Genomic DNA, 69,155 nt, shown 5'->3' on the forward strand with positions numbered 1-69,155 from the left:
TTCACAGGACTCCGCTGGGTTTGGCGCAATGGAAGAGGGCCTCATCTCCAGGGAAGGCAGGAACCTCAGGCTTCCTCTCCGTTTCGGACTCCGACCGCAGGGTCCCTGCAGAGTTGGGACAGGAGAGTCAGGAATCGTCTTGTCTGAGGAAGGGAACTCCGCTTGCCTCTCGAGGTGCTCAGGGGGTCTCAGGCCCCTTGTTGAGCTGTGTGTGGAACCTGCGGGTGTTTCCGGAAATGCACGACGGTGACAGTGCCCCTTCGTGTTGTGCCTTCACCCACTGGGTTGCCTTCGAAGAGGTGTCCGGGCCTCGGGTTCTTTTCAAGAGTGGACAGGGAAATCGGGGTCTTTCGGCATGTGGGACCACCCACGGGGCTAGTCTCAAATTTCCTAGTGAGGCTGGCTTCATCCTGAGGTGTGCTGGGAAGGCCGGGGACCCTTCCAGACAACGCAGAGGGATCGACTCTCCTGTAGCCATCAGGAGGGGAGAAGGGGCTCAGATGAAGTGGGGACGGAACCCTCGGTGTTACCCTCGAGGGAAACCGGCGTGTGGGGGACTTTTGGGGGTTGCATGAAAGGAGTCAGGTACCGTTTCGCACTTCAGGACAGAACCTGGGACTTCCCTTGAGACGCCGTAGCGGGCAAGGGCCTCATCTTGCGAAGACGTTGGGACCATGTGGATTTTCTCTAGTTGCGGCGGGATTCTAGAGTTACGACGGGGATTTCAGGCTTCCTCTTGTGTTGGCCCCGGGAAGCCTAATCTTCCATTCGAGTTGCGAGGGAAAGCTGAGGGTTGCACTCGAGTCACTGCAGGGCCAAAGAGACCTCATCTAGGCCTGTGTCCTGGACTTAACGTTCATCTCAAGGGAAGACAGGGATCTCAGGATGGCGTTCCAGACTCCCCCGGGGAGTCAGGCCTCGCCTCGAGGGCAAGCCAAGGATGCCGCTCTCCTCTCAAGTCGCGACGCAGATCTCTTGGAACCCACTGAGTGGCCTCAAGGGAGTCAGGCCTTCTCTTCAGTTTGGAGAGAGGACTCGGGATTGTGCTCTGGGTCAGGCAGGAAAAGAAGGCCCTCACCTCGCGAGGATGGGGGCTTCTCAGGGGTTTCCTCGACCTGCGGCGCCCGTGGGGGTTTTCTCACGAGGCAAGACGAGGATCTCAGGGAGGCTCTCGTGCGGTGCCAGGGAAGTCAGGTCACTGTGCGCGTGGCGAGGGGGAGCGCGTCATGGCTCTCCAGTCATGGGAGAGGACTAGGGCCTCCAGACGCGTTGAAGAAGGACACTCGAGGTCTTTCTGGGGTTGCGGCGGGAAAGCCTCGTTTCCCTCGCCTTCTGCCGGGGACCTGAGGGAACTTCCCATGGTGCCTCTGATACGTGAGGGATGCTGTGGAGTTGGCGGGGCCTCTCGGGACTCCGCTGGGCTTGGCGCAATGGAAGAGGGCCTCATCTCGAGGGGAGACAGGAAACTTAGGCTTCCTCTCCTTTTCGGACTCCAACCACAGGGTCCCTGCAGAGTTGGGACAGGAGAGTCAGGCCTCGTCTTGTCTGAGGAAGGGAACTCCGCTTGCCTCTCGAATTGCTCAGGGTGTCTCACGCACCTCGTCGAGCTGTGTGTGGAAACCGCGGGTTTTTCCGGACGACGCACGGCGGTGTCAGTGCCCCTTCGAATGGTAACTTCACCCACAGGGTTGCCTTCGAAGAGGTGTCCGGGCATCGGGTTCTTATCCAGAGCGGACTGGGAAATCGGGGTCGTTCGGCATGTGGCACAACCCACGGGGCTCGTCTCGAATTTCCTCGGGAGCCCGGCCTCATCCTGAGGTGTGCCGGGAAAGCCGGGAAACCCTTCCAGAATACGCAGGGGAATCGACTCTCCTGTCGTGATGAGGAGGGGAGAAGGGGCTCAGATGAAGGGGTGCCAGGACCCTCGGTGTTCCCCTCGAGGGAACCCGGCGTGTCTGAGAAATTTTGCAGGTCGCATGAAGGGTGTCAGGTACCGTTTCGTAACTCAGGACGGAACGTGAGACTTCCCTTGAGACGCCGTAGCGGGCAAGGGCCCCATCTTGCGAAGACGTTGGGACCACGTGGTTTTTCTCGAGTTGCGGCGGAATTCTCGAGTTACGATGTGGATTTCAGGCTTCCTCTTGGGTTGGCCCTGGGAAGCCCCATCTTCCATTCGAGTTGCGAGGGAAAGCTGAGGGTTGCGCTCGAGTCACTGCAGGGCCCAAGAGACCTCATCTAGGCGTGTGTCCAGGACCTAGTAGTACTCTCAAGGGAAGACAGGGATCCCGGGGTTGCACTCCAGAATCCCCCGTGGAGTCAGGCCTCGCCTCGAAGGGAAGCAAAGGACTCCGCTCTTCGCTTGAGCCACGACGCGGATCTCTTGGAGCCCTCTGAGTGGCTTCAAGGGAGTCAAGCCTAATCTTCAGTTTGGAGAGAGGACTCGGGATTGCTCTCCAGGAAAGGCAGGAAAAGAAGGCCCTCACCTCGCGAGGACGGGGGCTTCCCAGGGGTTTCCTCAAGCTGCGGCGTCCGTGGGGCTTTTCTCACGAGGCACGACGAAGTTCTCAGGGAGCCTCTCGTGCGGCGCCAGGGAAGTCAGGTCTCCATGAGCGTGGCGAGGGGGAGCGTGTCATTGTTCTCGAGTCCTGGGAGGGGACTAGGGCATCAAGGCGTGTAGAAGAAGCACTCTTGAGGTCTTTCTCGGCTTGCGGCGGGAAACCCTCGTTTCCCTCGCCTTCTGCCGGGGATCTTAGGGAACTTCCCAGGGTGCCTCTTAGAGGCGAGGGATCCTGTGGAGTTGGCGGGGCCTCTCGGGACTCCGCTGGGTCTGGCGCAACGGAAGAGGGCCTCACCTCGAGGGGAGGCAGGATCCTCAGTCTTCCTCTCCGTTTCGGCTCCGACCACAGGGTCCCTGCAGAGTTGGGACAGGAGAGTCAGGCCTCGTCTTGTCTGAGGAAGGGAACCCCGCTTGCCTCTCGAGTTCTCAGGGGTTTTCAGGCCCCTGGTTGAGCTGTGTGTGGAACCCGCGGGTCTTTCCGGATGATGCACGGGGGTGTCAGTGCCCCTTCGTGTTGTGCCTTCACCCACAGTGTTGCCTTCGAAGAGGGGTCCGGGCCTCGGGTCCTTCTCAAAAGCGGACCGGGGAATCGGGGGCATTTGGAATGTCGCACCACCCACGTGGCTCGTCTCGAATTTCCCTGTGAGACCGGCCTCATCCTGAGGTGCACCGGGAAGGCCGGGAACCCCTTCTGAACCACGCAGGGGAATCGACTCTCCTGTCGTGATCAGGAGGGGAGAACGGGCTCAGATGAAGCTGTGCCGGGACTCTCGGTGTTCCCTCGAGGGTACCCGGCATGTCGGGGAGCTTTTGGGTGTCGCACGAAGGGTGTCAGGTACTGTTTCGCACTTCAGGGCGGAACATGGGACTTCCCTTGAGACGCTGTAGTGGGCAAGGGCCTCATCTTGTGAAGACGTTGGAACCACGTGTTTTTTCACGAGTTGCGGCGGGATTCTCGAGTGACGATGGGGATTACAGGCTTCCTCCTCTGTTGGCCCTGGGAAGCCCAGTCTTCCATTCGATTGGCGAGGGAAACCTGGGGGTTGCGCTCGAGTCACTGCAGAGCAAAAGAGACCTCATCTAGGCTTGTGTCCAGGACCTAATGTTCCTCTCCAGGGAAGGCAGGGATCTCGGGGTTGCATTCAAGGATCCCCCTGGGTGTCAGGCCTCGTCTCGAGGGGAAGCAAAGGACTCCGCTGTCCTCCTGAGTCCCGACGCGGATCTCTTGGAGCCCCCTAGTGGCGTCAATGGAGTCAAGTCTCCTCTTCATTTTGGAGAGAGGGCTCGGGATTATTCTCCAGGCCATGCAGGAAAAGAAGTCCCTTCACCTCGCGAGGACGGGGGCGTCTCAGGGGTTTCCTTGAGCTGCGGCGCCCGTGGGGGTTTTCTCGCGAGGCACGGCGAGGATCTCAGGGAGCCTCTCGTGCGGCCCAGGGAAGTCAGGTCTCCCTGCGCGTAGCGAGGAGGAGCGCGTTGTGGCTCTCGAGTAATGGGAGGGGACTAGGGCCTCAAGACGCGTTGAAGAGGGACTCTCGAGGTCTTTCTCGGGTTGTGGTGGGAAAAAGTCGTTTCCCTCGACTTCTGCCGGGGACCTTAGGGAACTTCCCAGGGTGTCTCTGAGAGTTGAGGGATACTGTGGAGTTGGCGGTGCCTCTCGGGACTCCGCTGGGTTTGTCGCAATGGAAGAGGGGCTCATCTCGAGGGGAGGCAGGAACCTCAGACTTCCTCTCTGTTTCTGACTCCGACATCAGGGTCCGTGCAGAGTTGGGACAGGAGACTCAGGCTACGTCTTTTCTGAGGAATGGAACTCCGCTTGCCTCTCGAGTTGTTCATGGGGTTTCAGGCCCCTTGTCAAACTGTGTGTGGAATTTGCAGGTTTTTCCAGACGATGCACGGGGGTGTCAGTGACCCTTCGTTTTTTGTCTTCATCCACAGGGTTGCCTTCGAAGAGGTGTGTGGGCATCGGGTTCTTATGAAGAGCGGACCGGGATATCGGGGTCGTTCAGCATTTGGCACCACCCACGTGGGTTGTCTCGAATTTCCTCATGAAACCGGCCTCATCCTGAAGTGTGCCGCGAAGGTCATGAAACTCTTCCAGACAAAGCAGAGGAATCGACCCTCCTGTGGCGATCAGGAGGAGAGAAGTGGCTCAGATGAAGTGCTGCTGGGAACCTCGGTGTTTCCCTCAAGTGAGACAGGTATGTCGGGTAACTTTTGGGGTCGCATAAAGTGTTCCAAGTACCGATTCCCTCTTCAAAATGGAACGTTGGACTTCACTTGGGGTGCTCCAGCGGGCATGGGCCTCATCTTGGAATGACTGCGGAACCACTTGGTTTTTCTCGAGTTGCGGTTGGATATTTGAGTTACCACAGGGAATTCATGCTTCCTCTTGTGTTGGCCCACAAAAGTCTTATCTTCCATTCGAGATTCGAGGAAGAGCTGGAGGTGCGCTCTAGTCACTGAAGGCAAAAGAGACCCCACCAAGGCTTGTGTGCAGGACCTAATGTTCATGTCAAGGCTCGACAGAAATCTCGGGGTTGCATTCCAGACTCACCTTGGAGTCAGGCCTCGTCTCGAGGGGAAGCAAAGGACTCTGCTCTCCTCTCGAGTCGGACGGGTATGTCTTGGAGCCCACTGAGTGGCATAAAGGGAGTCAAACCTCCTCTGGTGTTTGGAGGGAGGACACGGGATTGCTCTCCAGGGAATGCATGAAATGAAGGCCCTCATCTCCCAATGACTGGGGCGTCTCATAGGTTTTCTCGAGCTGTGGCGCTAGTGTGGGGTTTCTCACGAAGTAAGACTGGGAGCTCAGTGAGCCTCTCACGTGGTGCCAGGGCAGTCAGGTATCTATGCACGTGGTGAGAGGGAGCCCGTCATTGTCCTTGAGTCATGGTAGGGGAATTGGGCCTGAAGACGTGTTAAAGAAGGACTCTCGAGGTCTTTCCTGGGTTGCAGCAGGAAACCCTGGGTTCCATCGACTTGTGCCAGTGACCTCAGGAAGCTTCTCAGCGTGCCTCTGAGAAGTCAGGGTCACTGTGGAGTTGGGAGGGGCCTCTCGGAACTCCACTGGGTTTGGTGCAATGGAAGAGGGCCTCATGACAAGTTGAGGCAGGAACCTCAGGGTTCCTCTCCTGGCTTCGAATGCGCCGGATCTGACTCGGATCACAGAGTCCCTGCAGAGTTGGGACAGGAGAGTCAGGCCTCGTCTTGTGTGGAGGAATGGAACTCCGCTTGACTCTCGCGTTGTTCATGGGGTGACAGGCCACTTGTCAATTTGTATGTGGAACTTGCGGGTTTTTCTGGACGATGCACCGGGGTGTCACTGCCCCTTCGTGTTGTGCCTTGATCCACAGTATTGCCTTCGAGTTGGGTTCTGCCATCGGGTTCTTATCAAGAGCGGACCAGGGAATCGGGGTCTTTTGGCATGCCGCACCACCCACGAGGCTATGTCTCGAATTTCCTCGTGAGACTGGCCTCATCTTGATGTGCGCCAGGAAGGTCGGGAATGCCTTCCAGACAAAGCAGGGGAATCGAACCTCCTGTCGCGATCAAGAGGGGAGAAGAGTCTCAGATGAAGTGGTGCCGGGAACCTCGGTGTTCTCCTCAAGTGAGAATGGTATGTCGGGGAACTTTTGGGGTCGCATCAAGGGTTCCAAGTAACTTTTCGCTCTTCAATAAGGAACGTGGGACTTCTCTTGAGACGCTGTAGCGGGCAAGGGCCTCATCTTTCGATGACGGGGGAACCACGTGGTTTTTCTTGAGTTGCGGCGGGATTCTCGAGTTACGACGGGGAATTCAGGCTTCCTGTTCAACTGGCCCAGGGAAGTCCAGTTTTCATTCGAATTGTGAGTTAGAACTGGGGATTGCTCTCGAGACACTGCAGGGCCAAATAGACCTCATCTAGGCTTGTGTCCAAGACCTAATGTTCCTCTGCTGGGGCGACAGCGATCTCGGCATTGCATTCTCGACTCACCCGGGGAATCAGGCCTCATCTCGAGGGGAAGCCAAGGACACAGCTCTCCTGTCAAGTCGCGACGGGTATATCTTGGAGCTCACTGTGTGGCCTAAAATGAGTCAAGCCTCCTGTAGAGTTTGGAGAGAGGACTCAGGATTGCTCTCCAGGCCATACAGCAAAAGAAGGCCCTCATCTCGTGAGGACTGGGGCGTCTCGTGGGTATTCTCGAGCTGCGGCTCCAGTGTGGTGTTGCTCACGAGGTATAATGGGGAGCTCAGGGAGCCTCTCCTGTGGCGCCAGGGAAGTCAGGTTTCTATGCGCGTGGCTAGGGGGAGCACGTCATTGCTCTCGAGTCATGGTAGGGGAATCGCACCTCAAGACGCGTTGAAGAAGGACTCTCGAGGTCTTTTACGGGTTGGGGCAGGAAACCCTTGGTTCCCTCGACTTGTGCCGGTGATCTCAGGAAGGTCTAAGGGTGCCTCTGAGAAGTCAGGGATACTGTGCAGGTGGGAGGGGCCTCTCGGGACTCCACTGGGTTCGGTGCAATGGAAGAGGGCCTCATCTCGTGTGGAGGCAGGAAACTCATGTTTCCTCTCCTGACTTCCCCTGGGCCAGATCTGACTCGGATCGCAGTTTCGCTGCAGAGTTCGAACAGGAGAGTCAGGCCTCGTCTTGTGTGGAGGAATGGAACTCTGCTTGCCTCTCCAGTTGTTCACGGGGTGACAGGTCACTTCTCGAGCTGTGTGTGGTACCTCTGGGTGTCTCCGGACGATACCCGGGGGTGTCAGTGCCCCTTCGTGTTGTGCCTTCATCAAAAGGGTTATCTTCAAAGAGGTGTCCGGGCATTGGGATCTTATCAAGAGCGAACAGGGAAATCGGGGTCTTTCGGCATGTGTCACCATCCACGAGGCTATGTCTCGAATATCCTCGTGAGACCGGCCTCATCCTGAGATGCACTGGGAAAGGCGGGAACCCCTTCAAGACAAAACAGGGGAATCGACCCTCCTGTCGCGATTAGGAGGGGAGTAGGGGCCCAGATGTAGTGGTGCCGGAAACCTCGGTGTTCTCCTCGAGTCAGACCAGTGTGTCGAGGAACTTTTGAGGGCGCATCAAGGGTGCCAATATCGTTTCGCACTTCAAGACGGAACGTGGGACTTCTCTTGAGACGCTGTAGGGGGCAAGGGCCTCATCTTGCGATGACGGGGGAACCACGTAGCGTTTCTCGAGTTGTGGCGGGATTCTCGAGTTTCGACGGGGAATACAGTCTTCCTCATGTGTTGGCCCAGGGAAGTCCTATCTTCCATTCGAGTTTCAAGGGAGAGCTGGGGATTGCCCTCGAGTCACTGCAGGGCAAAATAGACCTCATCTAGGCTTGTGTCCAGGACTTAATGTTCGTCCCTAGGGGCGACAGGGAAATCGGGCTTGCATACCAGACTCACTCGGGGAATCAGGCCTCGTTCGAGGGGAAGCAAAGAACTCCGCTGTCCTTTTGAGTCGCGATGGGTATCTCTTGGAGCCCACTGTGTGCCCTAAAGGGAGTCAAGCCTCCTGTGCTGTTTGGATAGAGGACTCGGGATTCCTCTCCAGGCCATGCAGTAAAAGAAGGCCCTCATCTCGCGATGACGGCGGCGTCTTGTGGGTTTTCTAGACTGCCGCGCTAGTGCCGGGTTTCTGATGAGGTACGAGAGGGAGCTCAGGGAGCCTCTCTTGTGGCGCCAGGGAAGTCAGGTCCCCATGAGATGGCTAGGGGGAGTTCGTCATTGCTCTCGAGTCATGGTAGGGTAATCAGGCCTCAAGACGGGTTGAAGAAGGACTCTCGAGGTCTTTCTCGGGTCACTGCATAAAACCCAGGGTTCCCTTGACTTGTGCCTGCGACCTCAGGGAGCTTCTCAGAGTGCCTCTGAGAAGTCAGGGATACTGTGAAGTTTGGAGGGGCCTCTCGAGACTCCTCTGCATTTGGTGGAATGTAAGAGGGACTCATCTCGAGTTGAAGCAGGAACCTCAGTGTTCCTCTCCATTTCTGACTCAGATCGCAAGGTCCCTGCATGTTGGTACAGGAGAGTCAGGCCTCGTCTTTTCTGGAGGATGGGACTCCTCTTGCCTCTCGAGTTGTTCTCGAGGTGACAGGCCACTTGTCGAGCTGTGTGTGTAACCTGCCCGTTTTTCCGGATGATGCACAGGTGTGTTAGTGCCCCTTCGTGTTGTACCTTCATACTCAAGGCTGCCTTCCAAGAGGTGTCCGAGCATCGGATTCTTATCAAGAGCGGACCGGGAAATTGGAGTCTTTCAGCAAGTGGCACCACCCACAAAGCTACGTATCGAATTTCCCCATGAGACCGGCCTCATCCTGAGTTGTGCAGGGAAGGTCGGGCCCCCTTGCAGACAAAGCAGGGGAATCGACCCACCGGTCACAATCAGGAGGGGAGAAGGGGCTTAAATGAAGTGATGCCGGGAACCTCGGTGTTCCCCTTGAGTGAGACCGGCGTGTTGGGGGACTTTTGGTGTCGCATCAAGGGTGCCAAGTACCGTTTCGCATTTCAAGACGGAACCTGGGACATCTTTTGAAACGCTGTAGCGGGCAAGGGCCTCATCTTGTGATGACGGGAGAACCACGTGGTTTTGCTCGAGTTGCGGCGGGATTCTCGAGTTATGACCGGGAATTTAGGCTTCTTCTTGTTGGCCTTGAAATCCAATCTTCCATTCGGGTTGCGAGGGGGAGCTGGGGATTGCGCTAGAGTCACTGCAGGGCAAAAGAGACCTAATATAGGCTTGTATCCAGGATCTAATGTTGCTCTCCAGGGGCGACAGGGATCTCGGGTTTGCATTCCAGCCTCATCCGGGGAGTCAGTTCTCACCTCGAGGGTAAGCAAAGAATTCCGCTCTCGTCTCGAGTCGCGATGGGTATCTCTTGGAGCCCAATGTGTGTACTAAAGGGAGTCAAACCTCCTGTGGAGTTTGGAGAGAGGACTCGGGATTGGACTCCAGGCCATGCAGGAAAAGAAGGCCCTCATCTCGAGATGACGGTGGCGTCTCGTGGGTTTTCTCGAGCTGCGGCGCCAGTGTGGGGTGTCTCATGAAGTACCACGGGGATTTCAGGGAGCCTCTTGTGTGGCGTCAGGAAAATCCAGTATTCCATTCGAGTTGCAAGTTAGAATTGGGGATTGCTCTCCAGTCACTGCAGGGCAAAATAGACCTCATCTACACTTGTGTCCAGGACCTAGTGTTCCACTACTGGGCCGACAGGGATCTCAGGGTTGCATTCTCGACTCACCCGGAGAGTCAGGCCTCGTCTTGAGGGGAAAAAAAGGACTCCGCTCTCCTGTCGAGTCGCGACGGGTATCTCTTGGAGCCCACTGCGTGGTGTAAAGGGAGTGAAGCCTCCTATGGAGTTTGGAGAGATGACTCGGGATTGTTTTCCTGGCCATGCAGGAAAAAAGGCCCTCATCTCGCGATGACGGGGGCGTCTCGTGGGTTTTCTCCAGCTGCGGCGCCAGTATCAGATTTCTCACGAGGTATGACGGGGAGCTCAGAGAGCCTCTCGTGTGGTGCTAGGGACGTCAGGTCTCTGTGCGTGTGGTGAAGGGGAGTGCGTGATTGCTCTCGAGTCATAGTAGGCGAATTGGGCCTCAAGACGCATTGAAGAAGGACTCTCGAGGTCTTTCTCGGGTTGCGGCAGGGAACCCTGGGTTCCCTCGACTTGTGTCGGTGACCTCAGGCAACTTCTCAGGGTGCCTCTGAGAAGTCAGGGACACTGTGGATTTGGGAGGGGCCTTTCGTTACTCAACTGGGTTTGGTGCAATCGAAGAGGGCCTCATCTCGAATGGAGGCAGGAACCTCAGGGGTCCTCTCCATTTCTGACTCGGGTCGCAGAGTACCTGCCGAGTACGGACAAGAGAGTCACGCCTCGTCTTCCGTGGAGGAATGGATCTCCGCTTGCCTTTCGAGTTGTTCACGGAGTGACAGGCCACTTGTTGAGCTGTGTGTGGAACCTGCGGGTTTTTCCGGACGATGCACAGGGGTGTCAGTGCCCCTTCGTGTTGTGCCTTCATCCACAGGGTTGCCTTCAAAGAGGTGTCCGGGCATCGGGTTCTTTTCAAGAGCGTACCAGAAAATTGGGGTCTTTCAGCATGTGGTACCACCCACGAGGCTACGTCTCGAATTTCCTCGGGAGACCGGCCTCATCCTGAGGTTCGCCGGGAAGGTAGGGAACCCTTGCAGACAAAGCAGGGGAATCGACACACTGGTCGCGATCAGAAGGGGAGAAGGGGCTCAGATGAAGTGGTGCCGGGAACCTCGGTGGTCCCCTCGAGTGAGACCGGTATGTCACGGCACTTTTGAGGTCGCATCAAGGGTGCCAAGTACAGTTTCGCACTTCAAGACGGAACGTGGGAATTCTCTGGAGATGCTCTAGCGGGCAAGGGCCTCATATTGCGATGACGAGGGAAACACGTGGTTTTTCTCGAGTTGCGGCGGGATTCTCGAGTTACGACGGGGAATTCAGGCTTCCTCTTGTATTGGCCCAGGAAGTCCAATCTTCCACTCAACTTGTCAGAGAGAGCTGTGGGTTGCTCTCGAGTCACTTCAGGGCAAAGAGTCCTCATCTAGGCTTGGGTCCAGGACGTAGTGTTCCTCTCCAGGGGCAACAGGGATATCGGGGTCGCATTCCAGTCTCACCCGGTGGGTCACGCCTCGTCTCGAGTGGAAGCAAAGGACTCCACTATCCTCTCGAGTCGCGACACGGAACTCTTGGAGCCCAATGAGTGGCCTAAAGGGAGTCAAGCGTCCTGTGTAGCTTGGACAGAAGGTTCACTCTTGATCTGCATACAATTCAGTTAAAGATGGGCCTCCTCTCGTGATGACGGGAGCGTCTCATGGGTTTTCTCGAGCTGCGGCGCCAGTGTGGGGTTTCTCAGGGGATATGATGGGGAGCTCAGGGAGCCTCTCGTGCGGCGCCAGAGAAGTCAGGCCTCCATGCGTGTGGCCAGGCAGATCGCGTCATTGCTCTGGAGTCATGGGAGGGACTAGGGCCTCAAGACACATTTAAGGACTATCGAGGGCTTTCTTGGGTTGGGGCGGGAAACACTCGTTTCCCTCGACCTCTACCGGGGACCTTAGGGAACTTCCCAGGGTGTCTCTGAGAGGCGAGGGATCCTGTGGAGGTGGCGGGGCCCCTCGGGACTCTGCTAGGTCTGGCGCAACCGAATAGGGCCTCACCTCGAGGGGAGGCAGGAACCTCAGGCTTCCTCTCCGTTTCGGACTCCGACCGCAGGGTCCCTGCAGAGTTGGGACAGGAGAGTCAGGCCTCGTCTTGTCTGAGGAAGGGAACCCCGCTGGCCTCTCGAGTTGCTCAGGGGGTCTCAGGCCCCTCGTCGAGCTGTGTGTGGAACCCGCGGGACTTTGCAGACGATGCACGGGGGTGGCAGTGCCCCTTCGTGTTGTGCCTTCACCCACAGGGTTGCCTTCGAAGAGGGGTCCGGGCCTCGGGTCCTTCTCAAGAGCGGACCGGGGAATCGGGGGCGTTCGGCAAGTGGCCCCACCCTCGTGGCTCGTCTCGAATTTCCTCGTGAGACCGGCCTCATCCTGAGGTGCGCCGGGAAGGCCGGGAACCCCTTCCAGACCACGCAGGGGAATCGCCTCTCCTGTCGCGATCAGGAGGGGAGAAGGGGCTCAGAGGAAGTGGTGCCGAGACCCTCGGTGTTCCCCTCGGGGGACCCCGGCGTGTCGGGGGACTTTTGGGGGTCGCAGGAAGGCTGTCAGGGACCGTTTTGCCCCTCAGCGCGGAACAGGGGACTTCCCTTGAGACGCCGTGGCGGTCAAGGGCCTCATCTTGCCAAGAGGTGGGAACCACGTGGTTTTTCTCGAGTTGCGGCGGCATTCTCGAGTTACGACGGGGATCTCAGCCTTCCCCTTGGGTTGGCCCTGGGAAGCCCAATCTTCCCCTCGGGTTGCGAGGGAAAGCTGGGGGTTGCGCTCGAGTCACTGCAGGGCCGCAGAGACCTCACCTAGTCGTGTGTCCGGGACCTAATATTCCTCTCCAGGGAAGGCAGGGATCTCGGGGTTGCATTCCAGGCTCCCCCGGGGAGTCAGGCCTCGTCTCGAGGGGAAGCCAAGGACTCCGCTCTCCTCTCGAGTCGCGACGCGGGTCTCTTGGAGCCCCAAGAGCGGCCTCAAGGGAGTCCAGCCTCCTCTTCCGTTTGGAGAGAGGACTCGGGATTGCTCTCCAGGCCATGCACGAAAAGAAGGCCCTCAGCTCGCGAGGACGGGGGCGTCTCAGGGGTTTCCTCGAGCTGTGGCGCCCGTGGGGGTTTTCTCCCGAGGCACAACGAGGATCTCAGGGAGCCTCTCGTGCGGCGCCAGGGAAGTCAGGTCTCCATGCGCGTGGCGAGGGGGAGCGAGTCCTGGCTCTCGAGTCACGAGAGAGGACTAGGGCCTCGAGACGCGTTGAAGAAGGACTCTCGAGGTCTTTCTCGGGGGGCGGCGGGAAAGCCTCGTTTCCCTCGCCTTCTGCCGGGGACCTTAGGGAACTTCCCAGGGTGCCTCTGAGAGGCGAGGGATCCTGTGTAGGTGGCGGGGCCCCTCGGGACTCCGCTGGGTCTGGCGCAACGGAAGAGGGCCTCACCTCGAGGGGAGGCAGGAACCTCAGGCTTCCTCTCCGTTTCGGACTCCGACCGCAGGGTCCCTGCAGATTTGGGACAGGAGAGTCAGGCCTCGTCTTGTCTGAAGAAGGGAACCCCGCTGGCCTCTCGAGTTGCTCAGGGGGTCTCAGGCCCCTCGTCGAGCTCTGTGTGGAACCCGCGGGTCTTTGCGGACGATGCCCGGGGGTGGCAGTGCCTCTTCGTGTTGTGCCTTCACCCACAGGGTTGCCTTCGAAGAGGGGTCCGGGCCTCGGGTCCTTCTCAAGAGCGGACCGGGGAATCGGGGGCGTTCGGCATGTGGCTCCACTCACGTGGCTCGTCTCGAATTACCTCGTGAGACCGGCCTCATCCTGAGGTGCGCCGGGAAGGCCGGGAACCCCTTCCAGACCACGCAGGGGAATCGCCTCTCCTGTCGCGATCAGGAGGGGAGAAGGGGCTCAGAGGAAGCGGTGCCGGGACCCTCGGTGTTCCCCTTGGGGGACCCCGGCGTGTCGGGGGACTTTTGGGGGCCGCAGGAAGGCTGTCAGGGACCGTTTCGCCCCTCAGCGCGAAACAGGGGACTTCCCTTGAGACGCCGTGGCGGTCAAGGTCCTCATCTTGCCAAGAGGTGGGAACCACGTGGTTTTTCTCGAGGTGCGGCGGCATTCTCGAGTTACGACGGGGATCTCAGCCTTCCCCTTGGGTTGGCCCTGGGAAGCCCAATCTTCCCCTCGGGTTGCGAGGGAAAGCTGGGGGTTGCGCTCGAGTCACTGCAGGGCCGAAGAGACCTCACCTAGGCGTGTGTCCGGGACCTAGTATTCCTCTCCAGGGAAGGCATGGATCTCGGGGTTGCCCTCCAGGCTCCCCCGGGGAGTCAGGCCTCGTCTCGAGGGGAAGCCAAGGACTCCGCTCTCCTCTCGAGTCGCGACGAAGGTCTCTTGGAGCCCCCTCAGCGGCCTCAAGGGAGTCCAGCCTCCTCTTCCGTTTGGAGAGAGGACCCGGGATTGCTCTCCAGGCCATGCAGGAAAAGAAGGCCCTCAGCTCGCGAGGACGGGGGCGTCTCAGGGGTTTCCTCGAGCTGCGGCGCCCGAGGGGGTTTTCTCCCGAGGCACGACGCGGATCTCGGGGAGCCTCTCGTGCGGCGCCAGGGAAGTCAGGTCTCCATGCGCGTGGCGAGGGGGAGCGCGTCCTGGCTCTCGAGTCAAGGGAGGGGACTAGAGCCTCGAGACGCGTTGAAGAAGGACTCTCGAGGTCTTTCTCGGGGGGCGGCGGGAAAGCCTCGTTTCCCTCGCCTTCTGCCGGGGACCTTAGGGAACTTCCCAGGGTGCCTCTGAGAGGCGAGGGATCCTGTGGAGGTGGCGGGGCCCCTCGGGACTCCGCTGGGTCTGGCGCACCGGAAGAGGGCCTCACCTCGAGTGGAGGCAGGAACCTCAGGCTTCCTCTCCGTTTCGGACTCCGACCGCAGGGTCCCTGCAGAGTTGGGACAGGAGAGTCAGGCCTCGTCTTGTCTGAGGAAGGGAACCCCGCTGGCCTCTCGAGTTGCTCAGGGGGTCTCAGGCCCCTCGTCGAGCTGTGTGTGGAACCCGCGGGTCTTTGCGGACGATGCACGGGCTGGCAGTGCCCCTTCGTGTTGTGCCTTCACCCACAGGGTTGCCTTCGAAGAGGGGTCCGGGCCTCGGGTCCTTCTCAAGAGAGGACCGGGGAATCGGGGGCGTTCGGCAAGTGGCCCCACCCTCGTGGCTCGTCTCGAATTTCCTCGTGAGACCGGCCTCATCCTGAGGTGCGCCGGGAAGGCCGGGAACCCCTTCCAGACCACGCAGGGGAATCGCCTCTCCTGTCCCGATCAGGAGGGGAGAAGGGGCTCAGAGTAAGCGGTGCCGGGACCCTCGGTGTTCCCCTCGGGGGACCCCGGCGTGTCGGGGGACTTTTGCGGGTCGCTGGAAGGCTGTCAGGGACCGTTTCGCCCTTCAGGGAGGAACAGGGAACTTCCCTTGAGACGCCGTCGCGGGCAAGGGCCTCATCTTGCCAAGAGGTGGGAACCACGTGGTTTTTCTCGAGTTGCGGCGGCATTCTCGAGTTACGACGGGGATCTCAGCCTTCCCCTTGGGTTGGCCCTGGGAAGCCCAATCTTCCCTTCGGGTTGCGAGGGAAAGCTGGGGGTTGCGCTCGAGTCACTGCAGGGCCGAAGAGACCTCACCTAGGCGTGTGTCCGGGACCTAGTATTCCTCTCCAGGGAAGGCATGGATCTCGGGGTTGCATTCCAGGCTCCCCCGGGGAGTCAGGCCTCGTCTCGAGGGGAAGCCAAGGACTCCGCTCTCCTCTCGAGTCGCGACGCGGGTCTCTTGGAGCCCCCTGAGCGGCCTCAAGGGAGTCCAGCCTCCTCTTCCGTTTGGAGAGAGGACCCGGGCTTGCACTCCAGGCCATGCAGGAGAAGAAGGCCCTCAGCTCGGGAGGACGGGGGCGTCTCAGGTGTTTCCTCGAGCTGCGGCTCCCGTGGGGGTTTTCTCCCGAGGCACGACGAGGATCTCAGGGAGCCTCTCGTGCGGTGCCAGGGAAGTCAAGTCTCCATGCGCGTGGCGAGGGGGAGCGCGTCCTGGCTCTCGAGTCACGGGAGGGGACTAGGGCCTCGAGACGCGTTGAAGAAGGACTCTCGAGGTCTTTCTCGGGGGGCGGCGGGAAACCCTCGTTTCCCTCGCCTTCTGCCGGGGACCTTAGGGAACTTCCCAGGGTGCCTCTGAGAGGCGAGGGATCCTGTGGAGGTGGCGGGGCCCCTCGGGACTCCGCTGGGTCTGGCGCAACGGAAGAGGGCCTCACCTCGAGGGGAGGCAGGAACCTCAGGCTTCCTCTCCGTTTCGGACTCCGACCGCAGGGTCCCTGCAGAGTTGGGACAGGAGAGTCAGGCCTCGTCTTGTCTGAGGAAGGGAACCCCGCTGGCCTCTCGAGTTGCTCAGGGGGTTTCAGGCCCCTCGTCGAGCTGTGTGTGGAACCCGCGGGTCTTTGCGGACGATGCACGGGGGTGGCAGTGCCCCTTCGTGTTGTGCCTTCACCCACAGGGTTGCCTTGGAAGAGGGGACCGGGCCTCGGGTCCTTCTCAAGAGCGGACCGGGGCATCGGGGGCGTTCGGCATATGGCACCACCCACGTGGCTCGTCTCAAATTTCCTCGTGAGACCGGCCTCATCCTGAGGTGCGCCGGGAAGGCCGGGAACCCCTTCCAGACGACGCAGGGGAATCGCCTCTCCTGTCGCGATCAGGAGGGGAGAAGGGGCTCAGAGGAAGCGGTGCCGGGACACTCGGTGTTCCCCTCGGGGGAACCCGGCGTGTCGGGGGACTTTTGGGGGCCGCAGGAAGGCTGTCAGGGACCGTTTCGCCCTTCAGGGCGGAACAGGGGACTTCCCTTGAGACGCCGTCGCGGGCAAGGGCCTCACCTTGCCAAGAGGTGGGAACCACGTGGTTTTTCTCGAGTTGCGGCGGGACTCTCGAGTTACGACGGGGATCTCAGCCTTCCCCTTGGGTTGGCCCTGGGAAGCCCAATCTTCCCCTCGGGTTGCGAGGGAAAGCTGGGGGTTGCGCTCGAGTCACTGCAGGGCCGAAGAGACCTCACCTAGTCGTGTGTCCGGGACCTAATATTCCTCTCCAGGGAAGGCAGGGATCTCGGGGTTGCATTCCAGGCTCCCCCGGGGAGTCAGGCCTCGTCTCGAGGGGAAGCCAAGGACTCCGATCTCCTCTCGAGTCGCGACGCGGGTCCCTTGGAGCCCCCTGAGCGGCCTCAAGGGAGTCCAGCCTCCTCTTCCGTTTGGAGAGAGGACCAGGGATTGCTCTCCAGGCCATGCAGGAAAACAAGGCCCTCAGCTCGCGAGGACGGGGGCATCTCAGGGGTTTCCTCGAGCTGTGGCACCCGTGGGGGTTTTCTCCCGAGGCACGAGGATCTCAGGGAGCCTCTCGTGCGGCGCCAGCGAATTCAGGTCTCCATGCGCGTGGCGAGGGGGAGCGCGTCCTGGCTCTCGAGTCACGGGAGGGGACTTGGGCCTCGAGACGCGTTGAAGAAGGACTCTCGAGGTCTTTGTCGGGGGGCGGCGGGAAACCCTCGTTTCCCTCGCCTTCTGCCGGGGACCTTAGGGAACTTCCCAGGGTGCCTCTGAGAGGCGAGGGATCCTGTGGAGGTGGCGGGGCCCCTCGGGACTCCGCTGGGTCTGGCGCAAAGGAAGAGGGCCTCAGTTCGAAGGGAGGCAGGAACCTCAGGCTTCCTCTCCGTTTCAGACTCCGACCGCAGTGTCCCTTCAGAGTTGCGACAGGAGAGTCAGGCCTCGTCTTGTCAGAGCAAGGGAACCCGGCTGGCCTCTCGAGTTGCTCAGGGGGTCTCAGGCCCCTCGTCGAGCTGTGTGTGGAACCCGCGGGTCTTTGCGGACGATGCACGGGGGTGGCAGGCCCCTTCGTGTTGTGCCTTCCCCCACAGGGTTGCCTTCGGAGAGGGGTCCGGGTCTCGGGTCCTTCTCAAGAGCGGACCGGGGAATCGGGGGCGTTCGGCATGTGGCACCACCCACGTGGCTTGTCTCGAATTTCCTCGTGAGACCGGCCTCATCCTGAGGTGCCCGGGGAAGTTCGCGAACCCCTTCCAGACCACGCAGGGGAATCGCCTCTCCTGTCGGGATCAGGAGGGGAGAAGGGGCTCAGAGGAAGCGGTGCTGGGACCCTCGGTGTTCCCCTCGAGGGAACCCGGCGTGTCCGGGGACTTTTGGGGGTCGCAGGAAGGCTGTCAGGGACCGTTTCGCCCTTCAGGGCGGAAGAGGGGACTTCCCTTGAGAGGCCGTCGCGGGCAAGGGCCTCATCTTGCCAAGAGGTGGGAACCACGTGGTTTTTCTCGAGTTGCGGCGGGATTCTCGAGTTACGATGGGGAACACAGCCTTCCCCTTGGGTTGGCCCTGGGAAGCACAATCTTCCCCTCGGGTTGCGAGGGAAAGCTGGGGGTGGCGCTCGAGTCACTGCAGGGCCGAAGAGACCTCACCTAGGCGTGTGTCCGGGACCTAATATTCCTCTCCAGGGAAGGCAGGCATCTCGGGGTTGCATTCCAGGCTCCCCCGGGGAGTCAAGCCTCGTCTCGAGGGGAAGCCAAGGACTCCGCTCTCCTCTCGAGTCGCGACGCGGGTCTCTTGGAGACCCCTGAGCGGCCTCAAGGGAGTCCAGCCTCCTCTTCCGTTTGGAGAGAGGACCCGGGATTGCTCTCCAGGCCATGCAGGAAAAGATGGCCCTCAGCTCGCGAGGACGGGGGCGTCTCCGGGGTTTCCTCGAGCTGCGGCGCCCGTGGGGGTTTTCTCCCGAGGCACGACGTGGATCCTAGGAGCCTCTCGTGCGGCGCCACGGAAGTCAGGTCTCCATGCGCGTGGCGAGGGGGAGCGCGTCCTGGCTCTCGAGTCATGGGAGAGGCCTAGGGCCTCGAGACGCGTTGAAGAAGGACTCTCGAGGTCTTTCTCGGGGGGCGGCGGGAAAGCCTCGTTTCCCTCGCCTTCTGCCGGGGACCTTAGGGAACTTCCCAGGGTGCCTCTGAGAGGCGAGGGATCCTGTGGAGGTGGCGGGGCCCCTCGGGACTCCGCTGGGTCTGGCGCAACGGAAGAGGGCCTCACCTCGAGGGGAGGCAGGAACCTCAGGCTTCCTCTCGGTTTCGGACTCCGACTGCATGGTCCCTGCAGTGTTGGGACAGGAGAGTCATGCCTCGTCTTGTCTGATGAATGGAATTCTGGTTGCCTCTCGAGTTGTTCCGGGAGTCTCAGGCCCCTTGTCGAGCTGTGTGTAGACCCTGCGGGTTTTTCCGGATGATGCACGGGGGTGTCAGTGCCCCTTCGTGTTGTGCCTTCACAAACAGGGTTGCCTTCAAAGAGGTGTCCGGGCATCGGGTTCTTATCAAGAGCGGACCGGAAAATTGGAGTCGTTCGGCACGTGGCACCTCACACGTGGCTAGTCTCGAATTTCCTCCTGAGACCGGCCTCATCCTGAGGTGCGCCAGGAAGCCCGGGAACCCCTTCCAGACAAAGCAGTGGAATCGACTCTCCTGTCGCGATCAGGAGGGGAGAAGGGGCTCAGATGAAGTGGTGCCGGGACCTTCGGTGTTCCCCTCGAGGGAACCTAGCGTGTCAGGGAACTTTTGCGGTCTCATCAAGGGTGTCAAGTACCGTTTCGCCCTTCAGGGCAGAATATGGGACTTCCCTGGAGACACCGGGAACTTCGGTGTTCCCCTGGAGTGAGACCGGTATGTTGGGGAACTTTGGGGTCGCATCAAGGGTGCCAAGTAGCATTTTGAACTTTAAGATGGAACGTGGGACTTCTCTTGAGACTCTAGCTGGCAAGGGACTCATATTGCGATGAAGGGGGAACCACATGGTTTTTAGGACTTGAGGCTGAATTCTCGAATTACGATGGGAAATTCAGACTTCCTCTTGTGTTGACCGTATGAAGACCAATCTTCCATTCAAATTGTGAGGGAGAGATGGAGGTTGCTCTCTAGTCACTGTAGGGCAAAATAGACCTCATCTAGGCTTGTGTCTAGGACATAATGTTCCAGTCCAGGGGTGACATGGATCTCGGGGTTGCATTCCAAACTCCCCGGGGAGTCAGGCCTTGTCTCCAGGGAAGCAAAGGACTCCGCTCTCCTCTCGAGTCGCACCGGGTATTTCTTGGACCCAACTGAGTGGCCTAAAGGGAGTCAATCCTCCTGTGAAGTTTGGAGAGAGGACCAGGAATTGCTCTCCAGGTCAGGCAGGAAAAGAATGCCCCCATCTCTCCTTGACGGGGGCATCTTGTGGTTTTTCTCGAACTGCGGCGCCAGTGTGGGTTTTCTCACTAGGTACGATGGGGTACTCAGGGAGCCTCTTGTGTGGTACTAGGGAAGTCAGTTTTCCTGCTTGTGGCGAGGGGAGCGCGTCCTTGCTCTGGAGTCATGGTAGGGGAATCGGGCATCAAGAGACGTTGAAAAAGGACTCTCCAAGTCTTGGGTTACTTCAGGAAACTCTGGGTTCCCTCGACTTGTGCCAGTGACCTCAGGTAGCTTCTCAGGGAGCCTCTGAGAATTCAGGGATACTGTGGTGTTGGGAGGGGCCTCTCGGGACACCACTGAGTTTGGTTCAATGGAAGAGGGCCTCTTCTCTAGTTGAGGCAGGAACCTCAGGGTTCCTCTCCATTTCTGACTCCAATTGCAGGGTCCCTGAAGAGTTGGGACAGGAGAGTAAGGCCTCATCATGTGTGAAGGAATGCAACTTCACTTGCCTCTCGAGTTGTTCACGAGGTGACAGTCCACATTTGGAGCTGTGAGTGGAATCTGCGGGTTTTTCCAGACGATGCATGGGGATGTCAGTGTCCCTTCGTGTTGTGCCTTCATCCACAGGGTTGCCTTCGAAGAGATGTCCGGGCGTCAGGTTCTTATCTAGAGTGGACCGGGAATTCGGGATCTTTCAGCATATGGCACCAACCATGAGGCTACTTTTCGAATTTCCTCATGAGACCGGCCTCATCTGGAGGTTCGCGGGGAACGTCGGGAACCCCTTGCAGACAAAACATGGGAATGGACCCTTCTGTCGCGATCAGGAGGGGTGAAGGGGCTCACAGGAAGTGGTGCCGTGAACTTTGGTGTTTCCCTCGAGTGAGACCGGTATGTCAGGGAACTTTGGGGGTCGCATCAAGTGTGCCAAGTACCGTTTTGTACTTCAGGATGGAACGTGGGACTTCCCTTGATACGCTGTAGCGGCCAAGGGCCTCATCTTGCGATGACGGGGCAGCCACGTGGTTTTTCTCGAGTTGCGGCGGGATTCTCGAGTTACGACGGGGATCTCAGCCTTCCCCTTGGGTTGGCCCTGGGAAGCCCAATCTTCCCCTCGGGTTGCGAGGGAAAGCTGGGGGTTGTGCTCGAGTCACTGCAGGGCAAAGGAGACCTCATCTAGGCTTGTGTCCAGGACCTAATGTTCCTCTCCAAGGGCCACAGGGATCTCAGGTTTGCATTACAGACTCACCCAGGGAGTCAGGCCTCATGTCGAAGGGAAGCAAAGGACTCCGCTCTCCTTTCGAGTCGCGACGGGCACCTCTTGGAGCCCACTTTGTGGCCTAAAGGGAGTCAAGCCTCCTGTGAAGTTTGGAGAGAGGACTTGGGACTGCTCTCCAGGCCATGCAGGAAAAGATGGCCCTCATCTCGCGATGACGGAGGGATCTTGTGGGTTTTCTCGAGCTGCGGCGCCAGTGTGGGGTTTCACACGAGGTACGACGGGGAGCTCAGGGAGCCTCTCATGTGGCGCCAGGGAAGTCAGGTCTCCATGTGCGTGGCGAGGGGGAGCGCATTATTGCTCTCGAGCTATGGTAGGGGAATCTGACCTCAAGACACATTGAAGAAGGACTCTCGAGGTCTTTCTTCGGTTGTGGCAGGAAACCCTTATTTCCCTCGACTTTTGCCGGTGGCCTCAAGGAGCTTCTCAGAATGCCTATGAGAAGTCAGGGATACTGTGGAGATGGGAGGGGCCTCTCGGGACTCCACTGGGTTTGTTTTAATGGAAGAGGGCCTCATCTCGGGTTCAGGCAGGAACCTCAGGTTTCCTCTCCATTTCTGACTCAGATCGAAGCGTGCCTGCAGAGTTGGGATTGGATACTCAGGCCTCGTCTTGTCTAAGGAAGGGAACTCCGCTTTCCTCTCTCATTGTTTAAGGGGTGACAGGCCAGTTGTGGAGCTGTATGTGGATCCTGCGGGGTTTTCCGGACGATGAACAGGGTTGCCAGTGCCCCCTTGTGTAGTGCCTTCATCCACAGGGTTGCCTTAGAAGAGGTGTCCGGGCATCGATTTCTTATCAAGAGCAAGACCGAGAAATCGGGGTCTTTTGGCACGTGGCACCAACACGAGGCTACGTCTCGAATTTCTTCGTGAGACTGGCCTCATCCTGAGGTGCGCCATGAAGGTCGGGAACCCCTTCTAGACAAAGCAGGGGGATCGACCTTCCTGCCGTGATCAGGAGCGGAGAAGGGGCTCAAATGAAGTGGTGCCAGGAACTTCGGTGTTCCCTTGGAGTGAGACCGGTATATTGGGGAACTTTTGGGGTCGCATCAAGGGTGCCAAGTAGCATTTCGAACTTTATGACGAAACATGGGACTTCTCTTGAGACTCTGTAGCGGGCAAAGGCCTCATATTGCGATGAATGGGGAACCACGTGGTTTTTAAGAGTTGCGGTGGGATTCTCGAGTTACAACGGGAAATTCAGACTTCCCTTGTGTTGGCCCAATGAAGACCAATCTTCCATTCGAATTGCGAGGGAGAGATCGGTGTTGCTCTCGAGTCACTGTAGGGCAAAATAGACCTCATCTAGGCTTTTGTCCAGGACATAATGTTCCTCTCCAGGGGCAACAGGGATCTCGGGGTTGCATTCCAGACTCACCTGAGGTAAGGCCTCGTCTCGAGGGGAAACAAAGTACTCTGCTCTCCTCTCAAGTCGCGACAGGTATCTCTTGGAGCCCATTGAGTGGCCTAAAGGGAGGAAAGCCTCCTGTGAAGTTTGGAGAAAAGACCAGCGATTGCTCTCCAGGTCAGGCAGGAAAAGAAGTCCCCAGTCTCGCGATGACGGTGGGTTTTCCCGAGCTGCGGCGCCAGTGTGGGGTTTCTCACGAGGTATGACGGGGAGCTCAGGGAGCCTCTCATGTGGCGCCAGGGAAGTCAGGTGTCCATGCGCATGGCGAGGGGGAGCGTGTCATTGCTCTCGAGTCATGGTAGGGGAATCCGTCCTCAAGACGCGTTGAAGACGGACTCTTGAGGTCTTTCTCGGGTTGCGGCAGGATACCCTGTGTTCCCTCGACTTGTGCCGGTGACCTCAGGGAGTTGCTCAGGGTGCCTCTGAGAAGACACTGATACTGTGGAGTTGGGAGGGGCCTCTAGGGACTCCACTGGGTGTGGTATAATACAAGAGGGCCTCATCTCGTGTTGAGGAAGGAACCTCAGGGTTCCTCTCCATTTTAGACTCCGATCTCAGGATTCCTGCAGAGTTGGGACAGGAGAGTCAGGCCTCGTATTCTGTGGAGAAATGAAACTTAGCGTGCCTCTCGAGTTGTTCACGAGGTAACAGGTCACTTGTCGAGCTGTATGTGGAACCTGCAGAATTTTCCAAAAGATGCACGGGTGTTCAGGGTCCCTCCTTGTTGTGCCTTCATCCTAGGGGATGTATTCCAAGAAGTGTACGGGCATCGGGTTCTTATTAATAGCTGACCGGGAAATGGGGTCTTTCCGCATGTCGCACCACCCACGAGGCTACATCTCCAATTTCCTCGTGAGACAGGCCTCATCCTGATGTGCGCTGGGAAGATCGGTAACCCCTTCCACACAAAGCAGGAGAAAAGACACTCCTGTTGCAATCAGGAGGGGAGAACGGGCTCAAATGAGGTGGTGCGGGGAACATGGGTGTTACCCTCGAGTGAGGCCTGTAAGTTGGGGAACTTTGGGGGTGCCATCATGGGTGCCAAGTACCGTTTTGCACTTCAGTAGGAACGTGGGACTTCTTTTGAGACGCTGTGGCGGGCAAGGGCCTCATCTTGCCAAGAGGTGGGAACCACGTGGTTTTTCTCGAGTTGCGGCGGCATTCTCGAGTTACGACGGGGATCTCAGCCTTCCCCTTGGGTTGGCCCTGGGAAGCCCAATCTTCCCCTCGGGTTGCGAGGGAAAGCTGGGGGTTGCGCTCAAGTCACTGCAGGGCCGAAGAGACCTCACCTAGGCGTGTGTCCGGGACCTAATATTCCTCTCCAGGGAAGGCAGGGATCTCGGGGTTGCATTCCAGGCTCCCCCGGGGAGTCAGGCCTCGTCTCGAGGGGAAGCCAAGGACTCCGCTGTCCTCTCGAGTGGCCACGCGGGTCTCTTGGAGCCCCCTGAGCGGCCTCAAGAGAGTCCAGCCTCCTCTTCCGTTTGGAGAGAGGACCCGGGATTGCTCTCCAGGCCATGCAGGAAAAGAAGGCCCTCAGCTCGCGAGGACGGGGGCGTCTCAGGGGTTTCCTCGAGCTGCGGCGCCCGTGGGGGTTTTCTCCCGAGGCACGACGAGGATCTCAGGGAGCCTCTCGTGCGGCGCCAGGGAAGTCAGGTCTCCATGTGCGTGGCGAGGGGGTGCGCGTCCTGGCTCTCGAGTCACGGGAGGGGACTAGGCCCTCGAGACGCGTTGAAGAAGGACTCTCGAGGTCTTTCTCGGGGGGCGGCGGGAAACCCTCGTTTCCCTCGCCTTCTGCCGGGGACCTTACGGAACTTCCCAGGGTGCCCCTGAGAGGCGAGGGATCCTGTGGAGGTGGCGGAGCCCCTCGGGACTCCGCTGGGTCTGGCGCAACGGAAGAGGGCCTCACCTCGAGGGGAGGCAGGAACCTCAGGCTTCCTCTGCGTTTCGGACTCCGACCGCAGGGTCCCTGCAGAGTTGGGACAGGAGAGTGAGGCCTCGTCTTGTCTGAGGAAGGGAACCCCGCTGGCCTCTCGAGTGGCTCAGGGGGTCTCAGGCCCCTCGTCGAGCTGTGTGTGGAACCCGCGGGTCTTTGCGGACGATGCACGGGGGTGGCAGTGCCCCTTCGTGTTGTGTCTTCACCCACAGGGTTGCCTTCGAAGAGGGTCCGGGCCTCGGGTCATTCTCAATAGCGGATCGGGGAATCGGGGGCGTTCGGCATGTGGCACCACCCACTTGGCTCGTCTCGAATTTCCTCGGGAGACCGGCCTCATCCTGAGGTGCGCCGGGAAGGCCGGGAACCCCTTCCAGACCACGCAGGGGAATCGCCTCTCCTGTCGCGATCAGGAGGGGAGAAGGGGCTCAGTGGAAGAGGTGCCGGGATCCTCGGTGTTCCCCTCGGGGGACCCCGGCGTGTCGGGGGACTCTTGGGTGTCGCAGGAAGGCTGTCAGGGGCCGTTTCGCCCTTCAGGGCGGAACAGGGGACTTCCCTTGAGGCGCCATGGCGGGCAAAAGCCTCATCTTGCCAAGAGGTGGGAACCACGTGTTTTTTCTCGAGTTGCGGCGGGATTCTCGAGTTACGATGGGGATCTCAGCCTTCCCCTTGGGTTGGCCCTGGGAAGCCCAATCTTCCCCTCGGGTTGCGAGGGAAACCTTGGGGTTGCGCTCGAATCACTGCAGGGCCGAAGAGACCTCACCTAGGCATGTGTCCGGGACCTAATATTCCTCTCCAGGGAAGGCAGGGATCTCGGGGTTGCATTCCAGGCTCCCCCGGGGAGTCAGGCCTCGTCTCGAGGGGAAGCCAAGGACTCCGCTCTCCTCTCGAGTCGCGACGCGGGTCTCTTGGAGCCCCCTGAGCGGCCTCAAGGGAGCCCAGCCTCCTCTTCCGTTTGGAGAGAGGACCCGGGATTGCTCTCCAGGCCATGCAGGAAAAGAAGGCCCTCAGCTCGCGAGGACGGGGGCGTCTCAGGGGTTTCCTCGAGCTGCGGCGCCCGTGGGGGTTTTCTCCCGAGGCACGACGAGGATCTCATGGAGCCTCTCGTGCGGTGCCAGGGAAGTCAGGTCTGAATGCGCGTGGCGAGGGGGAGCGCGTCCTGGCTCTCGAGTCACGGGAGGGGACTAGGGCCTCGAGACGCGTTGAAGAAGGACTCTCGAGGTCTTTCTCGGGGGGCGGCGGGAAACCCTCTTTTCCCTCGCCTTCTGCTGGGGACCTTAGGGAACTTCCCAGGGTGCCTTTGAGAGGCGAGGGATCCTGTGGAGGTGGCGGGGCCCCTCGGGACTCCGCTGGGTCTGGCGCAACGGAAGAGGGCCTCACCTCGAGGGGAGGCAGGCACCTCAGGCTTTCTCTCCGTTTCGGAGAAACACACAGCCCGACGAGGGGTCTGAGACCCCCTGAGCAACTCGAGAGGCCAGCGGGGTTCCCTTCCTCAGACAAGACGAGGCCTGACTCTCCTGTCCCAACTCTGCAGGGACCCTGCGGTCGGAGGCGCATGTAGAAGGACTCTCGAGGTTTTTCTCAGGTTAGGGCAGGAAACCCTGGGTTCCGTCGACTTATGCCCGTGACCTCAGGGAGCTTTTCAGGGTGCCTCTGAGAAGTCAGGGATACTGTGCAGTTGGGAGGGGCCGCTCCGAACTCCACTGGGTTTGGTGCAGTAGAAGAGGGCCTTATCTCGAGTTGAGGCAGGAACCTCATGGTTCCTCTCCATTTCTGAATCGGATCTCAGTGTCCATGCAGAGTTGGGACAGGAGAGTCAGGCCTCGTCTTGTGTGGAGGAATTTAACTCCTCTTGCCTCTCGAGTTGTTCACGGGGTGACAGGCCACTTGTCGATCTGTATGTGGAACTTGCGGGCTTTTCCAACGATGCAGGAGGGTGTCAGACCCCTTCGTTTTGTGCCTCGTCCACAGGATTGCCTTCGAAGAGGTGTCCTAGCATTGGGTTCTTATCAAGAGCAGACAGGGAAATCAGGGTCTTTCGGCGTGTGGCACCAACCACAAGGCTACGTCTCGAATTTCCTCGTGAGACCGGCCTCATCCTGAGGTGCGCCGGGAAGGTCTGGAGCCCCTTCCAGACAAAGCAGGGTAATCGACCCTCCCGTCGCGATCAGGAGGGGATAAGGGGCTCAGAACAAGCGGTGCACCGAACCTTGGTGTTCCCCTCGAGTGAGACCAGGGTGTCGGGGAACTTTTGTGCTAACATCAAGGTTGCCAATTATCGTTTTAAACTTCAAGATGGAACGTAGGGCTTCTACTGAGACGCTGTAGCTGGCAAGGGCCTCATCTTGCGATGACGGGGGAACCACGTGGTTTTCCTCGAGTTGCAGCGGGATTTTCGAATTACGACGGGGAATTCAGGTTTCCTCTTGTGTTGTCCCAGGGAAGTCCATTCTTCCATTCGAGGTGCGAGGGAGAGCAGGGGATTGCTCTCGAGTCACTTCAGGGCAAATGAGACCTCATCTATGCTTGTGTCTAGGACCTAATGTTCCTCTCCAGGGGCGACAGGGATCTCGGGGTTGCATTCCAGACTCACCTGAGGAGTCAGGCCTGGTATATAGGGGAAGCAAAGAATTCCGCTCTCCTCTCGAGTCCCAACGGGTATCTCTTGGAGCCCACAGAGTGGCCTAAAGGGAGTCAGGCCTCCTGTGGAGTTTGAAGAGAGGCCTCGAGATTGCTCTCCAGGCCATGCAGGAAAAGAAGGCCTTCATCTCGCGATGACGGAGGCGTCTCGTGGGTTTTCTGGAGCTGGGGAGCCAGTGTGGGATTTCTCACGATGTATGACGGGGAGCTCGGGGAGCCTCTCGTGTGGCGCCAGGGAAGTCAAGTCTCCATGCGAGTGGCGAGGGGGAACGCGTCATTGCTCTCGAGTCATGGTAGGGGAATCGGGATTCAAGATGCGTTCAAGGAGGATTTTCAAGGTCTTTCTCGGGTTGCGTCAGGAAACCCTGTGTTCCCTCGACTTGTGCCAGTGACCTCAGGGAGCTTCTAAGGGTGCCTCTGAGAAGTCGCGATACTGTGGATTTGGGAGGGGCCTCTCGGGCCTCCACTGTTTTTGGTGTAATGGAAGAGGGCCTCATCTCGAGTGGAGTCAGGAACCTCAGGGTTCCTCTCCATTTCGGACTCCAATCGCAGGGTCCCTTCAGAGTTGGGACCGGAGAGTCAGGCCTCGTCTTGAGTGGAGGAATGGAACTCTGCTTGCCTCTCGAGTCGTTCATGGGATGACAGGCCTCTTGTCGAGCTGTGTGTGGAACCTGCGGCTTTTACCGAATGATGCACGGGAGTGTCAGTGACCCTTCGTTTTGTGCCTTCGTCCACAGGGTTGCCTTCGAAGAGGTGTCCGGGCATCGGGTTCTTCTCATGAGTGGGCCGGGAAATCGGGGTATTTCGGCATGTGACACCACCCACGACGCTACGTCTCGAATTTCCTCGTGAGACCGGCCTCATCCTGAGGTGCGCCGGGAATGTGGGGAACCCCTTCCAAACAAAGCAGGGGAATAGACCCTCCTGTCTCGAACAGGAGGGGAGAAGGTGCTCAGATGAAGTGGTGCGGGAACCTCGGTGTTCCTGTCGAGTGAGACCGGTGTGTCCGGGAACATTTGGTGTCGCATCAAGGGTGCAAAGTACCGTTTCGCACTTCAAGACGGAACGTGGTTCTTTTCTTGAGACGCCATAGCAGCAAGGGCCTCATCTTGGGATGACGTTGGAAACATGTGGTTTTTCTCGAGTTGCGGCGGGATTCTCGAGTTATGACGGGGATTTCTGGCTTCCTCTTGTGTTGGCCCAGGGAAGCCCAATCTTCCATTCGAGTTGCGAGGGAGAGCTGGGGGTTGCGCTCGAGTCACTGCAGGGCAAAAGAAACCTCATCCAGGCTTGTGTCTAGGACCTAATGTTCCTCGCAAGGGATGACTGGGATCTTGGGGTAGCATTCTAGACTCACCCAGGAGTCAGGCGTCCTCTCGAGGGGAAACAAAGGACTTCTCTCTCTTCTCGAGTCGCGACGGGTATTTCTTGGAGCCCACTGAGTGGACTAAAGGGAGTCAAGCCTCCTCTGGAGTTTGGAGAGAGGACTCGGGATTGCACTCCAGGACATGCAGGAAAAGAAGGCCCTCATCTCACGATGACGGGGGGGGGTCTAGGTGGTTTTACCGAGCTGCAGCGCCTGTGTTGGTTTCTGAGGAGGTACGACGGGGAGCTCAGGGAGCCTCTTGTGTGGCGCCAGGGAAGTTAGGTCTCGATGCGTGTGGCGAGGGGGAGCGCGTCATTGCTCTCGAGTCATGGTAGGGGAATCAGGCCTCTAGACGCGTTGAAGGACTCTCAAGATCTCTGTCGGGTCTTGGCAAGAATACCTGGGTTCCCTCGACTTGTGCCGGTGACCTCAGGGAGATTCTCCGGGTGCCTCTGAGAAGTCAGGGATACTGTGGAGTTGGGAAAGACCTCTCGGGACTCCACTGGGTTTGGTGAAATGGAAGGGGGCCTCATCTCGAGGGGAGGCAGGAACCTCAGGGTTCCTCTCCATTTCTGATTCCGATCGCAGTCCCCTGCATAGTTGGGAGAGGTGAGTCAGGCCTTGTCTTGTGTGCAGGAATGGACCTCCGCTTGCCTCTCGAGTTGTTCACTGGGTGACAGGCACTTGTTGAGCTGTATGAGTAACCTGCGGTCTTTTCCGGACGATGCACGGGGGTGTCAGTGCCCCTTCGTGTTGTGCCTTCATCCACACTATCTTCGAATAGGTGTCTGGGCATCGCGTTCTTATCAAGAGCGGATCGGGAAATCGCGGTCTTTCGGCATGTGGCACCACCATCGAGGCTACGTCTCGAATTTCCTCGTGAGACAGCCTCATCTGAGGTGCGTGGAGAAGGTCGGGAACCCCTTGCAGACAAAGCAGGGGAATTGACCCTCCTTTCGCGAGCAGGAGGGGAGAAGGGGCTCAGATGATGTGGTGCCAGGAACCTCGGTGTTCCCCTCTAGTGCGACCCGTATGTCGGGGAACTTTTGGGGTAGCATTAAGGGTGCCAAATATCATTTCGCACTTGAAGACAGAACGTGGGACTACTCTTGAGACGCTGGAGCGGGCAAGGGCCTCATCTTGCAATGACGGGGGAACCACGTGGTTTTTCTCAAGTTGAGGCGGAATTCTCGAATTACTCCTGGGAATTCAGGCTTCCTCTTGTGTTGGCCCAGGGAGGTCCAATCTTCCATTCGGGTTGCGAGGGAAAGCTGGGGAGTGCTCTCGAGTTACTGCAGGGCAAAAGCGACCTCATCTAGCCTTGTGTTCAGGACCCAATGATCCTCTCCAAGGGCGACAGGGATCTCAGGTTTGCATTACAGACTCACCCGGGGAGTTAGGCCTCGTCTCGAGGGGAAGCAAAGGACTCGGCTATCCTCTCGAGTTGCGACGCGTATCTCTTGGAGCCCACTGAGTGGTCTAAAGGGAGTCAACCCTCCTCTTCAGTTTGGAGAGAGGACTCGGGATTGCTCTCCAGGCCATGCAGGAAAAGAAGGCCCACATCTCGAGATGACGGGGGCGTCTCGTGGGTTTTCTCGAGCTGCGGCGCCAGTGTGGGGTTTCTCACGAGGTACGACGGGGAGTTCAGGTAGCCTCTCGTGTGGCAACAGGGAAGTCAGGTCTCCATGGGCGGGGCAAGGGGGAGCGCGTCATTGCTCTCAAGTCAGGGTAGGGGAATCGGGCCTCATGACGGGTTGAAAAAGAACTCTCGATGTCTTTCTAGGGTTGCGGCAGGAAACCCTGGGTTCCCTTGACTTGTGCCGGTGACCTCAGGGAGCGTCTCAGGGTGCCTCTGAGAAGTCAGGGATACTGTGGATTTGGGAGAGGCCTCTCGGGACTCCTCTGGGTTTGGTGCAATGGAAGTGGGCCTCATCTCGAGTTGAGGCAGGAACCTCAGGGTTCTGCTCCTGACTTCCTGGAGGCCGGATCTGACTCAGATCGCAGGGTCCCTGTTGAGTTTGCTCAGGAGTGTCAGGTCTTGTGTTCTGCGGAGGAATGGAACTCTGCTTACATCTCAAGTTGTTCAAGGATAACACCACTTTTCGTGATGTGTGTGGAACCTGCGGGTTTTTCGGAGATGCACGGGGGCGTCAGTGCTCCTTCCTGTTGTGCCTTCATCCACAAGGTTGCCTTCGAAGAGGTGTCCGGGCATCGGGTTCTCCTCAAGTGCGGACCGGGAAATTGGGGTCTTTCAGCATGTTGCACCCCCCACGAGGCTACGTCTCGAATTTTCTCGTGAGACCGGCCTCATCCTGAGGCGCGCAGGAAAGTCCGGGAACCCTTTCCAAACAAAGCAGGGGAATCGACCCTACTTTCGGGATCAGGAGGAGAGAAAGGGCTCAGATGAAGTAGTGCCGGGAACCTCGGTGCTCTCCTTGAGTGAAAGTCGGGTAACTTTTCTGGTTGCATCAAGGGTGCCAAGTACCGTTTCGCACTTCAAGACGGAACCTGGGACTTCTCTTGAGATGCTGTAGTGGGCAAGGGCCTCATCTAGCGCTGACGGGGGACCCACGTGTTTTTTCTCGAGTTGTGGCAGGATTCTTGAGTTACGATGGGGAATACAGGTTTCCTCTTGTGTTGGCCCAGGGAAGTCCAATCTTCCATTCGAGTTGCAAGTGAGAGCTGGAGATTGCTCTCGAGTCACTGCAGGGCAAAATAGAGCTCATCTAGGTTTGTGTCCAGGACCGAGTTTTTCTCTCCAGGGGCAACAGGGATCTCGGGGTTGCATTCCAGACTCACCCGGGGAGTCAGGCCTCATCTCGAAGGGAATGAATGGACTCCGCTCTCCTCTCGAGTCGCGACGGGTATCCCTTGGAGCCCAAGAGTGGCCTAAATGGAGTTAAGCCTCCTGTGGAGTTTGGAGAGAGGACTCGGGATTGCTCTCTAGGCCATGCAGGAAAAGAAGGCCCTCATCTCGCGATGACGGGGGCGTCTCGTGGGTTTTCTCAAGGTGCAGTGCCTGGTTGGGGTTTCTCACGAGATAGGACGGGGAGCTCAGGGAGACTCCTGTGGTGCCACGGAAGTCAGGTCTCCATGGATGTGGCGTGGGGGAGCGCCTCATTGCTCTCGAGTCATGGTAGGGGAATCAAGCCTCAAGACGCTTCAAAGAAGAACTCTCGAGGTCTTTCTCGGGGTGTGGCAGGAAACCCTGGGTTCCCTCGACTTGTGCCCATGACCTCAGGGAGCTTAGCGGGGTTCCTCTGAGAAGTCAGGGATACTGTGGAGTTGAGAGGGGCTTCTCGGGACATCACAGGGACTGGTGCAATTGAAGAGGACCTAATCTCGGATTGAGGCAGTAACGTCAGGGTTCCTCTCCATTTCTGACTCGGATAGCAGGGTCCCTGCAGAGTTGGGACAGGAGAGTCAGACCTCGTCTTGTGTGGAGTAATGGAACTCCGCTTGCCTCTCGAGTTGTTCACGGGATGACAGGCCACCTGTCGAGTTGTATGTGGAACCTGCGGTTTTGGGGGACGATGCACAGGGGTGTCAGTGCCCCTTCGTGTTGTGCCTTCATCCACAAGGTTACCTTCGAAGAGGTGACCGGGCATCGGGATCTTATCAATAGCGGACCAGGAAATCGGGGTCTTTCGGCATGTGGCACAACCCACGAGGCTACGTCTCGACTTCCCTCGTGAGACTGGCCTCATCCTGAGGTTCACCGGGAAGTCTGGGAACCCCTTCCAGACAAAGCAGGGGAATCAACCCTCCTGTCGCCATCAGGAGGGGAGAAGAGGCTCAGCTGAAGCGGTGCTGGGAACCTCCAAGTTCTCCTCGAGTGAGACCGGGGTGTCAGGGAAATTTGGGGGTCGCATCAAGGGTGCCAAGTACCGTTTCACACTTCAAGACGGAACATGGGACTTCCCTGGAGACGCTATAGCTGACAGGGGCCTCATATTTCGATGACGGAGGAGCTACGTTGTTTTTCTCCAGTTGCCGCGGGATTCTCGAATTACAATGGGGAATACAGGCTTCCTCTTGTGTTGGCCCAGGGAAGTCCAATCATCCATTCGAGTTGCGAGGGAGAGCTGGGGATTGCACTTGAGTCAATGCAGGACAAAAAAGACCTCATTTAGGCTTGTGTCCAGGATCGAGTTTTCCTCTACAGGGGCAACACGGATCTCGGGATCCCATTCCAGACTCACCCAAGTAGTCAGGCCTCGGCTCGAGGGGAAGCAACGGACTCTGCTCTCCTCTAGAGTAGCGACGTGTATCTCTTGGAGGCTACTGAGTGGCCTAAAGGGAGTCAGGCCTCCAGTGGAATTTGGAGAGTGGACTCGGGATTGCTCTCTAGGTCATGTAGGAAAAGAAGGCCCTCATCTTACGATGATGGGGGCGTCTCGTGAGTTTTCTCGAGCGGCGGTGCCAGTGTGGGGTTTTCATGAGGTAGGACGGGGAGCGCAGGGAGCCTCTGGTGGGGCGCCAGGGAAGTTAGGTTTCAATGGGCGTGGCGAGGGGAATGCGTCATTGCTCTCCAGTCATGGTAGGGTATCGGGCCTCAAGACGCGGTAAAGAAGGACTCTCAAGGTCTTTCTCAGAATGCAGCAGGAAACCCTGGGTTCACTCGACTTGTGCCAGTGACCGCAGAGAGCTTCTGAGGGTGCCTCTGAGAATCAGGGATACTGTGGAGTTTTAGGGGCCTCTCAGGACTCCACTGGGTATGGCGCAATGGAAGAGGGCCTCATTTTGAGTTGATGCAGGAACGTCAGGTTTCATCTACATTTCTGACTCCGATCGCACGGTCCCTGCAGAGTTGGGAAAGGAGAGTCAGGCCTTCTCTTGTGTGGAGGAACGGAACTCCGCATGCCTCTCTAGTTCTTCAAGGGATGACAGGACACTTGTCGATCTGTGTTTGGAATCTGCGTGTTTTTCCGTACTATGCACGGGGGTGGCAGTGCCCCTTCGTGTTGTGCCTTCACCCACAGGGTTGCCTTCGAAGAGGGGTCCGGGCCTCGGGTCCTTCACAAGGGCGGACCGGGGAATCGGGGGCGTTCGGCATGTGGCCCCACCCTCGTGGCTCGTCTCGAATTTCCTCGTGAGACCGGCCTCATCCTGAGGTGCGCCGGGAAGGCCGGGAACCCCTTCCAGACCACGCAGCGGAATCGCCTCTCCTGTCGCGATCAGGAGGGGAGAAGGGGCTCAGAGGAAGCGGTGCCGAGACCCTGGGTGATCCCCTCGGGGGACCCTGGCGTGTCGGGGGGCTTTTGGGGGTCGCAGGAAGGCTGTCAGGGACCGTTTCGCCCTTCAGGGAGGATCAGGGGACTTCCCTTGAGACGCCGTGGCGGGCAAGGGCCTCATCTTGCCAAGAGGTGCGAACCACGTGGTTTTTCTCGAGTTGCGGCGGGATTCTCGAGTTACGACGGGGATCTCAGCCTTCCCCTTGGGTTGGCCCTGGGAAGCCCAATCTTCCCCTCGGGTTGCGAGGGAAAGCTGGGGGTGGCGCTCGAGTCACTGCAGGGCCGAAGAGACCTCACTTAGGCGTGTGTCCGGGACCTAGTATTCCTCTCCAGGGAAGGCAGGGATCTCGGGGTTGCCCTCCAGGCTCCCCCGGGGAGTCAGGCGTCGTCTCGAGGGGAAGCCAAGGACTCCGCTCTCCTCTCGAGTCGCGACGCGGGTCTCTTGGAGCCCCCTGAGCGGCCTCAAGGGAGTCCAGCCTCCTCTTCCGTTTGGAGAGAGGACCCGGGATTGCTCTCCAGGCCATGCAGGAAAAGAAGGCCCTCAGCTCGCGAGGACGGGGGCGTCTCCGGGGTTTCCTCGAGCTGCGGCGCCCGTGGGGGTTTTCTCCCGAGGCACGACGAGGATCTCAGGGAGCCTCTCGTGCGGCGCCAGGGAAGTCAGGTCTCCATGCGCATGGCGAGGGGGAGCGCGTCCTGGCTCTCGAGTCACGGGAGGGGACTAGGGCCTCGAGACGCGTTGAAGAAGGACTCTCGAGGTCTTTGTCGGGGGGCGGCGGGAAACCCTCGTTTCCCTCGCCTTCTGCCGGGGACCTTAGGGAACTTCCCAGGGTGCCTCTGAGAGGCGAGGGATCCTGTGGAGGTGGCGGGGCACCTCGGGAGTCCGCTGGGTCTGGCGCAACCGAAGAGGGCCTCACCTCGAGGGGAGGCAGGCACCTCAGGCTTCCTCTCCGTTTCGGACTCCGACCGCAGGGTCCCTGCAGAGTTGGGACAGGAGAGTCAGGCCTCGTCTTGTCTGAGGAAGGGAACCCCGCTGGCCTGTCGAGTTGCTCAGGGGGGTCTCAGGCCCCTCGTCGAGCTGTGTGTGGAACCCGCGGGTCTTTGCGGACGATGCACAGGGGTGGCAGCGCCCCTTCGTGTTGTGCCTTCACCCACAGGGTTGCCTTCGAAGAGGGGTCCGGGCCTCGGGTCCTTCTCAAGAGCGGACCGGGTAATCGGGGGCGTTTGGCATGTGGCCCCACACTCGTGGCTCGTCTCGAATTTCCTCGTGAGACCGGCCTCCTCCTGAGGTGCGCCGGGAAGGCCGGGAACCCCTTCCAGACCACGCAGGGGAATCGCCTCTCCTGTCGCGATCAGGAGGGGAGAAGGGGCTCAGAGGAAGCGGTGCCGAGACCATCGGTGATCCCCTCGGGGGACCCCGGCGTGTCGGGGGAATTTTGGGGGTCGCAGGAAGGCTGTCAGGGACCGTTTCGCCCTTCAGGATGGATCAGGGGACTTCTCTTGAGACGCCGTCGCGGGCAAGGGCCTCATCTTGCCAAGAGGTGGGAACCACGTGGTTTTTCTCGAGTTGCGGCGGCATTCTCGAGTAACGACGGGGATCTCAGCCTTCCTCTTGGGTTGGCCCTGGGAAGCCCAATCTTCCCCTCGGGTTGCGAGGGAAAGTTGGGGGTTGCGCTCGAGTCACTGCAGGGCCGAAGAGACCTCACCTAGGCGTGTGTCCGGGACCTAATATTCCTCTCCAAGGAAGGCAGGGATCTCGGGGTTGCATTCCAGGCTCCCCCAGGGAGTCAGGCCTCGTCTCGAGGGGAAGCCAAGGACTCCGCTCTCCTCTCGAGTCGCGACGCGGGTCTCTTGGAGCCCCCTGAGCGGCCTCAAGGCAGTCCAGCCTCCTCTTCCGTTTGGAGAGAGGACCCGGGATTGCTCTCCAGGCCATGCAGGAAAAGAAGGCCCTCAGCTCGCATGGACGGGGGCGTATCAGGGGTTTCCTCGAGCTGCGGCGCCCGTGGGGGTTTTCTCCCGAGGCACGACGAGGATCTCAGGGAGCCTCTCGTGCGGCGCCAGGGAAGTCAGGTCTCCATGCGCGTGGCGAGGGGGAGCGCGTCCTGGCTCTCGAGTCACGGGAGGGGACTAGGGCCTCGAGACGCGTTGAAGAAGGACTCTCGAGGTCTTTGTCGGGGGCGGCGGGAAACCCTCGTTTCCCTCGCCTTCTGCCGGGGACCTTAGGGAACTTCCCAGGGTGCCTCTGAGAGGCGAGGGATCCTGTGGAGGTGGCGGGGCACCTCGGGAGTCCGCTGGGTCTGGCGCAACGGAAGAGGGCCTCACCTCGAGGGGAGGCAGGCACCTCAGGCTTCCTCTGCGTTTCGGACTCCGACCGCAGGGTCCCTGCAGAGTTGGGACAGGAGAGTCAGGCCTCGTCTTGTCTGAGGAAGGGAACCCCGCTGGCCTCTCGAGTTGCTCAGGGGGTCTCAGGCCCCTCGTCGAGCTGTGTGTGGAACCCGCGGGTCTTTGCGGACGATGCACGGGGGTGGCAGTGCCCCTTCGTGTTGTGCCTTCACCCACAGGGTTGCCTTCGAAGAGGGGTCCGGGCCTCGGGTCCTTCTCTAGAGCGGACCGGGGACTCGGGGGCGTTCGGCATGTGGCCCCACCCACGTGGCTCGTCTCGAATTTCCTCGTGAGACCGGCCTCATCCTGAGGTGCGCCGGGAAGGCCGGGAACCCCTTCCAGACCACGCAGGGGAATCGCCTCTCCTGTCGCGATCAGGAGGGGAGAATGGGCTCAGAGGAAGCGGTGCCGGGACCCTCGGTGTTCCCCTCGGGGGACCCCGGCGTGTCGGGGGAATTTTGGGGGTCGCAGGAAGGCTGTCAGGGACCGTTTCGCCCTTCAGGGCGGATCAGGGGACTTCCCTTGAGACGCCGTGGCGGGCAAGGGCCTCATCTTGCCAAGAGGTGGGAACCACGTGGTTTTTCTCGAGTTGCGGCGGGATTCTCGAATTACGACGGGGATCTCAGCCTTCCCCTTGGGTTGGCCCTTGGAAGCCCAATCTTCCCCTCGGGTTGCGAGGGAAAGCTGGGGGTTGCGCTCGAGTCACTGAAGGGCCGAAGAGACCTCATCTAGGCGTGTGTCCGGCACCTAATATTCCTCTCCAGGGAAGGCAGGGATCTCGGGGTTGCCCTCCAGGCTCCCCCGGGGAGTCAGGCCTCGTCTCGAGGGGAAGCCAAGGACTCCGCTCTCCTCTCGAGTCGCGACGCGGGTCTCTTGGAGCCCCCTGAGCGGCCACAAGGGAGTCCAGCCTCCTCTTCCGTTTGGAGACAGGACCCGGGATTGCTCTCCAGGCCATGCAGGAAAAGAAGGCCCTCAGCTCGCGAGGACGGGGGCGTCTCCGGGGATTCCTCGAGCTGCGGCGCCCGTGGGGGTTTTCTCCCGATGCACGACGAGGATCTCAGGGAGCCTCTCGTGGGGCGCCAGGGAAGTCAGGTCTCCATGCGCGTGGCGAGGGGGAGCGCGTCCTGGCTCTCGAGTCACGAGAGGGGACTAGGGCCTCGAGACGCCTTGAAGAAGGACTCTTGAGGTCTGTCTCGGGGGGGGGCGGGAAACCCTCGTTTCCCTCGCCTTCTGCCGGGGACCTTAGGGAACTTCCCAGGGAGTCTCTGAGAGGCGAGGGATCCTGTGGAGGTGGCGGGGCCCCTCGGGACTCCGCTGGGTCTGGCGCAACGGAAGAGGGCCTCACCTCGAGGGGAGGCAGGAACCTCAAGCTTCCTCTCCGTTTCGGACTCCGACCGCAGGGTCCCTGCAGAGTTGGGACAGGAGAGTCAGGCCTCGTCTTGTCTGAGGAAGGGAACCCCGCTGGTCTCTCGACTTGCTCAGGGGGTCTCAGGCCCCTCGTCGAGCTGTGTGTGGAACCCGCGGGTCTTTGCAGACGATGCACGGGGGTGGAAGTGCCCCTTCGTGTTGTGCCTTCACCCACAGGGTTGCCTTCGAAGAGGGGTCCGGGCCTCGGGTCCTTCTCAAGAGCGGACCGGAGAATCGGGGGAGTTCGGCATGTGGCCCCACCCACGTGGCTCGTCTCGAATTTCCTCGTGAGACCGGCCTCATCCTGAGGTGCGCCGGGAAGGCCGGGAACCCCTTCCAGACCACGCAGGGGAATCGCCTCTCCTGTCGCGATCAGGAGGGGAGAAGGGGCTCAGAGGAAGTGGTGCCGGGACCCTCGGTGTTCCCCTTGGGGGACCCCGGCGTGTCGGGGGACTTTTGGGGGTCGCAGGAAGGCTGTCAGGGAGCTTTTTGCCCTTCAGGGCGGAACAGGGGACTTCCCTTGAGACGCCGTCGCGGGCAAGGGCCTCATCTTGCCAAGAGGTGGGAACAACGTGGTTTTTCTCGAGTTGCGGCGGGATTCTCGAGTTACGACGGGGATCTCAGCCTTCCCCTTGGGTTGGCCCTGGGAAGCCCAATCTTCCCCTCGGGTTGCGAGGGAAAGTTGGGGGTTGCGCTCGAATCACTGCAGGGCCGAAGAGAACTCACCTAGGCGTGTGTCCGGGACCTAATATTCCTCTCCAGGGAAGGCAGGGATCTCGGGGTTGCCCTCCAGGCTCCCCCGGGGAGTCAGGCCTCGTCTCGAGGGGAAGCCAAGGACTCCGCTCTCCTCTCGAGTCGCGACGCGGGTCTCTTGGAGCCCCCTGAGCGGCCTCAAGGGAGTCCAGCCTCCTCTTCCGTTTGGAGAGAGGACCCGGGATTGCTCTCCAGGCCATGCAGGAAAAGAAGGCCCTCAGCTCGCATGGACGGGGGAGTCTCCGGGGTTTCCTCGAGCTGCGGCGCCCGTGGGGGTTTTCTCCCGAGGCACGACGAGGATCTCAGGGAGCCTCTCGTGCGGCGCCAGGGAAGTCAGGTCTCCATGCGCGTGGCGAGGGGGAGCGCGTCCTGGCTCTCGAGTCACGGGAGGGGCCTAGGGCCTCGAGACGCGTTGAAGAAGGACTCTCGTGGTCTTTCTCGGGGGGCGGCGGGAAACCCTCGTTTCCCTCGCCTTCTGCCAGGGACCTTAGGGAACTTCCCAGGGTGCCTCTGAGAGGCGAGGGATCCTGTGGAGGTGGCGGGGCCCCTCGGGACTCCGCTAGGTCTGGCGCAACGGAAGAGGGCCTCACCTCGAGGGGAGGCAGGCACCTCAGGCTTCGTCTCCGTTTCGGACTCCGACCGAAGGGTCCCTGCAGAGTTGGGACAGGAGAGTCAGGCCTCGTCTTGTCTGAGGAAGGGAACCCCGCTGGCCTCTCGAGTTGCTCAGGGGGTCTCAGGCCCCTTGTCGAGCTGTGTGTGGAACCCGCGGGTCTTTGCGGACGATGCACGGGGGTGGCAGTGCCCCTTCGTGTTGTGCCTTCACCCACAGGGTTGCCTTCGAAGAGGGGTCCGGGCCTCGGGTCCTTCTCAAGAGCGGACCGGTGACTCGGGGGCGTTCGGCATGTGGCTCCACCCACGTGGCTCGTCTCGAATTTCCTCGTGAGACCGGCCTCATCCTGAGGTGCGCCGGGAAGGCCGGGAACCCCTTCCAGACCACGCAGGGGAATCGCCTCTCCTGTCGCGATCAGGAGGGGAGAAGGGGCTCAGAGGAAGCGGTGCCGGGACTCTCGGTGTTCCCCTCGAGGGACCCCGGCGTGTCGGGGGAGTATTGGGGGTCGCAGGAAGGCTGTCAGGGACCGTTTCGCCCTTCAGGGCGGAACAGGGGACTTCCCTTGAGACGCCGTCGCGGGCAAGGGCCTCATCTTGCCAAGAGGTGGGAACCACGTGGTTTTTCTCGAGTTGCGGCGGCATTCTCGAGTTACGACGGGGATCTCAGCCTTCCCCTTGGGTTGGCCCTGGGAAGCCCAGTCTTCCCCTCGGGTTGCGAGGGAAAGTTGAGGGTTGCGCTCGAGTCACTGCAGGGCCGAAGAGACCTCACCTAGGCGTGTGTCCGGGACCTAATATTCCTCTCCAGGGAAGGCAGGGATCTCGGGGTTGCCCTGCAGGCTCCCCCGGGGAGTCAGGCCTCGTCTCGAGGGGAAGCCAAGGACTCCGCTCTCCTCTCGAGTCGCGACGCGGGTCTCTTGGAGCCCCCTGAGCCGCCTCAAGGGAGTCCAGCCTCCTCTTCCGTTTGGAGAGAGGACCCGGGATTGCTCTCCAGGCCATGCAGGAAAAGAAGGCCCTCAGCTCGCGAGGACGGGGGCGTCTCAGGGGTTTCCTCGAGCTGCGGCTCCCGTGGGGGTTTGCTCCCGAGGCACGACGAGGATCTCAGGGAGCCTCTCGTGCGGCGCCAGGGAAGTCAGGTCTCCATGCGCGTGGCGAGGGGGAGCGCGTCCTGGCTCTCGAGTCACGGGAGGGGACTAGGGCCTCGAGACGCTTTGAAGAAGGACTCTCGAGGTCTTTCTCGGGGGGCAGCGGGAAACCCTCGTTTCCCTCGCCTTCTGCCGGGGACCTTAGGGAACTTCCCAGGGTGCCTCTGAGAGGTGAGGGACGCTGTGGCTTTGGCGGGGCCTCTCGGGACTCCACTGGGTTTGTCGCAATGGAAGAGGGCCTCATCTCGAGTGGAGGCTGGAACCTCAGACTTCCTCTCCAATTCTGACTCTGATCGTTGTGTCCCTGCAGAGTTGGGACAGGAGAGTCAGGCTATGTCTTTTCTGAGGAATGGAACTCCGCTTGCCTCTCAAGTTGTTCATGGGGTTTCAGGCCCCTTGTCAAACTGTGCGTGGAATCTGCAGGTTTTTCCAGACGATGCATGAGGGTGTCAGTGACCCTTCGTTTTGTGTCTTCATCCACAGGGTTGCCTTCGAAGAGGTGTCCGGGCATCGTGTTCTTATGAAGAGCGGACTGGGAAATCGGGTCGTTCAGCATTTGGCACCACCCACGTTTCTAGTCTCGAATTTCCTCATGAAACCGGCCTCATCCTGAGGTGTGCCGCGAAGGTCATGAAACTCTTCCAGACAAAGCAGAGGAATCGACCCTCCTGTGGCGATCAGGAGGGGAGCAGTGGCTCAGATGAAGTGCTGCTAGGAACCTCGGTGTTTCCCTCAAGTGAGACAGGTATGTCAGGTAACTTTTGGGGTCGCATAACGCGTTCCAAGTACTGTTTCGCTCTTCAAATTGGAACGTGTGACTTCTCTTGGGGTGCTCCAGCGGGCAAGGGCCTCATCTTGGAATGACTGGGGAACCACTTGGTTTTTCTCTAGTTGCGGTGGGATATTTGAGTTACCACAGGGAATTCATGCTTCCTCTTGTGTTGGCCCACAAAAGTCTTATCTTCCATTCGAGATTCGAGGAAGAGCTGGAGGTGCGCTCTAGTCACTGAAGGCAAAAGAGACCCCACCAAGGCTTGTGTGCAGGACCTAATGTTCATGTCAAGGGGCGACAGGAATCTCGGGGTTGCATTCCAGACTCACCCTGGAGTCAGGCCTCGTCTCGAGGGGAAGCAAAGGACTCTGCTCTCCTCTCGAGTCGGACGGGTATGTCTTGGAGCCCACTGAGTGGCTTAAAGGGAGTCAAACCTCCTCTGGTGTTTGGAGGGAGGACACGGGATTGCTCTCCAGGCAATGCAGGAAATGAAGGCCCTCATCTCCCGATGACTGGGGCGTCTCGTAGGTTTTCTCGAGCTGTGGCGCTAGTGTGGGGTTTCTCACGAAGTAAGACTGGGAGCTCAGTGAGCCTCTCATGTGGTGCCAGGGCAGTCAGGTCTCTATGCACGTGGTGAGAGGGAGCCCGTCATTGTTCTCGAGTCATGGTAGGGGAATTGGGCCTGAAAACGTGTTAAAGAAGGACTCTCGAGGTCTTTCTTGGGTTGCAGCAGGAAACCCTGGGTTCCATCGACTTGTGCCAGTGACCTCAGGAAGCTTCTCAGCGTGCCTCTGAGAACTCAGGGTCACTGTGGAGTTGGGAGGGGCCTCTCGGAACTCCACTGGGTTTGGTGCAATGGAAGAGGGCCTCATGACAAGTTGAGGCAGGAACCACAGGGTTCCTCTCCTGGCTTCGAATGCGCCGGATCTGACTCGGATCGCAGAGTCCCTGCAGAGTTGGGACAGGAGAGTCAGGCCTCGTCTTGTGTGGAGGAATGGAACTCCGCTTGACTCTCGCGTTGTTCATGGGGTGACAGGCCACTTGTCGATTTGTATGTGGAACTTGCGGGTTTTTCTGGACGATGCACCGGGGTGTCACTGCCCCTTCGTGTTGTGCCTTGTTCCACAGGATTGCCTTCGAGTTGGGTTCTGCCATCGGGTTCTTATCAAGAGCGGACCAGGGAATCGGGGTTTTTTGGCATGCCGCACCACCCACGAGGCTATGTCTCGAATTTCCTCGTGAGACTGGCCTCATCTTGATGTGTGCCAGGAAGGTCGGGAACGCCTTCCAGACAAAGCAGGGGAATCGAACCTCCTGTCGCGATCAAGAGGGGAGAAGAGTCTCAGATGAAGTGGTGCCGGGAACCTCGGTGTTCTCCTCAAGTGAGACTGGAATGTCGGGGAACTTTTGGGGTCGCATCAAGGGTTCCAAGTAACTTTTCGCTCTTCAATACGGAACGTGGGACTTCTCTTGAGACGCTGTAGCGGGCAAGGGCCTCATCTTTCCATGACGGGGGAACCACGTGGTTTTTCTTGAGTTGGGGCGGGATTCTCGAGTTACAACCGGGAATTCAGGCTTCCTGTTCAACTGGCCCAGGGAAGTCCAGTTTTCATTCGAATTGTGAGTTAGAACTGGGGATTGCTCTCGAGACACTGCAGGGCCAAATAGACCTCATCTAGGCTTGTGTCCAGGACCTAATGTTCCTCTGCTGGGGCGAAAGCGATCTCAGCATTGCATTCTCGACTCACCCGGGGAGTCAGGCCTCGTCTCGAGGGGAAGCCAAGGACACCGCTCTCCTGTCAAGTCGCGACGGGTATATCTTGGAGCTCACTGTGTGGCCTAAAATGAGTCAAGCCTCCTGTGGAGTTTGGAGAGAGGACTCAGGATTGCTCTCCAGGCCATAGAGCAAAAGAAGGCCCTCATCTCGTGAGGACTGGGGCGTCTCGTGGGTATTCTCGAGCTGCGGCTCCAGTGTGGTGTTGCTCACGAGGTATAATGGGGAGCTCAGGGAGCCTCTCCTGTGGCGCCAGGGAAGTCAGGTTTCTATGCGCGTGGCTAGGGAGAGCGCGTCATTGCTCTCGAGTCATGGTAGGGGAATCGCACCTCAAGACGCGTTGAAGAAGGACTCTCGAGGTCTTTTACGGGTTGGGGCAGGAAACCCTTGGTTCCCTCGACTTGTGCCGGTGATCTCAGGAAGGTCTAAGGGTGCCTCTGAGAAGTCAGGGATACTGTGCAGTTGGGAGGGGTCTCTCGGGACTCCACTGGGTTCGGTGCAATGGAAGAGGGCCTCATCTCGAGTGGAGGCAGGAAACTCATGTTTCCTCTCCTGACTTCCCCTGGGCCAGATCTGACTCGGATCGCAGTTTTGCTGCAGAGTTCGAACAGGAGAGTCAGGCCTCGTCTTGTGTGGAGGAATGGAACTCTGCTTGCCTCTCCAGTTGTTCACGGGGTGACAGGTCACTTCTCAAGCTGTGTGGTACCTGCGGGTTTCTCCGGATGATACCCAGGGGTGTCAGTGCCCCTAAGTGTTGTGCCTTCATCAAAAGGGTTATCTTCAAAGAGGTGTCCAGGCATCAGGATCTTATCAAGAGCGGACCGGGAAATCGGGGTCTTTCGGCATGTGTCACCATCCACGTGGCTATGTCTCGAATATCCTCGTGAGACCGGCCTCATCCTGAGATGCACCGGGAAAGGTGGAAACCCCTTCAAGACAAAACAGGGGAATCGACCCTCCTGTCGCGATCAGGAGGGGAGAAGGGGCCCAGATGTAGTGGTGCCGGGAACCTCGGTGTTCTCCTCGAGTCAGACTGGTGTGTCGAGGAACTTTTGAGGTCGCATCAAGGGTGCCAATACCGTTTCGCACTTCAAGACGGAATGTGGGACTTCTCTTGAGACGCTGTAGGGGGCAAGGGCCTCATCTTGGGATGACGGGGGAACCATGTGGCGTTTCTCGAGTTGTGGCGGGATTCTCGAGTTTCGACGGGGAATACAGTCTTCCTGATGTGTTGGGCCAGGGAAGTCCTATCTTCCATTCGAGTTTAAAGGGAGAGCTGGGGATTGCTCTCGAGTCACTGCAGGGCAAAATAGACCTCATCTAGGCTTGTGTCCAGGACTTAATGTTCGTCCCTAGGGGCGACAGGGATCTTGGGGTTGCATACCAGACTCACCCGGGGAATCAGGCCTCGTCTCGAGGGGAAGCAAAGAACTCCGCTGTCCTTTTGAGTCGCGATGGGTATCTCTTGGAGCCCACTGTGTGCCCTAAAGGGAGTCAAGCCTCCTGTGCTGTTTGGATAGAGGACTCGGGATTCCTCTCCAGGCCATGCAGGAAAAGAAGGCCCTCATCTCGCGATGACGGCGGCGTCTCGTGGGTTTTCTAGACTGCCGCGCTAGTGCCGGGTTTCTGACGAGGTACGAGAGGGAGCTCAGGGAGACTCTCGTGTGGCGCCAGGGAAGTAAGGTCCCCATAAGATGGCTAGGGGGAGCTCGTCATTGCTCTCGAGTCATGGTAGGGTAATCGGGCCTCAAGACGGGTTGAAGAAGGACTCTCGAGGTCTTTCTCGGGTCACTGCATAAAACCCAGGGTTCCCTTGACTTGTGTCTGCGACCTCAGGGAGCTTCTCAGAGTGCCTCTGAGAAGTCAGGGATACTGTGCAGTTTGGAGGGGCCTCTCGAGACTCCTCTGCATTTGGTGGAATGTAAGAGGGACTCATCTCGAGTTGAAGCAGGAACCTCAGTGTTCCTCTCCATTTCTGACTCAGATCGCAAGTCCCTGCATGTTGGTACAGGAGAGTCAGGCCTCGTCTTTTCTGGAGGATGGGACTCCTCTTGCCTCTCGAGTTGTTCTCGAGGTGACAGGCCACTTGTCGAGCTGTGTGTGTAACCTGCCCGTTTTTCCGGATGATGCACAGGTGTGTTAGTGCCCCTTCGTGTTGTACCTTCATACTCAAGGCTGCCTTCCAAGAGGTGTCCGAGCATCGGATTCTTATCAAGAGCGGACCGGGAAATTGGAGTCTTTAAGCAAGTGGCACCACCCACAAAGCTACGTATCGAATTTCCCCATGAGACCGGCCTCATCCTGAGTTGTGCAGGGAAGGTCGGGCCCCCTTGCAGACAAAGCAGGGGAATCGACCCACCAGTCATGATGAGGAGGGGAGAAGGGGCTTAAATGAAGTGGTGCCGGGAACCTCGGTGTTCCCCTTGAGTGAGACCGGCCTGTTGGGGGACTTTTGGGGTCGCATCAAGGGTGCCAAGTACCGTTTCGCATTTCAAGACGGAACCTGGGACATCTTTTGAAACGCTGTAGCGGGCAAGGGCCTCATCTTGCGATGACGGGAGAACCACGTGGTTTTGCTCGAGTTGCGGCGGGATTCTCGAGTTATGACCGGGAATTTAGGCTTCCTTTTGTTGGCCTTGAAATCCAGTCTTCCATTCGGGTTGCGAGGGTGAGCTGGGGATTGCGCTAGAGTCACTGCAGGGCAAAAGAGACCTAATCTAGGCTTGTGTCCAGGATCTAACGTTGCTCTCCAGGGGCGACAGGGATCTCGGGTTTGCATTCCAGACTCATCCGGGGAGGCAGTTCTCACCTCGAGGGTAAGCAAAGAATTCTGCTCTCGTCTCGAGTCGCGATGGGTATCTCTTGGAGCCCAATGTGTGTACTAAAGGGAGTCAAGCCTCCTGTGGAGTTTGGAGAGAGGACTCGGGATTGGACTCCAGGCCATGCAGGAAAAGAAGGCCCTCATCTCAAGATGACGGTGGCGTCTCGTGGGTTTTCTCGAGCTGCGGCGCCAGTGTGGGGTGTCTCATGAAGTACCACGGGGATTTCAGGGAGCCTCTTGTGTGGCACCAGGAAAATCCAGTATTCCATTCGAGTTGCAAGTTAGAATTGGGGATTGCTCTCCAGTCACTGCAGGGCAAAATAGACCTCATCTACGCTTGTGTCCAGGACCTAGTGTTCCACTACTGGGCCAACAGGGATCTCAGGGTTGCATTCTCGACTCACCCGGAGAGTCAGGCCTCGTCTTGAGGGGAAAAAAAGGACTCCGCTCTCCTGTCGAGTCGCGACAGGTATCTCTTGGAGCCCACTGCGTGGCGTAAAGGGAGTGAAGCCTCCTATGGAGTTTGGAAATGACTCGGGATTGTTTTCCTGGCCATGCAGGAAAAAAGGCCCTCATCTCGCGATGACGGGGGCATCTCGTGGGTTTTCTCCAGCTGCGGCGCCAGTATCAGATTTCTCACGAGGTACAACGGGGAGCTCAGAGAGCCTCTCGTGTGGTGCTAGGGACGTCAGGTCTCCGTGCGTGTGGTGAAGGGGAGTGCGTGATTGCTCTCGAGTCATAGTAGGTGAATCGGGCCTCAAGACGCATTGAAGAAGGACTCTTGAGGTCTTTCTCGGGTTGCGGCAGGGAACCCTGGATTCCCTTGCTTTGTGTCGGTGACCTCAGGCAACTTCTAAGGGTGCCTCTGAGAAGTCAGGGACACTGTGGATTTGGGAGGGGCCTTTCGTTACTCAACTGGGTTTGGTGCAATCGAAGAGGGCCTCATCTCGAATGGAGGCAGGAACCTCAGGGGTCCTCTCCATATCTGACTCGGGTCGCAGGGTACCTGCAGAGTATGGACAAGAGAGTCACACCTCGTCTTCTGTGGAGGAATGGATTTCCCCTTGCCTTTCGAGTTGTTCACGGAGTGACAGGCCACTTGTTGAGCTGAGTGTGGAACCTGCGGGTTTTTCCGGACGATGCACGGGGGTGTCAGTGCCCCTTCGTGTTGTGCCTTCATCCACAGGGTTGCCTTCAAAGAGGTTTCCGGGCATCGGGTTCTTTTCAAGAGCGTACCGGAAAATTGGGGTCTTTCAGCATGTGGTACCACCCACGAGGCCACGTCTCGAATTTCCTCGGGAGACTTTCCTCATCCTGAGTTGCGCCGGGAAGCTCGGGAACCCCTTGCAGACAAAGCAGGGGAATCGACCCACCGGTCGCAATCAGAAGGGGAGAAGGGGCTCAGATGAAGTGGTGCCAGGAACCTCGGTGGTCCCCTCGAGTGAGACCGGTATGTCACGGCACTTTTGAGGTCGCATCAAGGGTGCCAAGTACAGTTTCGCACTTCAAGACGGGACGTGGGAATTCTCTGGAGATGCTCTAGCGGGCAAGGGCCTCATATTGCGATGACGAGGGAAACACGTGGTTTTTCTCGAGTTGCGGCGGGATTCTCGAGTTACAATGGGGAATTCAGGCTTCCTCTTGTGTTGGCCCAGGAAGTCCAATCTTCCATTCAACTTGTCAGAGAGAGCTGGGGGTTGCTCTCGAGTCACTTCAGGGCAAAGAGTCCTCATCTAGGCTTGGGTCCAGGACGTAATGTTCCTCTCCAGGGGCGACAGGGATATCGGGGTCGCATTCCAGTCTCACCCGGTGGGTCACGCCTCGTCTCGAGTGGAAGCAAAGGACTCCACTATCCTCTCGAGTCGCGACGTGTAACTCTTGGAGCCCAATGAGTGGCCTAAAGGGAGTCAAGCGTCCTGTGTAGCTTGGACAGAAGGTTCACGCTTGATCTGCATACCATGCAGTTAAAGATGGCCCTCCTCTCGTGATGACGGGGGCGTCTCATGGGTTTTCTCGAGCTGCGGCGCCAGTGTGGGGTTTCTCACGAGATATGATGGGGAGTTCAGGGAGCCTCTCGTGCGGCGCCAGAGAAGCCTGACTCCATGCGTGTGGCCAGGCAGATCGCGTCATTGCTCTCGAGTCATGGGAGGGACTAGGGCCTCACGAGGCATTTAAGAAGGACTCTCAAGGTCTTTCTTGGATTGGGGCGGGAAACACTCGTTTCCATCGACCTCTAAGGGGACCTTAGGGAACTTCCCAGGTGCCTCTGAGAGGTGAGGGATACTGAGGAGTTAGAGGGGCCTCTCGGGACTCCACTAGGTTTGACGAAATGAAAGAGGGCCTCATCTCGATTGGAGGCAGGAACCTCAGGCTTCCTCTCCATTTCTGACTCCGACCGCAGGGTCCCTGCAGAGTTGGGACAGGAGAGTCAGGCCTCGTCTTGTCTGAGTAACGGAACTCTGCTTGCCTCTCAAGTCGTTCAGGGGGTCTCAGGGCCCTTGACAAGCTGTGTGTGGAACCTGCGGGTGTTTCCAGAAGATGCATGGGGGTGTCAGTGCCCCTTCGTTTTGTGCCTTCCCCCACAGGGTTTCCTTCAAAGAGGTGTCCGGGCATCGGGTTCATTTCAAGAGCGGACCGGGAAATCGGGGTCATTCGGCATGTGGCACCACCCACGTGGCTCATCTCGAATTTCCTCGTGAGACCAGCATCATCCTGAGGTGCGCCGGGAAGGCCGGGAACCCCTTCCACACAAAGTAGGGGAATCGATTCTCCTGTCGCGATCAGGAGGGGAGATGGGGCTCAGATGAAGTGGTGCCGGGACCCTCGGTGTTCCACTCGAGGGAACCCGGCGTTTCAGGGAACTTTAGGGGTCGCATCAAGGGAGCCAAGTACCGTTTCCCACTTCAGGACGGAACATGGGACTTCCCTGGAGACGCTATAGCGGGCAAGGGCCTCATCCTGTGAAGACGTTGGAACCACGTCGTTTTTCTCGAGTTGCATCGGGATTCTCGAAAACGACAGGAATTTCAGGCTTCCTCTTGGGTTGGCTCTGGGAAGCCCAATCTTCAATTCGAGTTGCGATGGAAAGCTGGGGGTTCTGCTCGAGTCACTACAGGGCCAAAGAGACCTCATCGAGGCGTGTGTCCAGGACCTAATATTCCTCTCAAGGGAAGACAGTGATCACGGGTTTCCATTCCAGACTCCCCCGGGGGGTCAGGACTCGCCTGGAGGGGAAGCAAAGGACTCCGCTTTCCTCTCAAGTCGCGACACGGTTCTCTTGGAGCCCACTGAGTGGACTCAAGGGTGTCGAGCCTCCTCTTCAGTTTGGAGAGAGGACCCGGGATTGCTCTCCAGGCCAGGCAGGAAAAGAAGGCCCTCATCTCGCGATGACGGGGGCGTCTCATGGGTCTCCTCAGGCTGCTGAGCCCATGGGGGTTTTCTCACGAGGCACGACGAGGACCTCAGGGAGCCTCTCGTGCGGCGCCAGGGAAGTCAGGTCCCCATGCGCATGGCGAGGGGGAGCTGGTCATCACTCTCGAGTCATGGGAAACGGCAAGGTCCTCAAGAGGCGTTGAAGAAGGACTCTCGAGGTCTTTCTCGGGTTGCGGCGGGAAACCCTCGTTTCCCTCGACTTCTGCAGGGGACCTTAGGGAACTTCCCACGGTGCCTCTGAGAGGTGAGGGATGCTGTGTAGTTGGCAGGGCCTCTCGGGACTCTGTTGGGTTCGGCGCAATGGAAGAGGGCCTCATCTCGAGGGGAGGCAGGAACCTCAGGCTTCCTCTCGGTTTCGGACTCCGACTGCATGGTCCCTGCAGGGTTGGGACAGGAGAGTCATGCCTCGTCTTGTCTGAGGAATGGAATTCTGGTTGCCTCTCGAGTTGTTCCGGGAGTCTCAGGCCCCTTGTCGAGCTGTGTGTAGACCCTGCGGGTTTTTCCGGATGATGCACGGGGGTGTCAGTGCCCCTTCATGTTGTGCCTTCACCCACAGGGTTGCCTTCGAAGACATGTCCGGGCATCGGGTTCTTATCAAGAGCGGACCGGAAAATCGGAGTCGTTCGGCACGTGGCACCTCACACGTGGCTAGTCTCGAATTTCCTCCTGAGACCGGCCTCATCCTGAGGTGCGCCAGGAAGGCCGGAAACCCCTTCCAGACAAAGCAGGGGAATCGACTCTCCTGTCGCGATCAGGAGGGGAGAAGGGCCTCAGATGAAGTGGTGCCGGGACCCTCGGTGTTCCCCTCGAGGGAACCCAGCGTGTCGGGGAACTTTTGCGGTCGCATCAAGGGTGTCAAGTACCGTTTCGCCCTTCAGGGCAGAACATGGGACTTCCCTGGAGACACTGGGAACTTCGGTATTCCCCTCGAGTGAGACCGGTATGTTGGGGAACTTTGGGGTCGCATCAAGGGTGCCAAGTAGCATTTCGAACTTTAAGATGGAACGTGGGACTTCTCTTGAGACTCTAGCTGGCAAGGGCCTCATATTGCGATGAAGGGGGAACCACATGGTTTTTAAGACTTGAGGCTGAATTCTCGAATTACGATGGGAAATTCAGACTTCCTCTTGTGTTGACCTTGGGAAGACCAATCTTCCATTCAAATTGTGAGGGAGAGATGGAGGTTGCTCTCGAGTCACTGTAGGGCAAAATAGACCTCATCTAGGCTTGTGTCTAGGACATAATGTTCCACTCCAGTGGTGACATGTATTTCGGGGTTGCATTCCAAACTCACCCGGGGAGTCAGGCCTCGTCTTGAGGGAAGCAAAGGACTCCGCTCTCCTCTCGAGTCGCACCGGGTATTTCTTGGACCCAACTGAGTGGCCTAAAGGGAGTCAATCCTCCTGTGAAGTTTGGAGAGAGGACCAGGGATTGCTCTCCAGGTCAGGCAGGAAAAGAAGGCCCCCATCTCTCCTTGACGGGGGCATCTTGTGGTTTTTCTCGAACTGCGGCGCCAGTGTGGGTTTTCTCACGAGGTACGATGGGGTACTCAGGGAGCCTCTTGTGTGGTACTAGGGAAGTCAGTTTTCCTGCTTGTGGCGAGGGGAGCGCGTCCTTGCTCTGGAGTCATGGTAGGGGAATCGGGCCTCAAGAGACGTTGAAAAAGGACTCTCCAAGTCTTTCTCGGGTTACTTCAGGAAACTCTGGGTTCCCTCGACTTGTGCCAGTGACCTCAGGTAGCTTCTCAGGGAGCCTCTGAGAATTCAGGGATACTGTGGTGTTGGGAGGGGCCTCTCGGGACACCACTGAGTTTGGTTCAATGGAAGAGGGCCTCTTCTCTAGTTGAGGCAGGAACCTCAGGGTTCCTCTCCATTTCTGACTCCAATTGCAGGGTCCCTGAAGAGTTGGGACAGGAGAGTAAGGCCTCGTCTTGTGTGAAGGAATGCAACTTCACTTGCCTCTCGAGTTGTTCACGAGGTGACAGTCCACATTTGGAGCTGTGAGTGGAATCTGCGGGTTTTTCCAGACGATGCATGGGGATGTCAGTGTCCCTTCGTGTTGTGCCTTCATCCACAGGGTTGCCTTCAAAGAGATGTCCGGGCGTCAGGTTCTTATCTAGAGTGGACCGGGAATTCGGGATCTTTCAGCATATGGCACCAACCATGAGGCTACTTTTCGAATTTCCTCATGAGACCGGCCTCATCTGGAGGTTCGCGGGGAACGTCGGGAACCCCTTGCAGACAAAACATGGGAATGGACCCTTCTGTCGCGATCAGGAGGGGTGAAGGGGCTCACAGGAAGTGCTGCCGTGAACTTTGGTGTTTCCCTCGAGTGAGACCGGTATGTCAGGGAACTTTGGGGGTCGCATCAAGTGTGCCAAGTACCGTTTTGTACTTCAGGATGGAACGTGGGACTTCTCTTGATACGCTGTAGCGGCCAAGGGCCTCATCTTGCGATGACGGGGGAGCCACGTGGTTTTTCTCGAGTTGCGGCGGGATTCTCGAGTTACGACGGGGATTTCAGGCTTCCTCTTGTGTTGGGCCAGGGAAGTCCAATCATCCATTCGAGTTGTGAGGGAGAGCTGGGGGTTGTGCTCGAGTCACTGCAGGGCAAAGGAGACCTCATCTAGGCTTGTGTCCAGGACCTAATGTTCCTCTCCAAGGGCCACAGGGATCTCAGGTTTGCATTACAGACTCACCCAGGGAGTCAGGCCTCATGTCGAAGGGAAGCAAAGGACTCCGCTCTCCTTTCGAGTCGCGACGGGCACCTCTTGGAGCCCACTTTGTGGCCTAAAGGGAGTCAAGCCTCCTGTGAAGTTTGGAGAGAGGACTTGGGACTGCTCTCCAGGCCATGCAGGAAAAGATGGCCCTCATCTCGCGATGACGGAGGGATCTTGTGGGTTTTCTCGAGCTGCGGCGCCAGTGTGGGGTTTCACATGAGGTACGACGGGGAGCTCAGGGAGCCTCTCGTGTGGCGTCAGGGAAGTCAGGTCTCCATGTGCGTGGCGAGGGGGAGCGCATTATTGCTCTCGAGCTATGGTAGGGGAATCTGACCTCAAGACACATTGAAGAAGGACTCTCGAGGTCTTTCTTCGGTTGTGGCAGGAAACCCTTATTTCCCTCGACTTTTGCCAGTGGCCTCAAGGAGCTTCTCAGAATGCCTATGAGAAGTCAGGGATACTGTGGAGATGGGAGGGGCCTCTCGGGACTCCACTGGGTTTGTTTTAATGGAAGAGGGTCTCATCTCGGGTTGAGGCAGGAACCTCAGGTTTCCTCTCCATTTCTGACTCAGATCGAAGCGTGCCTGCAGAGTTGGGATTGGATACTCAGGCCTCGTCTTGTCTGAGGAAGGGAACTCCGCTTTCCTCTCTCATTGTTTAAGGGGTGACAGGCCAGTTGTGGAGCTGTATGTGGATCCTGCGGGGTTTTCCGGACGATGAACAGGGTTGCCAGTGCCCCCTCGTGTAGTGCCTTCATCCACAGGGTTGCCTTAGAAGAGGTGTCCGGGCATCGGGTTCTTATCAAGAGCAAGACCGAGAAATCGGGGTCTTTTGGCACGTGGCACCAACACGAGGCTACGTCTCGAATTTCTTCGTGAGACTGGCCTCATCCTGAGGTGCGCCATGAAGGTCGGGAACCCCTTCTAGACAAAGCAGGGGGATCGACCTTCCTGCCGTGATCAGGAGCGGAGAAGGGGCTCAAATGAAGTGGTGCCAGGAACTTCGGTGTTCCCTTGGAGTGAGACCGGTATATTGGGGAACTTTTGGGATCGCATCAAGGGTGCCAAGTAGCATTTCGAACTTTGTGACGAAACATGGGACTTCTCTTGAGACTCTGTAGCGGGCAAAGGCCTCATATTGAGATGAATGGGGAACCACGTGGTTTTTAAGAGTTGCGGTGGGATTCTCGAGTTACAACGGGAAATTCAGACTTCCTCTTGTGTTGGCCCAATGAAGACCAATCTTCCATTCGAATTGCGAGGGAGAGATGGGTGTTGCTCTCGAGTCACTGTAGGGCAAAATAGACCTCATCTAGGCTTTTGTCCAGGACATAATGTTCCTCTCCAGGGGCAACAGGGATCTCGGGGTTGCATTCCAGACTCACCTGAGGTAAGGCCTCGTCTCGAGGGGAGACAAAATACTCTGCTCTCCTCTCAAGTCGCGACAGGTATCTCTTGGAGCCCATTGAGTGGCCTAAAGGGAGGAAAGCCTCCTGTGAAGTTTGGAGAAAAGACCAGGGATTGCTCTCCAGGTCAGGCAGGAAAAGAAGTCCCCAATCTCGCGATGACGGTGGGTTTTCCCGAGCTGCGGCGCCAGTGTGGGGTTTCTCACGAGGTATGACGGGGAGCTCAGGGAGCCACTCATGTGGCGCCAGGGAAGTCAGGTGTCCATGCGCATGGCGAGGGGGAGCGTGTCATTGCTCTCGAGTCATGGTAGGGGAATCCGTCCTCAAGACGCGTTGAAGATGGACTCTTGAGGTCTTTCTCGGGTTGCGGCAGGATACCCTGTGTTCCCTCGACTTGTGCCGGTGACCTCAGGGAGTTGCTCAGGGTGCCTCTGAGAAGACACTGATACTGTGGAGTTGGGAGGGGCCTCTAGGGACTCCACTGGGTGTGGTATAATACAAGAGGGCCTCATCTCGTGTTGAGGAAGGAACCTCAGGGTTCCTCTCCATTTCAGACTCCGATCTCAGGATTCCTGCAGAGTTGGGACAGGAGAGTCAGGCCTCGTATTCTGTGGAGAAATGAAACTTAGCGTGCCTCTCGAGTTGTTTATGAGGTAACAGGTCACTTGTCGAGCTGTATGTGGAACCTGCAGAATTTTCCAAAAGATGCACGGGTGTTCAGGGTCCCTCCTTGTTGTGCCTTCATCCTACGGGATGCATTCCAAGACGTGTACGGGCATCGGGTTCTTATTAATAGCTGACCGGGAAATGGGGTCTTTCCGCATGTGGCACCACCCACGAGGCTACATCTCCAATTTCCTCGTGAGACAGGCCTCATCCTGATGTGCGCTGGGAAGATCGGTAACCCCTTCCACACAAAGCAAGAGAAAAGACATTCCTGTTGCAATCAGGAGGGGAGAAGGGGCTCAAATGAGGTGGTGCGGGGAACATGGGTGTTACCCTCGAGTGAGGCCTGTAAGTTGGGGAACTTTGGGGGTGCCCTCATGGGTGCCAAGTACCGTTTTGCACTTCAGTAGGAACGTGGGACTTCTTTTGAGACGCTGTGGCGGGCAAGGGCCTCATGCTGCGAAGACGATGTAACCACGTGGTTTTTCTCGAGTTGCAGCGGGATTGTCGAGTTACGACGGGGATCTCAGCCTTCCCCTTTGGTTGGCCCTGGGAAGCCCAATCTTCCCCTCGGGTTGCGAGGGAAAGCTGGAGGTTGCGCTCGAGTCACTGCAGGGCTGAAGAGACCTCACGTAGGCGTGTGTCCGGGACCTAATATTCCTCTCCAGGGAAGGCAGGGATCTCGGGGTTGCATTCCAGGCTCCCCCGGGGAGTCAGGCCTCGTCTCGAGGGGTAGCCAAGGACTCCGCTCTCCTCTCGAGTCGCGACGCGGGTCTCTTGGAGCCCCCTGAGCGGCCTCAAGGGAGTCCAGCCTCCTCTTCCGTTTGGAGAGAGGACCCGGGATTGCTCTCCAGGCCATGCAGGAAAAGAAGGCCCTCAGCTCGCGAGGACGGGGGCGTCTCAGGGGTTTCCTCGAGCTACGGCGCCCGTGGGGGTTTTCTCCCGAGGCACGACGAGGATCTTAGGGAGCCTCTCGTGCGGCGCCAGGGAAGTCAGGTCTCCATGCGCATGGCGAGGGGGAGCGCGTCCTGGCTCTCGAGTCACGGGAGGGGACTAGGGCCTCGAGACGCCTTGAAGAAGGACTCTCGAGGTCTTTCTCGGGGGGCGGCGGGAAACCCTCGTTTCCCTCGCCTTCTGCCGGGGACCTTAGGGAACTTCCCAGGGTGCCTCTGAGAGGCGAGGGATCCTGTGGAGGTGGCGGGGCCCCTCGGGACTCCGCTGGGTCTGGCGCAACGGAAGAGGGCCTCACCTCGAGGGGAGGCAGGAACCTCAGGCTTCCTCTCCGTTTCGGACTTCGACCGCAGGGTCCCTGCAGAGTGGGGACAGGAGAGTCAGGCCTCGTCTTGTCTGTGGAAGGGAACCCCGCTGGCCTCTCGAGTTGCTCAGGGGGTCTCAGGACCCTCGTCGAGCTGTGTGTGGAACCCGCGGGCCTTTGCGGACGATGCAAGGGGGTGGCAGTGCCCCTTCGTGTTGTGCCTTCACCCACAGGGTTGCCTTCGAAGAGGGTTCCGGGCCTCGGGTCCTTCTCAAGAGCGGACCGGGGAATCGGGGGCGTTCGGCATGTGGCACCACCCACGTGGCTCGTCTCGAATTTCCTCGTGAGACCGGCCTCATCCTGAGGTGCGCCGGGAACCCCGGGAACCCCTTCCAGACCACGCAGGGGAATCGTCTCTCCTGTCGCGATCAGGAGGGGAGAAGGGGCTCAGAGGAAGCGGTGCCGGGACCCTCGGTGTTCCCCTCGGGGGAACCCGGCGTGTCGGGGGACTCTTGGGGGTCGCAGGAAGGCTGTCAGGGACCGTTTCGCCCTTCAGGGCGAAACAGGGGACTTCCCTTGAGACGCCGTCGCGGGCAAGGGCCTCATCTTGCCAAGAGGTGGGAACCACGTGGTTTTTCTCGAGTTGCAGTGGCATTTTCGAGTTACGACGGGGATCTCAGCCTTCCCCTTGGGTTGGCCCTGGGAAGCCCAATCTTCCCCTCGGGTTGCGAGGGAAACTGGGGGTTGCGCTCGAGTCACTGCAGGGCCGAAAAGACCTCACCTAGGCGTGTGTCCGGGACCTAATATTCCTCTCCAGGGAAGGCAGGGATCTCGGGGTTGCATTCCAGGCTCCCCCGGGGAGTCAGGCCTCTTCTCGATTGGAAGCCAAGGACTCCGCTCTCCTCTCGAGTTCAACGGGTATCTCTTTTAGCCCACAGATTGGCCTAAATGGAGTCAGGCCTCCTGTGGAGTTTGAAGAGAGGCCTCGAGATTGCTCTCCAGGCCATGCAGGAAAAGAAGGCCTTCATCTCGCGATGACGGAGGCGTCTCGTGGGTTTTCTGGAGCTGGGGAGCCAGTGTGGGATTTCTCACGAGGTATGACGGGGAGCTCAGGGAGCCTCTCGTGTGGCGCCAGGGAAGTCAAGTCTCCATGCGAGTGGCGAGGGGGAACGCGTCATTGCTCTCGAGTCATGGTAGGGGAATCGGGATTCAAGATGCGTTGAAGGAGGATTTTCGAGGTCTTTCTCGGGTTGCGTCAGGAAACCCTGTGTTCCCTCGACTTGTGCCAGTGACCTCAGGGAGCTTCTAAGGGTGCCTCTGAGAAGTCGCGATACTGTGGATTTGGGAGGGGCCTCTCGGGCCTCCACTGTTTTTGGTGTAATGGAAGAGGGCCTCATCTCGAGTGGAGTCAGGAACCTCAGGGTTCCTCTCCATTTCGGACTCCGATCGCAGGGTCCCTTCAGAGTTGGGACCGGAGAGTCAGGCCTCGTCTTGAGTGGAAGAATGGAACTCTGCTTGCCTCTCGAGTTGTTCATGGGATGACAGGCCTCTTGTCGAGCTGTGTGTGGATCCTGCGGCTTTTACCGAATGATGCACGGGAGTGTCAGTGACCCTTCGTTTTGTGCCTTCGTCCACAGGGTTGCCTTCGAAGAGGTGTCCGGACATCGGGTTCTTCTCAAGAGTGGGCCGGGAAATCGGGGTATTTCGGCATGTGACACCACCCACGACGCTATGTCTCAAATTTACTCGTGAGACCGGCCTCATCCTTAGGTGCACCGGGAATGTGGGGAACCCCTTCCAAACAAAGCAGGGGAATAGACCCTCCTGTCTCGAACAGGAGGGGAGAAGGTGCTCAGATGAAGTGGTGCGGGAACCTCGGTGTTCCTGTCGAGTGAGACCGGCGTGTCCGGGAACATTTGGTGTCGCATCAAGGGTACAAAGTACCGTTTCGCACTTCAAGACGGAACGTGGTTCTTTTCTTGAGACGCCATAGCAGCAAGGGCCTCATCTTGGGATGACGTTGGAAACATGTGGTTTTTCTCGAGTTGTGGCGGGATTCTCGAGTTACGAAGGGGATTTCTGGCTTCCTCTTGTGTTGGCCCAGGGAAGCCCAATCTTCCATTCGAGTTGCGAGGGAGAGCTGGGGGTTTCGCTCGAGTCACTGCAGGGCCAAAGAAACCTCATCCAGGCTTGTGTCTAGGACCTAATGTTCCTCTCAAGGGATGACTGGGATCTTGGGGTTGCATTCTAGACTCACCCAGGAGTCAGGCGTCCTCTCGAGGGGAAACAAAGGACTTCTCTCTCTTCTCGAGTCGCGACGAGTATTTCTTGGAGCCCACTGAGTGGACTAAAGGGAGTCAAGCCTCCTCTGGAGTTTGGAGAGAGGACTCGGGATTGCACTCCAGGACATGCAGTAAAAGAAGGCCCTCATCTCACGATGACGGGGGGGGGTCTCGGTGGTTTTACCGAGCTGCAGCGCCTGTGTTGGTTTCTCAGGAGGTACGACGGGGAGCTCAGGGAGCCTCTTGTGTGGCGCCAGGGAAGTTAGGTCTCGATGCGTGTGGCGAGGGGGAGCGCGTCATTGCTCTCGAGTCATGGTAGGGGAATCAGGCCTCTAGACGCGTTGAAGGACTCTCAAGATCTCTCTCGGGTCTTGGCAAGAATACCTGGGTTCCCTCGACTTGTGCCGGTGACCTCAGGGAGATTCTCCGGGTGCCTCTGAGAAGTCAGGGATACTGTGGAGTTGGGAAAGACCTCTCGGGACTCCACTGGGTTTGGTGAAATGGAAGGGGGCCTCATCTCGAGGGGAGGCAGGAACCTCAGGGTTCCTCTCCATTTCTGATTCCGATCGCAGCCCCCTGCATAGTTGGGAGAGGTGAGTCAGGCCTTGTCTTGTGTGCAGGAATGGACCTCCGCTTGCCTCTCGAGTTGTTCACTGGGTGACAGGCACTTGTTGAGCTGTATGAGTAACCTGCGGTCTTTTCCGGACGATGCACGGGGGTGTCAGTGCCCCTTCGTGTTGTGCCTTCATCCACACTATCTTCGAATAGGTGTCTGGGCATCGCGTTCTTATCAAGAGCGGATCGGGAAATCGCGGTCTTTCGGCATGTGGCACCACCATCGAGGCTACGTCTCGAATTTCCTCGTGAGACAGCCTCATCTGAGGTGCGTGGAGAAGGTCGGGAACCCCTTGCAGACAAAGCAGGGGAATTGACCCTCCTTTCGCGATCAGGAGGGGAGAAGGGGCTCAGATGAAGTGGTGCCAGGAACCTCGGTGTTCCCCTCTAGTGCGACCCGTATGTCGGGGAACTTTTGGGGTAGCATTAAGGGTGCCAAATATCATTTCGCACTTGAAGACAGAACGTGGGACTACTCGTGAGACGCTGGAGCGGGCAAGGGCCTCATCTTGCAATGACGGGGGAACCACGTGGTTTTTCTCAAGTTGAGGCGGAATTCTCGAATTACTCCTGGGAATTCGGGCTTCCTCTTGTGTTGGCCCAGGGAGGTCCAATCTTCCATTCGGGTTGCGAGGGAAAGCTGGGGAGTGCTCTCGAGTTACTGCAGGGCAAAAGCGACCTCATCTAGCCTTGTGTTCAGGACCCAATGATCCTCTCCAAGGGCGACAGGGATCTCGGGTTTGCATTACAGACTCACCCGGGGAGTTAGGCCTCGTCTCGAGGGGAAGCAAAGGACTCGGCTATCCTTTCGAGTTGCGACGCGTATCTCTTGGAGCCCACTGAGTGGTCTAAAGGGAGTCAACCCTCCTCTTCAGTTTGGAGAGAGGACTCGGGATTGCTCTCCAGGCCATGCAGGAAAAGAAGGCCCACATCTCGAGATGACGGGGGCGTCTCGTGGGTTTTCTCGAGCTGCGGCGCCAGTGTGGGGTTTCTCACGAGGTACGACGGGGAGTTCAGGTAGCCTCTCGTGTGGCAACAGGGAAGTCAGGTCTCCATGGGCGGGGCAAGGGGGAGCGCGTCATTGCTCTCAAGTCAGGGTAGGGGAATCGGGCCTCATGACGGGTTGAAAAAGAACTCTCGATGTCTTTCTAGGGTTGCGGCAGGAAACCCTGGGTTCCCTTGACTTGTGCCGGTGACCTCAGGGAGCGTCTCAGGGTGCCTCTGAGAAGTCAGGGATACTGTGGATTTGGGAGAGGCCTCTCGGGACTCCTCTGGGTTTGGTGCAATGGAAGTGGGCCTCATCTCGAGTTGAGGCAGGAACCTCAGGGTTCTGCTCCTGACTTCCTGGAGGCCGGATCTGACTCAGATCGCAGGGTCCCTGTTGAGTTTGCTCAGGAGTGTCAGGTCTTGTGTTCTGCGGAGGAATGGAACTCTGCTTACATCTCAAGTTGTTCAAGGATAACACCACTTTTCGTGATGTGTGTGGAACCTGCGGGTTTTTCGGAGATGCACGGGGGCGTCAGTGCTCCTTCCTGTTGTGCCTTCATCCACAAGGTTGCCTTCGAAGAGGTGTCCGGGCATCGGGTTCTCCTCAAGTGCGGACCGGGAAATTGGGGTCTTTCAGCATGTTGCACCCCCCACGAGGCTACGTCTCGAATTTTCTCGTGAGACCGGCCTCATCCTGAGGCGCGCAGGAAAGTCCGGGAACCCTTTCCAAACAAAGCAGGGGAATCGACCCTACTTTCGGGATCAGGAGGAGAGAAAGGGCTCAGATGAAGTAGTGCCGGGAACCTCGGTGCTCTCCTTGAGTGAAAGTCGGGTAACTTTTCTGGTTGCATCAAGGGTGCCAAGTACCGTTTCGCACTTCAAGACGGAACCTGGGACTTCTCTTGAGATGCTGTAGTGGGCAAGGGCCTCATCTAGCGCTGACGGGGGACCCACGTGTTTTTTCTCGAGTTGTGGCAGGATTCTTGAGTTACGATGGGGAATACAGGTTTCCTCTTGTGTTGGCCCAGGGAAGTCCAATCTTCCATTCGAGTTGCAAGTGAGAGCTGGAGATTGCTCTCGAGTCACTGCAGGGCAAAATAGAGCTCATCTAGGTTTGTGTCCAGGACCGAGTTTTTCTCTCCAGGGGCAACAGGGATCTCGGGGTTGCATTCCAGACTCACCCGGGGAGTCAGGCCTCATCTCGAAGGGAATGAATGGACTCCGCTCTCCTCTCGAGTCGCGACGGGTATCCCTTGGAGCCCAAGAGTGGCCTAAATGGAGTTAAGCCTCCTGTGGAGTTTGGAGAGAGGACTCGGGATTGCTCTCTAGGCCATGCAGGAAAAGAAGGCCCTCATCTCGCGATGACGGGGGCGTCTCGTGGGTTTTCTCAAGGTGCAGTGCCTGGTTGGGGTTTCTCACGAGATAGGACTGGGAGCTCAGGGAGACTCCTGTGGTGCCACGGAAGTCAGGTCTCCATGGACGTGGCGTGGGGGAGCGCCTCATTGCTCTCGAGTCATGGTAGGGGAATCAAGCCTCAAGACGCTTCGAAGAAGAACTCTCGAGGTCTTTCTCGGGGTGTGGCAGGAAACCCTGCGTTCCCTCGACTTGTGCCCATGACCTCAGGGAGCTTAGCGGGGTTCCTCTGAGAAGTCAGGGATACTGTGGAGTTGAGAGGGGCTTCTCGGGACATCACAGGGACTGGTGCAATTGAAGAGGACCTAATCTCGGATTGAGGCAGTAACGTCAGGGTTCCTCTCCATTTCTGACTCGGATAGCAGGGTCCCTGCAGAGTTGGGACAGGAGAGTCAGACCTCGTCTTGTGTGGAGTAATGGAACTCCGCTTGCCTCTCGAGTTGTTCACGGGATGACAGGCCACCTGTCGAGTTGTATGTGGAACCTGCGGTTTTGGGGGACGATGCACAGGGGTGTCAGTGCCCCTTCGTGTTGTGCCTTCATCCACAGGGTTACCTTCGAAGAGGTGACCGGGCATCGGGATCTTATCAATAGCGGACCAGGAAATCGGGGTCTTTCGGCATGTGGCACAACCCACGAGGCTACGTCTCGACTTCCCTCGTGAGACTGGCCTCATCCTGAGGCTCGCCGGGAAGTCTGAGAACCCCTTCCAGACAAAGCAGGGGAATCGACCCTCCTGTCGCCATCAGGAGGGGAGAAGAGGCTCAGCTGAAGCGATGCTGCGAACCTCCATGTTCTCCTCGAGTGAGACCGGGGTGTCAGGGAAATTTGGGGGTCGCATCAAGGGTGCCAAGTACCGTTTCACACTTCAAGACGGAACATGGGACTTCCCTGGAGACGCTATAGCTGACAGGGGCCTCATATTTCGATGACGGAGGAGCCACGTTGTTTTTCTCCAGTTGCCGCGGGATTCTCGAATTACAATGGGGAATACAGGCTTCCTCTTGTGTTGGCCCAGGGAAGTCCAATCATCCATTCGAGTTGCGAGGGAGAGCTGGGGATTGCACTTGAGTCAATGCAGGACAAAAAAGACCTCATTTAGGCTTGTGTCCAGGACCGAGTTTTCCTCTACAGGGGCAACACGGATCTCGGGATCCCATTCCAGACTCACCCAAGTAGTCAGGCCTCGGCTCGAGGGGAAGCAACGGACTCTGCTCTCCTCTAGAGTAGCGACGTGTATCTCTTGGAGGCTACTGAGTGGCCTAAAGGGAGTCAGGCCTCCAGTGGAGTTTGGAGAGTGGACTCGGGATTGCTCTCTAGGTCATGTAGGAAAAGAAGGCCCTCATCTTACGATGATGGGGGCGTCTCGTGAGTTTTCTCGAGCGGCGGTGCCAGTGTGGGGTTTTCATGAGGTAGGACGGGGAGCGCAGGGAGCCTCTGGTGGGGCGCCAGGGAAGTTAGGTTTCAATGGGCGTGGCGAGGGGAATGCGTCATTGCTCTCCAGTCATGGTAGGGTATCGGGCCTCAAGACGCGGTAAAGAAGGACTCTCAAGGTCTTTCTCAGAATGCAGCAGGAAACCCTGGGTTCACTCGACTTGTGCCAGTGACCGCAGAGAGCTTCTGAGGGTGCCTCTGAGAATCAGGGATACTGTGGAGTTTTAGGGGCCTCTCGGGACTCCACTGGGTATGGCGCAATGGAAGAGGGCCTCATTTCGAGTTGATGCAGGAACGTCAGGTTTCATCTACATTTCTGACTCCGATCGCACGGTCCCTGCAGAGTTGGGAAAGGAGAGTCAGGCCTTCTCTTGTGTGGAGGAACGGAACTCCGCATGCCTCTCTAGTTCTTCAAGGGATGACAGGACACTTGTCGATCTGTGTTTGGAATCTGCGTGTTTTTCCGTACTATGCACGGGGGTGGCAGTGCCCCTTCGTGTTGTGCCTTCACCCACAGGGTTGCCTTCGAAGAGGGGTCCGGGCCTCGGGTCCTTCACAAGGGCGGACCGGGGAATCGGGGGCGTTCGGCATGTGGCCCCACCCTCGTGGCTCGTCTCGAATTTCCTCGTGAGACCGGCCTCATCCTGAGGTGCGCCGGGAAGGCCGGGAACCCCTTCCAGACCACGCAGCGGAATCGCCTCTCCTGTCGCGATCAGGAGGGGAGAAGGGGCTCAGAGGAAGCGGTGCCGAGACCCTGGGTGATCCCCTCGGGGGACCCTGGCGTGTCGGGGGGCTTTTGGGGGTCGCAGGAAGGCTGTCAGGGACCGTTTCGCCCTTCAGGGAGGATCAGGGGACTTCCCTTGAGACGCCGTGGCGGGCAAGGGCCTCATCTTGCCAAGAGGTGCGAACCACGTGGTTTTTCTCGAGTTGCGGCGGGATTCTCGAGTTACGACGGGGATCTCAGCCTTCCCCTTGGGTTGGCCCTGGGAAGCCCAATCTTCCCCTCGGGTTGCGAGGGAAAGCTGGGGGTGGCGCTCGAGTCACTGCAGGGCCGAAGAGACCTCACTTAGGCGTGTGTCCGGGACCTAGTATTCCTCTCCAGGGAAGGCAGGGATCTCGGGGTTGCCCTCCAGGCTCCCCCGGGGAGTCAGGCCTCGTCTCGAGGGGAAGCCAAGGACTCCGCTCTCCTCTCGAGTCGCGACGCGGGTCTCTTGGAGCCCCCTGAGCGGCCTCAAGGGAGTCCAGCCTCCTCTTCCGTTTGGAGAGAGGACCCGGGATTGCTCTCCAGGCCATGCAGGAAAAGAAGGCCCTCAGCTCGCGAGGACGGGGGCGTCTCCGGGGTTTCCTCGAGCTGCGGCGCCCGTGGGGGTTTTCTCCCGAGGCACGACGAGGATCTCAGGGAGCCTCTCGTGCGGCGCCAGGGAAGTCAGGTCTCCATGGGCATGGCGAGGGGGAGCGCGTCCTGGCTCTCGAGTCACGGGAGGGGACTAGGGCCTGGAGACGCGTTGAAGAAGGACTCTAGAGGTCTTTCTCGGGGGGCGGCAGGAAACCCTCGTTTCCCTCGCCTTCTGCCGGGGACCTAAAGGAACTTCCCAGGGTGTCTCTGAGAGGCGAGGGATCCTGTGGAGGTGGCGGGGCCCCTCGGGACTCTGCTAGGTCTGGCGCAACGGAAGAGGGCCTCACCTCGAGGGGAGGCAGGAACCTCAGGCTTCCTCTCCGTTTCGGACTCCGACCGCAGGGTCCCTGCAGAGTTGGGACAGGAGAGTCAGGCCTCGTCTTGTCTGAGGAAGGGAACCCCGCTGGCCTCTCGAGTTGCTCAGGGGGTCTCAGGCCCCTCGTCGAGCTGTGTGTGGAACCCGCGGGTCTTTGCAGATGATGCACGGGGTTGGCAGTGCCCCTTCGTGTTGTGCCTTCACCCACAGGGTTGCCTTCGAAGAGGGGTCCGGGCCTCGGGTCCTTCTCAAGAGCGGACCGGGGAATCGGGGGCGTTCGGCATGTGGCCCCTCCCTCGTGGCTCGTCTCGAATTTCCTCGTGAGACCGGCCTCATCCTGAGGTGCGCCGGGAAGGCCGGGAACCCCTTCCAGACCACGCAGCGGAATCGCCTCTCCTGTCGCGATCAGGAGGGGAGAAGGGGCTCAGAGGAAGCGGTGCCGAGACCCTGGGTGATCCCCTCGGGGGACCCCGGCGTGTCGGGGGGCTTTTGGGGGTCGCAGGAAGGCTGTCAGGGACCGTTTCGCCCTTCAGGGAGGATCAGGGGACTTCCCTTGAGACGCCGTGGCGGGCAAGGGCCTCATCTTGCCAAGAGGTGCGAACCACGTGGTTTTTCTCGAGTTGTGGTGGGATTCTTGAGTTACAACGGGAAATTCAGGCTTCCTCTTCTGTTGGCCCAGGGAAGTCCAGTCTTCCATTTGAGTTGCGAGGGAGAGTTGGGGATTGCTCTCGAGTCACTGAAGGAAAAAAGAGACCTCATCTAGGCTTGTGTCCAGGACCTAATGTTTCTCTCCAGGGGCGACAGGGATCTCCGGTTCACATATCAGACACACCCGAGGAGTCAGGCCTCGCCTCGAGGGGAAGGAAAAGACCCCGCTCTCCTCTCGAGTCGCGACGGGTATGTCTTGGAGTCCACTGAGTGACCAAAAGGGAGTCAAGCCTACTGTGGAGTTTGGAGAGAGGAGTCGGGATTGCTCTCCAGGCCATGCTAGAAAAGAAGGCCGTCATGTCGCGAAAATGGGGGCGTCTCGTGGGTTTTCTCTATCTGTGGTGCCAGTGTTTGGTTTCTCACGAGGTATGACGGGGAGCTCAGGGAGCCTCTCGTGTGGCGCCAGGGAAGTCAGGGCTTCATGAGTGTAGCAGAGGGAGCGCGTCATTGCCCTCGAGTCATGGTAGGGGAATCAGGCCTCAAAATGCGTTGAAGAAGGACTCTTGAGTTCTTTCTATGGTGGCGGCAGTAAACCCTGGGCTAACTCGAATTGTGCTGGTGACCTCAGGGAGCTTCTCAGGGTGCCTCTGAGAAGTCAGGGATACTGTGGAGCTGGGACGCGTCTCTCGGGACTCCACTGGGTTTCGTGCAATGGAAGAAGTCCTAATCTCGAGTGGAGGCAGGAACCTCAGCGTTCCTCTCGTGACTTCACTGGCGCTGGTCTGATTCGGATCGCAAAGTCCCTGCAGAGTTGGGACAGGAGAGTCAGGCATCGTCTTGTGTAGAGGAATGAAACCCCACTTGCCTCTCGAGTTCTTCAGGGGTGACAAGCCACTTGTTGAGCTGTATGTGGAACCTGCGGGTTTTTCCGGACGATGCACGAGGGTGTCAGTGCCCCTTCGTGTTGTGCCTTCATCCACAGGGTTGCCTTCGAAGAGGTGTCCAGGCATCGGGTTCTTATCAAGAACGTACCGGGAAATCATAGTCTTTTGGCATGTGGTACCACCCGAGAGCTACGTCTCGAATTTCCTCGTGAGACCGGCCTCATCCTGAAGTGCCCCGTGAAGGTCGGGAACCCCTTACAAACAAAGCAGGGGAAGTTACCCTCCTATCACGAACAGGAGGGGAGAAGGGGCTCAGATAAACTGGTGCCGGGAACCTCGGTGTTCACCTCGAGTGAGACCGATATTTCGGGGAACTTTTGGGGTCACATCAAGGGTGTCAAGTATCGTTTTGCACTTCAAGACGGAACGTGGGACTTTTCTTGAGAAGCTGTAGCGGGCAAGGGCCTCATCTTGTGATGACGAGGGAACCAAGTGCTTTTTCTCGAGTTGCGGCGGGATTCTCGAGTTACGAAGGGGAATTCAGGCTTCCTCTTGTGTTGGCCCAGGGAAGTCCAATCTTCCATTCGAGTTGTCAGGGAGAGCGGGGGATTGCTCTCGAGTTACAGAAGGGCAAAAGAGACCTCATCTAGGCTTGTTTCCAGGACCTAATGTTCCTCTCCAGGGGAGACAGGGATCTCGGGGTTACATTCCAGACCCACCTGGTGAGTCAGGCCTTGTATTGAGGGGAAGCAAAGGACTCAATTCTCCTCTCGAGTCGCGACGGGTATCTCTTGGAGCCCACTAAGTGGCCTAAAGGGAGTCAAGCCTCCTGTGGAGTTTGGAAAGAGGATTCGGGATTCCTCTCCAGGCCATGCAGGAAAAGAAGGCCCTCATCTCGCGATGACAGGGGCGTATGGTGAGTTTTCTCAAGCTGCGTCGTCAGTGTGGGGTTTCTCACGAGGTACGACAGGGAGCTCAGGGAGCCTCTCTTATGGCGCCAGGGAAGTCAGGTCTCCATGTGCGTGGCGAGGGGGTGCGTGTCATTTCTATAGAGCCATGGAAGCAGATTCGGGCTTCAAGACACGTTGAAGTAGGACTCTCGAGGTCTTTTTCCCATTGTGGCAGGAAACCCTGGGTTCCCTCGACATGTGCCGGTGACCTCATGGAGCTTCTCCGGGTGCCTCTGAGAAGTCAGGGGTACTGTGGATTTGGGAGGGGCCTCTCTGGACTCCACTGGGTTTGGTGCAATGGATGAGAGCCTCATCTCGAGTGGAGGCGGGAACCTCATGTTTCCTCTCCTGGGTTTCCTGTCGCTGGTACTGACTCGGATCGCAGTTTCCCTGCAGAGTTGGTACAGAAAATCAGGTCTCGTCTTGTGTGGAGGAATGGAACTCCACTTGCCTGTCGAGTTGTTCACGGGGTGACAGACCACTTGTTGAACTGTGTTTGTAACCTGTGGGTTTTTCTGGACGATGCACGGGGGTGTCAGTGCCCCTTCGTGTTGTGCTTTCATCCACAGGTTTTCCTTCGTAAAGGTGTCAGGGCATCACGTTCTTATCAAGAGCAGACCGGGAAATCGGGGTCTTTCGGCTTGTGGCACCACCCACGAGGCTATGTCTCGAATTTCCTCGTGAGACCTGCCTCATCCTTAGGCGCGCTGGAAAGGTCGGGAACCCCTTCCAGACATAGCAGGGGAATCGACACTCCTGTCGCGATCACGAGGGGAGAAGGAGCTCAAATGAAGTGGTTCCGGGAACCTCGGTGTTCCTTTCGAGTGAGACCGGTATGTCGGGGAATTTTGAGATTGCATCAAGGGTGCCAAGTACCGTTTCGCACTTCAAGACAGAAAGTGGGACTTCTCTTGAGTCGCTGTAGCGGGCAAGGGCCTCATCTAGCGCTGATGGGGGAACCACGTGGATTTTCTCGGGTTTCGGCGGGATTCTCGAGTTACGATGTCGAATTCAGGCTTCCAATTGTATTGGCCCAGGGAAGTCCAATCTTCAATTCGATTTGCGAGGGAGAGCTGGCGATTGCTCTCTAGTAACTGCAGTGCAAAATAGACCTCATCTAGGCTTGTGTCCAGGACCGAGAGGAAAACTTTTCCTCTCCAGGTGTGACAGGAACTCGGGGTTGCATTCCAGACTCACACGGGGAGTCAGGCCTCGTCTCGAGGGGAAGCAAAGGACTCTGCTCTCCCTTCAGGTCCTGACAGGTATCTCTTGGAGCCAAGTGAGAGGCCTAAAGAGAGTCAAGCCTCCTGTGGAGTCTGGAGAGAGGACTCGGTTTTGCTCTCCATGCCAGGCAGGAAACAAGTCCCTCATCTTGTGATGACGGGGGCATATCGTGGGTTTTCTCGAGCTGCGGTGCCTGAATGGGGTTTCCGAAGAGGTACGATGGGGAGCTCAGGGAGACTCTCTTCAGGAGTCAGGGAAGTCAGGTCTCCATGCGCATGGCGATGGGGAGCAGGTTTTGCTCTCTAGTCATGGTAGGGGAATCGGGCCTCAAGACGCGCCGAAGGACTCTCAAGGTCTTTCTCGGGTCGCAGCAGGAAACCCTGGGTTCCCTGGACTTGAGCCGGTGACCTCAGGTAGATTCTCAGGGTGCCTCTGAGAATTCAGGGATACTGTGGAGTTGGGAGGGGCCTCTCGCGACTCATCTGGGTTTGGTGCAATGGAAGAGGGCCTCAACTCGAGGGGAGACAGGAACCTCAGGCTTCCTCTCCGTTTCGGACTCCGACCGCAGGGTCCCTGCAGAGTTGGGACAGGAGAGTCAGGCCTCGTCTTGTCTGAGGAAGGGAACCCCGCTGGCCTCTCGAGTTGCTCAGGGGGTCTCAGGCCCCTCGTCGAGCCGTGTGTGGAACCCGCGGGTCTTTGCGGACGATGCACGGGGGTGGCAGTGCCCCTTCGTGTTGTGCCTTCACCCACAGGGTTGTCTTCGAAGAGGGGTCCAGGCCTCGGGTCCTTCTCAAGAGCGGACCGGGGAATCGGGGGCGTTCGGCATGTGGCCCCACCCACGTGGCTAGTCTCGAATTTCCTCGTGAGACTGGCCTCATCCTGAGGTGCGCGGGGAAGGCCGGGAACCCCTTCCAGGCCACGCAGGGGAATCGCCTCTACTGTCGCGATCAGGAGGGGAGAAGGGGCTCAGAGGAAGCTGTGCCGGGACCCTCGGTGTTCCCATCGGGGGAACCAGGCGTGTCGGGGGAATCTTGGGGGTCGCAGGAAGGCTGTCAGGGACCGTTTTGCCCTTCAGGGCGGAACAAGGGACTTCCCTTGAGACGCCGTGGTGGGCAAGGGCCTCATCTTGCCAAGAGGTGGGAACCACGTGGTTTTTCTCGAGTTGCGGCGGCATTCTCGAGTTACGACGGGGATCTCAGCCTTACCCTGGGTTGGCCCTGAGAAGCCCAAACTTCCCCTCGGGTTGCGAGGGAAAGCTGGGGGTTGCGCTCGAGTCACTGCAGGGCCGAACAGACCTCACCTAGGCGTGTGTCCGGGACCTAATATTCCTCTCCAGGGAAGGCAGGGATCTCGGGGTTGCATTCCAGGCTCCCCCGGGGAGTCAGGCCTCGTCTCGAGGGGAAGACAAGGACTCCGCTCTCTTCTCAAGTTGCGACGCGGGTCTCTTTGAGCCCCCTGAGCGGCCTCAAGGGAGTCCAGCCTCCTCTTCCGTTTGGAGAGAGGACCTGGGATTGCTCTCCAGGCCATGCAGGAAAGGAAGGCCCTCAGCTCGCGAGGACGGGGGCGTCTCAGGGGTTTCCTCGAGCTGCGGCACCCGTGGGGGTTTTCTCCCGAGGCACGACGAGGATCTCAGGGAGCCTCTCGGGCGGCGCCAGGGGAGTCAGGTCTCCATGCGCGTGGCGAGGGGGAGCGCGTCCTGGCTCTCGAGTCACGGGAGGGGACTAGGGCCTCGAGACGCGTTGAAGAAGGACTCTCGAGGTCTTTGTCGGGGGGCGGCGGCAAACCCTCGTTTCCCTCGCCTTCTGCCGGGGACCTTAGGGAACTTCCCGGGGTGCCTCTGAGAGGCGAGGGATCCTGTGGAGGTGGCGGGGCCCCTCGGGACTCCGCTGGGTCTGGCGCAACGGAAGAGGGCCTCACCTCGAGGGGAGGCAGGAACCTCAGGCTTCCTCTGCGTTTCGGACTCCGACCGCAGGGTCCCTGCAGAGTTGGGACAGGAGAGTCAGGCCTCGTCTTGTCTGAGGAAGGGAACCCCGCTGGCCTCTCGAGTTGCTCAGGGGGTCTCAGGCCCCTCGACGAGCTGAGTGTGGAACCCGCGGGTCTTTGCGGACGATGCACGGGGGTGGCAGTGCCCCTTCGTGTTGTGCCTT

The sequence above is a fragment of the Bubalus kerabau genome, unplaced genomic scaffold (assembly GCF_029407905.1).
Source record: "Bubalus kerabau isolate K-KA32 ecotype Philippines breed swamp buffalo unplaced genomic scaffold, PCC_UOA_SB_1v2 scaffold_42, whole genome shotgun sequence".
In the NCBI taxonomy this organism is placed as follows: Eukaryota; Metazoa; Chordata; class Mammalia; order Artiodactyla; family Bovidae; genus Bubalus; species Bubalus kerabau.